The sequence below is a fragment of the Podarcis muralis genome, chromosome 17 (genome assembly GCF_964188315.1).
Source record: "Podarcis muralis chromosome 17, rPodMur119.hap1.1, whole genome shotgun sequence".
Classification (NCBI taxonomy): domain Eukaryota; kingdom Metazoa; phylum Chordata; class Lepidosauria; order Squamata; family Lacertidae; genus Podarcis; species Podarcis muralis.
Genome location: NC_135671.1, coordinates 9,930,387 through 10,000,963, shown reverse-complemented (window position 1 = coordinate 10,000,963; position 70,577 = coordinate 9,930,387). Strand labels below are relative to the sequence as shown.

Below are 70,577 nucleotides of genomic sequence, written 5' to 3'. Positions count from 1 at the left end.
CTATCCCTCAGGGCTTGCTGTTGTTTGGACTTTCCACAGCAACATAGTATTGTGGCCATGTGATGTTTTGACGCCTGAAGCAAGCCACCAAATGGTGCCTCCCCCACCAGGAATGAGGGACGTGGGTGGCGCTGTGGGTAAAAGCCTCAGTGCCTAGGGCTTGCCGATCGAAAGGTCGGCGGTTCGAATCCCCGCGGCGGGGTGCGCTCCCACTGCTCGGTCCCAGCGCCTGCCAACCTAGCAGTTCGAAAGCACCCCCGGGTGCAAGTAGATAAATAGGGACCGCTTACTAGCGGGAAGGTAAACGGCGTTTCCGTGTGCAGCTCTGGCTCGCCAGAGCAGCTTCGTCACGCTGGCCACGTGACCCGGAAGTGTCTCCGGACAGCGCTGGCCCCTGGCCTCTTGAGTGAGATGGGCGCACAACCCTAGAGTCTGTCAAGACTGGCCCGTACGGGCAGGGGTACCTTTACCTTTACCTTTACCACCAGGAATGAAGTGAATATCTAAATCAGGAACAAGGGAGAAATAAAAGATCTACATTGGGATCTGCTGCCCCTGTGGACTCTGCCACCTTAGGCAGTCACCTCATCAGTGGGCCGAGAGAGAACAGGAAGGACTGAGGGATTAAGAAAAACAGAAACAATTTCAAAAGAGGGATTAGATTTAAACTGAAAATTATGTCAGCCAGTTGCCAGCTGATTGTGCCAAACTCCACTCTTGAGTCAGCTGCCGTTTGGTGACTGGTTCTTCCATTGCATCATCAACTTGTGACTGATGGGCCTCCATAATTTTCAACTTTCTCAAGTGGGTCCTGCGGTTTGAGAAACCCCTGCTCCAGATTGTAGTGCTCTTCTGCTAGCAAGGAGCAGGATAGCAGGCTGTGAAGTGAGCACGGCTTCATGGAAATGTGTGCATGATTGCTCCACAAGGAAGAGTGTCTGGCTTTTTCCTGGTACTCATCTCATAGTGTTCCTGATGTGCAGATATAGTACCAGGTAGGGAATGTGGGGCTTTCCCATTAGCTGGGTCAAAACATAATAATCTACACCGGCCTTCCCCAACCTGGTGCCTTCAGATGTTTTGAAATACAATTCCCATGAGCCCTATCCAGGCCAGGAAAGGCTAACCATCTCAGATAATAGTTTTCAAACTGTTCTGGGGAACTCCAAGCTCAGGAATTGAGTATGTGCCGTGTAGTTCAGTTCTGTGAAGAGAAAAGGCTTGTTTGCTGGCCAGTAAGAAGCCAAAAAGTTTCAAAGCCACTGATCTACAGTGTTGAATCACTTCCCTAATGCTCTGTTCTTTTTGCAAGTTTAGATCCTGGGTTGGGGTAATATTTCAGTGATCCTTCACCCAGTTGTCAAGATTTCAACAACACAGCTGTAATTTCACAAGAACTTTCGCCGCTTTTATTCTGTGCTCCTAATCCCCAGGTGTTTTCCTTAAATCACACAGAGACTTTCTGCCTCGGCTGTCGTCTGGGAAGGTTACTGACCTGACGGCAGCTCCATTCCCTCTTTGTCCATATAGCACAGAAGTCAAGGGTGTAAACTAAAACCGGTACCTGCCAGGCAACCTGAGTAGTAGGAAGAACACATAGTTTATATCTTTACAGAGCTCATAAATAGTTATGTACATGCCATGTGATTTAGGGATGGGCCTAATGCCCCACCCTGTCGAGGGAGGTGTCACTGAAGGCTTTCTACAAGATAAAAGAGAGAGAGAGATCTTCGCCCCAGTAAGAAAAAGAAGCTGGAGACGCAGATTGGCACACACCCCTTACTCACTCTTTGCAATACGCCACCCATTTCCTCAGCCGCCTTCCTGCTCTTTTAAAGCGACCCAGCTGGGAGGGCAAAAGAGGAAAGAAAAACGTTCTCAGGTGGATAAAGGAGACAATACTATTTGGGGGGAAAGATTGTGAAATCTAAGAAAGGGTAGTTCTCTGTTTCTACACTCACAACTTCCTCCTTGGATGTTTGGATGTGCCCTTAAAGGGTGAAGGCAGGAAGCTGCTGGCATTTCTGGGAGCCCTGGCAAAGGAGCTTGCAATCAGTTACCTGGGGATGACCACAGGAGGGAAGACCTCATGGCTGAGGCTGGTGCAAAGCATCCAAGTTTGGTGAGTGACCAGGGCTGGTGAGGGGCTGCTGCTGTCAGAGACTTGTGTGAGTGTTGCTTGCGCAGTGGCGTAGCGTGGGTTGTCAGCACCCGGGGCAAGGCAAGTAATTTGCGCCCCCTAACCCGTGGATTTGCGCCCCCTAACCCGTGGATTTGCCCTAACCCCAGATGTTGCGCCCGGTGCGGCCGGCCCCCCCCTGCACCCCCCACGCTACGCCACTGTGCTTGCGAAAGTAGCCGAGGTGTGCACATGCATGAGACAAAGTAAAATGAAAAATACTGAGAGCATCGGTCACATGTGTGTTTCTGTCTAGCAGTAGAATCCTTTTACAAAGCTTTAAATGACTTGAGTGTAGTTCCTTCTGACCTGTGCAAGAAGTCAGCTGGTGCTCAGACATTGCAATCACATTTATATTGACTCGGGAGTAAGCTGTGCTTAGTGTGGTTTACTCTCTACTAAGCCTGTTTAGGTTTGCAACCTGAATTATGAACAAGCTTGATTGGTAGATAGGGAGGAAAAAAGCACAAACCCACTAAACTAACTACTCCTGTAAAGTTGAGTCAGCATTTCCAAACTACTGTTGCCACTTTTGTCTTCCGTCATCGTTATTACAATACTTCTTAAGCTTTTTTTTTTTTTAATATACAGATTTAACAGCATCTCAAAGCACGAGGCTGTGAGCTGTCATTGATAATATATGCATGTTTCATTGTTACATTGCAGCAATAACCATGAATCATAAATGCAAAGTATCTTAAAGGTTAACCAAGAAATTGGTGTTAAGTTTTGAATACTATTGCTAAGATTTAAAACAGTTTTCCATGATTTAAGATGAGCTATATTTTTAATTAGTGAAGGTTTGGTGCTCTGTGTGTAAATAGATTCATTTATAATATATACATATTTACAATTTAATGTGCCTTTCTTTAAGGCACATGGGTGGCACTGTGGTCTAAACCACAGAGCCTAGGACTTGCCGATCAGAAGGTCGGTGGTTCGAATCCCCGCGATGGGGTGAGCTCCCGTTGCTCGGTCCCTGCTCGTGCCAACCTAGCAGCAGTTTGAAAGCACGTCAAAGTGCAAGTAGATAAATAGGTACTGCTCTGGCGGGAAGGTAAACGGCGTTTCCGTGTGCTACTCTCGTTCGCCAGAAGCGGCTTAGTCATGCTGGCCACATGACCCGGAAGCTGTATGCCAGCTCCCTTGGCCAATAAAGCGAGATGAGCGTCGCAACCCCAGAGTCGGTCACGACTGGACCTAATGGTCAGGGGTCCCTTTACCTTTACCTTCTTTAAGGAACGTGGTGTTTAGGAACCTCCCCTCCCCATTTTATCTTCACAATAGTTTACGCTGAGCGATGGTGACTGGTCTAAGGTAACCTGGTGACTCTCATGCCTGAGAAGAGTTCAGAACTCACACCTCCCTCCCTGGTCTTCCTTGGAAGCTAACCACTACACCACATTAATTATCATAATTATGTTAATTATAGGTATGCTTGGATTCGCTTGGGCTTTCTTTTGCTCAAGTGTTAGTTTCATATGCTTACATGACCATTTCTCAGCCGTCTTGGATAGCCTAAACGCAATTGGGAGATACACAGTTAGAGACACTCTGAAAGTGGGGGTTTTGCGTGTGTGTTTTTAAAAAACGAAACTATAGCTGTTAATCCTACTGAGCATGTCAGCTAGTTTAAAGTCAAAAAGCTGCTTGTCTGTTCAATCAGATGATTGACTATAGTAAAAATCTCTGGAATTTCCAGATGCATGTACATATGGGTCAATGTTTCTGGCTGTTGGTGGTTCGAGCCTACCCTGGGACGGCATTACAGGAGGTTGGACAAGGTGACAACCTCCCCCCCCCCGGGATACCTTCCAACTCTGCAATTCTATGATTCTATCTCCCCTCCATCCTTCAGAATCTAGGGTTGTATCCATGTTTATTGTCTATGGAAGTGTGTTGTTGGAACACATGTGATTATATATATATATATATATATATATGCATGCTAGATAAATGTATCTAGTAAATGGCACCCGTCCTGTGGAACGGCCTCCCACCAGATGTCAAAGAGAAAAACAACTACCAGACTCTTAGAAGACATCTGAAGCCAGCCCTGTTTAGGGAAGCTTTTAATGTTTAATAGGTTATTGTATTTTAATATTTTGTTGGAAGCCGCCCAGAGTGGCTGGGGAAACCCAGCCATATGGGCAGGGGGAAAATAAATTATTATTATTATTATTATTATTATTATTATTACTACTACTACTACTACTACTACGCTGGTTCGTGAAGGTGAGATACCAGGAAAGGGTACTGCAGCTGAGAGACAGATAATTTTTTCAGACAACTCCTGCCATCTCTCCCCACCCTTTCTTCCTTTTTCTTATTCACTTCCTTTTCTTCCTCTGTCCTTTGTTTGGGTTTTTGCAAGCACCTTCCGTCTCTGACTCTGCAGAGTGGAATTTTCCTGCACTGCTGCCTAGGCTCAGGAACACGCAGAGCTTCGGTGGTTGTTGTTGTTGTTGTTTTTTTTTTTAAGGCATGGGAAACGAGAGTCCAGTAAGAAAGCTATTATTAGTGCAAACAGAGGCCAATAGCAGAACTTCCTCCATCTGGGATTTCCCTGTAGCCTGAAAGGAGCAATGTCCATTTGTGGCACAGCCTGCCTCATGATGACCATGCATGCTTGCACGAAAGCAGCTGTTTAAAAGGGCTTGTGTTGCTGTCAGACACCAAAGGGAACAACATGACTGTGCTGTGAACATGCAAGTGGAGCCAAAGTTGGAGAGCCATTTATTTCACCTGGGGAGCAAAGGATGCAGTTAAATCAGACTGGGTGAGCCTCTCTGCTTTTTTATCAGCAGTGGGTATAAGTAAACTATTATGATTATTATTTAAAAGGTAAAGGGACCCCTGACCATTAGGTCCAGTCGTAACCGACTCTGGGGTTGCGGCGCTCATCTCGCTTTATTGGTCGAGGGAGCCGGTGTACAGCTTCTGGGTCATGTGGCCAGCATGACTAAACCACTTTCTGGCGAACCAGAGCAGCGCACGGAAAAGCCGTTTACCTTCCCACCGGAGTGGTACCTATTTATCTACTTGCACTTGCGTGCTTTCGAACTGCTAGGTTGGCAGGAGCAGGGACCGAGCAACGGGAGGTCACCCCGTCACTGGGATTCGAACCGCCGACCTTCTGATTGGCAAGCCCTAGGCTCTGTGGTTTAACCCACAGTGCCACCTGCATCCCTCTATGATTATTATTTATTGCACTGGGATTTTTTTCACCTGTTTACCTTTTTTTTTGCCTGGTTCACAGACCCCCTGAAGCCCATTCACAGACCCCCTAGGGTCTCCTGGTTTCATTTCTCTTGGGTAAAGCAGCATAGGAGACTTACAACGTCGTCTTCATGTTTTTTATTTACAATTTAAATGTACAGACAGAACATATGGGAAGCAAGGGGATTCCTGTGGCGCGCAGCAGAACCACTGATCTTGCGCCAGATTCCCAGAGCGAAAACTGCACCCCACTGTGATTTCATCTTTAGTCAACCCACAGCTGTGTCAGCTTTCTACCGGGCTCTGCCTGCATTGGCTTTCAAACTTGCCCATCCCCACTAGCCAAAAGGTGCTGCCTTTCAATGGAGCAGAGAGATTCCAGGCTGTGAAGAAAGATCTTCCCCAGCCGTTGAGAAAACATAAACTTATCTTCCCCATTGGCAAGTCCAGTTAGCTGTTTTGGATGGATGGATAGAAAAGAGGGACAAATGATGTTGGGAAGTCTCACACAATGTGATCGTTGTGTGGGATTTGTTCTGAAATGTGTGGGTGGCATTCAACTAAGAGCCATTGAAATTAACGAACATACTGAGATAGGTCCATTAATTTCAACGAGTCTACTCCAAATAAAGCTTAGTTGAACAGCACCCTATGTTTTTCTGTGTAGTTGCTTGATTCCCTTGGAATTTGTCCTGGCAGCACATTCCTTTTGTCCGATGCATATTGCATATTGGGCATGTCCTCATGGCTATGTGTGATATTATACCTTTTGAGAGACGCAAAAAGCTATGTTGAAATGCTGTTGTTGCCCATTGCTTATTTCTTGTGTCTGCCTCGGGTCAGTTTAGTGTGCCTCTGTTGCACTTCAGGTTCCACAAGGAAAGCTGGAATTAGTTCTCTGAAGTGCTGCATTTGGTCTTTTGTCTGCATCTTAGCATGACTATCACGGATATCTACTAGGATCAGTAGTTTTCAGCCTTATCAGACCACTTTTAACTCAATCATGCATGCAGGGGCTAATTTCTTAATTTAAAAAAAATGCTTTAAAAAACCCCCAACAATCTATTTGTGTGGTGGTAGTGCTGTTTTTGGGACGCGGGTGGCGCTGTGGGTAAAAGCCTCAGCGCCTAGGACTTGCCGATCGAAAGGTCGGCGGTTCGAATCCCCGCGGCGGGGTGCGCTCCCGTCGTTCGGTCCCAGCGCCTGCCAACCTAGCAGTTCGAAAGCACCACCGGGTGCAAGTAGATAAATAGGGACCGCTTACTAGCGGGAAGGTAAACGGTGTTTCCGTGTGCTGCGCTGGCTCGCCAGATGCAGCTTTGTCACGCTGGCCACGTGACCCGGAAGTGTCTCCGGACAGCGCTGGCCCCCGGCCTCTTGAGTGAGATGGGCGCACAACCCTAGAGTCTGTCAAGACTGGCCCGTACGGGCAGGGGTACCTTTACCTTTACCTTTAGTGCTGTTTTTGCAACCCACCTTAGATTAGGCCAGGGGTTGGCAAGGTTTACCTCACCTGGGCTGGTTCAGTCCAGTGGAGATCCCTCCATGAGCCGGATTGCGTGTACGCATGAGCATGTGCATGAGCGCACCCGCCTGCCCGCGATTTCCGGCATCTGTTTCTGTGCAGATGCGATTTCCACCGCTGTGGAAGCGAGTCCCCGCACTGTGCTGTGCCGGTTTAGTGCAGCACGCAGGGACTCGTGGCTCAGTTTGGAGGCCGGTTAAACGACCCCCGTGGGCCACTTGTGGCCCATGGGCCTTAGGTTGCCTACCCCTGGATTAGGCCATGACCTGGCTTGGGTTGCCAACCCACCAGTTGAAGACCAGTGTTCAATATGGCACTCACGATAAGTCACCCACTTCCAATTCCTAGTGTTTGCCTCAATTTTGGACCAGTTTTTAACTTTAAAATTATATATGAGAATATATTTGCTTATCTAGATATCTGCAGGAGCACTCATGTAGCCCTTTAAAGTAACAGCACAATTTTATTCAAGGGTATCTATTTTCACTCAACTGTGATCTAACATTTTTCATCCTATCTATCATCTATATCTATATCTATCTATCATCTATCTATCTATCTATATCTATCTATCTATCTATCTATCTATCTATCTATCTATCTATCATCTATCTATCTATCATCTATCTATCTATCTATCTATCTATCTATCTATCTATCTATCTATCATCTATCTATCTATCTATCTATCTATCTATCTATCTATCTATCTATCTATATCTATCTATCATCTATCTATCTATCTATATCTATCATCTATCTATCTATCTATCTATCTATCTATCTATCTATCTATCATCTATCTATCTGTCTATCTATCTATCTATCATCTATCTATCTATCTATCTATCATCTCCATGTTTTCCTTTGAGAATCCACTAGGGCAGGAGGGGCGGGGGGAACCTTTGGCCCTTCAGATGTTGCTAAACTACAACTCCCATCAGCCCTAGCAAGTATGGCCAGTGGCCAAGGATTATGGTAGTTGGAGTTTGGCATCATCTGGCAAGCCAAAGCTTCTCCACAGTTGCACAAAAGCGAAGTCTAAGGAAGAGCAAGCTCTCCGCTCATCCTCCTTATTCCAGGAATGAGGGATGTCTTTCAGCTCAAGGGCGGAAGCCACATACTAGTGGCAGGTGGAGCAACAGAGACCACATTCCAGCCATGAAAATGTCAGCTGTTTCCACAACCAGAGGCCCACACACGTTTCTCCATCCATCCAGCAAGAAGAATTATCTCAGTCCCAGTAGGCAAAAGTAGTTGAGGAGGGTTGATATGGCTTGGGGTGGGAGGGTATAGCTTGGGGAGTCCCAGGGGCCAGATACAGAGGGCCACATTTGAGCCCCAGGCCAAAGGTTCCCTACCCCTGCCCTAATCCTTCATTATGTTGTATATTTATCTTGGATGAGGACTAGTGCTTCAATAGCTCTAAGTGGTTACTTCATTGGAATGATTGCCTGTATATATTTGCACTCATGTCATCAGGTACTTGGCTTGCACATGGCGTGTCATTTGAGATCCTTGCCATGTGCTTGAGTCGCATGTGCCCGTGTCTCTTCATCAGCATCACTGCCTTTCATCTCTTTGACAGATGCCCATTCTTGCCGCTGCCCAGCTTTCTCGCATTGACTGCCACGCTTACCATTCCCTCTGCCATGTTATCCGCGTCACACTGGAAGAGCCTCCGTCAAACGTTAATGGTGCTGTTCACCGCCACGCTTCTCATTGGAATAACCATGCTGGCCCTCTCCACTGACATCAACCCTGTTGGATTTTTCTTCATTGCAGTGGGGGGTCTGTGTTTGCTTGGCTACCTCATTAGTTTGGCAGCGGAGTTCTACCTGAAGCAACGCAATCCAGCAGAAGAAAATAACCCAGGCTCGCGGAGACAAAGTCAGGCTGGGTAAGCAGCTGCATCTACTTTCCTCTCCTTTCCATATGCTGACCCTTTAGAGGTAGTCTATACAAAGAGCAGATTGTGGTAGACCAGGCTTCCTCAACCTCGGCCCTCCAGATGTTTTGAGACTACAATTCCCATCATCCCTGACCACTGGTCCTGCTAGCTAGGGATCATTGGAGTTGTAGGCCAAAAACATCTGGAGGGCCGAGGTTGAGGAAGCCTGTGGTAGATCATGAAGAGAGCATGGCCAGATCAAACCATGGATCTGTTTGTCCTGCATGCTGATGATAATATCGTTTATACCCCACCCATCTGGCTGGGTTTCCCCAGCCACTCTGGGCGGCTGCCAGCAAAATATAAAAACACAGTAAAACGTTAAACATTAAAAACTCCCTGATACAGGGCTGCCTTCAGGTATCTTCTAAAAGTTGTGTAGTTCTTTATATCCTTGACATCTGATGGGAGGACATTCCAAGAAGGCCCTCTGCCTGGTTTCCTGTAACCTCACTACTCGCCGGGAGGTAAACGGCAGAAGACCCTTGGAGCTGGACCTCAGTGTCTGGGCTGAACGATGGGGGTTTAGGGCTTTAAAAGTCAGAACCAACACTCCAAGTGGCCAACCAATAATTCTGGGAAGCTTACAAGCTGATCATGAAGGCAACAGCCCATTCTGAGGTATATTACTTAACTTGGTGTTTAGCTACTTAACTGTAGTGGCAAATAGCTTGTAATTGATATATTCTCCATATATTCTCCATTGACAAAAGCCTAAAGTCTTAAAAACTCTCCTGAGCTACCAGTTACCACCTCCTTTTGGGTCAGTGAATCAAACAATGCATTGTATGAAATATTCCCAGTGGAGGACTGAAGGATCATATTAACAAAACTGCTTGTGGCTGGTTGTTAAAAGCAATGAAAACCATAAGTTAGCATTGTATCTGAACCAACCTCAAAAAATCCAGGGGCAAGAGTGAAAGGATTTGTTATTTTGGAGTGGGATTCTATCTGGAAGCACCCTAAAAGTCTATCAAATTCTACAGTAGGTTTAATAGTCACTCCTTCTCTGCAGCAAAGTTTGGGAACTATAGCTCCAGTGAAAGGAGTAGGAGACCCCTAACAGCTCTCAGCACTCTTAGCAAGATACAGTTCCCAGAATTCTTTTGAGGAAACCCCCACTGTTTAATAATAATACTATTTTTTTTTATTTATACCACACACATCTGGTATCATAGTGTTTTATATGCACTGTGCAGATGAGGCCTGTGATTGTGGGGGCCAGAATGCCCTTGATGATCCCATTGCTTGAATATGGTAGATATTATTGTTTGTTGAGAGCACAGAGAACCCTCCTTTGTGGAAAGTATGGAGCTATTATAATGATTTGCGTTTTTAACTACTCCCCCTCTCTTTTACCAGCATAGACAATGAGGCCTATGAGGCACCGGCATATGAGGAGGTGGTGACTACTGGCTACTTATCGGGACCAACCATCTGGACCATCACCTCCAGTCCAGGGACAACCCCAGTGGAGCCCCCTCCGTACAGCGTGGTCATTGAGCCTCCTGCCCACGGAGAGACTGTGGTCGAGGCGTTCAGTGTTTCGGTGGCACCAGGCACACGGCGTGCCTCAGAGGCAGATCTACAGTCCAGGTTTCGCCTCAGGTTGCTCATGCCGCCAAAACTGCAGCGATTTGTCTCGGATACCCACGAACTCAAAGGTGTTGAAGAGCGGGCAGAACGTCCGGAGCCCCTCACACCCCCTCCTGCTTATGAGAACGCGACTGTGGAGGAGGTCCTTGAAGAAGAATTTCAGTCCTCCAGGGTATGAGAACAGTGCACCGTGGACATCTTTTTGTCAGACTTTCTTCGGTGGTCGTCCTGTTGCAATCCATACGATATGAGAAACATGGCCTGTGTGCAAGATGTTAGCTGCTGTACCTGCTTTTTAAGAGCTCTCCTGAGAAATCCGCACATACAGGTCTGAGTTTCTCATGGGAAATACAAATATACAGTATATAAAAAAACGAACTTGTGTTTTCTGACATTTCCAGAATGTTCTTAGACTTACAGTGTAGACTGCTTGGAAGCTGGCTTTAAAGAAGGCTGGACTGATTGGTGTAATGATTGCTGCTCCTTTTTTAAAAAAATAACCACATCTGAAACCAAATAAACTGAGAGGGCAAATCTGGGATCAAAACTACGAACCACATCTTAATGATTTCCAAAACCTGTTTAAAAGCTTTGAGTCTGAGAGTTAGCAAACTGAGATTAATAAGGAATTCAGCTTCTGAAAATAGGACTTACTCAATCCATATTTCTTTATTGTGGAACAAACTGCATATTATGTGCAGAAAAGTGAATTTGTAAATATGTAAAATCATAAACATTGATTGTTTACAATTGTATAATGTTGCTGAGACATGCAATTGCTTCCTGCCCTTTTAAGAAACATACTAGCTGATTACCAAGGAATGCTGTAATGAAAGAATATATGAAATTATTTGATCACAGAAAATCTGTCTGGAAATCTATTGCAGCCAGGATACAACTGATGGAAGTCGTTTGTTGACCAAGTCTTTTCCTCAGCATTGCAAACAGTATAACTTTAAGAAACTTGAAAACAAGACTATCTGTTTAACAACTGTGTTTATTGTCTAACATATCATGTACGCTACTGGGTGTCAAAAACAGATGACAGGCCAAGGGACAGGAGAGTATGGAAGCCTGGAGATGGAATGGAAAATGGGTAAAGTGTTGCTGTATTTAGTCATCTGAAACTGGGTCCAGAATGGATGGACATAGGGCCGACCAAAGGCAAACAGACTATTCTCCCAGGTTACAGGTGTGGGTGAATCCACTTCCAGATGTGGAAGCAAATTCCATTGATATCCAAGGGGATTTACTGTTGATTTTAATCATCTTTTAAATGTTTTTAACTATCTGTTTTTATCAATAATTTCAATATTTTATATTATATTTTTGTACACTGCTTAGAGATTTTCTTACGGTAAGTGGTATGTAAATTTTATTAAATAAAGGATATTTTGTTCTACCAACTTCACTCTGGCACCTTTAACAGCTGACTGACATGCAGAAATTAAACAGATGATGTTTTGCCCAGTAACAGATGGTAGCACCTATCTTTAGAATTAGGCAGCAATCCTCTGCACAATTTCACACATTAAAATCAGTTGACTGCAGCCCTCTGTCTACTTAATCTGAGAGCAAGCCTCGCTGAACTCAAATCAGATTTACTGCTGAACAGGCAAGTATGGGTTTGCACTGCAAATTTATCTATGGCTATAAGAAGAAAGAGAATTGCTGGTAACTGAGAAACAGGCAGGCAAGTCTCTTGAAAGTAAAGAGAAATCTCCAAATGAGTGAAATCTAATGAATATGCACATGTGAAACATGGAGACACTGGGTGCATTGGGCTTTGGTTATTCTTTGAAGGGTTCCACCACCTTATCTGCCCAATCTGATCTCCATCCCACTCCACCATTGCGTCAGGCAACCTTAGAATGAGCACCATATAGGAGTTCCATCCCAATTGCAATATCCAGCTTTGTTGAAAGGTGCCCCTTCAGTTAAAGGGGCTTTAACCTTTCAACCCTGCTCTAGCAGTCTTTTACTGCAACAAAGCAAGGGAAATTCTGTTTGTATTGGAGCTTCCACAGTGGAGTCCTATTTCTTCTCAGTCTCTTCTATTCCAGGCTAAACACATCCAGCTCCCTCACCTTTCCCTCATAAGGCTTGGTTTCCAGACCCTTGATCATCTTGGTTGCCCTCCTCTGTACATGTTCCAACTTGTCAATATCCTTCTTAAACTGAGGCACACAGAACTGCACCCAGTTTTCTAGGTGTGGTATGACCAAGGCGGAATAGAGTGGTACCTCTAGTTGTGAACGGGATCCGTTCCGGAGGCCCGTTCGCAACCTGAAGTGCTGTATCTGCGCATGCGTGAGGTGCGATTTAGCGCTTTGTGCATGCGCAAGCGGCGAAACCCGGAAGTAACCCTTTCCAGTACTTCCGGGTCACAACCTGAAAGGACGTAACCTGAAGTGTTTGTAACATGAGGTATGACTGTAGTACTATGGCTTCGCTTGATCTGGACACTATACTTCTGCTGATGCAGCCTAGATTAGCATTCACTTTCTTTTGCCGCTACATCACACAGCATCACACTGTTGACTCATGTTAAGCAGAAGTCTTATGTTAGCAGGATCTTACCAGTGGAAGTCAAATAAGTGGAGGGAGGGGAGGAAGCAAATCCTTGAAAGATTCTCCTGTTCCCTGCAAGGCTTGCTCATCCCTCCTAATTGTCTGGGGTCCCACTGATTCTGGTATAGGCTATAGGTTTGGCTATAGTGCTCCTATACCTATACCTAAGGCTATGCTTAGATGCCCAGCTGAAGGCATGTTTAGCAGCTTCAGCTACTGTGCCAGTTTATTGTTTATTTGTTTCTTTAAAAATATGCTTTGCCTTTTTAAAAAAAGAAACAAAGCATACTCAAGGAAGCTTGCCACCAACTGTCTCGACATTTTTTGTTGCAGCCTAGAATACCATTAGCCTTTTTTGCTGCTGCAACACACTGTTGACTCATATTAAGCTTGCGGTCAACTAAGACCCCTAGCTCCTTTTCACATGTACTACTGGCAATCCAGGTGTTCCCCATCTTATATTTGTGCAGCTGGTTAAATTCATTTTGTTAGTTTTGGCCCAGTTCTCCAAGGCAGTCATCTCACAACTTAAGGCAGCTCTCACTTGTTTCTTACTTTTACAGTGGTACCTCAGGTTAAGTACTTAATTCGTTCTGGAGGTCCGTTCTTAACCTGAAACTGTTCTTAACCTGAAGCACCACTTTAGCTAATGGGGCCTCCCACTGCCGCCACGCCGCCGGAGCACGATTTCTGTTCTCATCCTGAAGCAAAGTTCTTAACCCGAGGTAATATTTCTGGGTTAGCGGAGTCTGTAACCTGAAGCGTATGTAACCCGAGGTACCACTGACTATAAAAGGCACAGCACAGTTTTTGTCTGTCCTAGCTAGCTTTGTTCCCTCCCTGCAGTGTATTAGGAGGACCTGGAAAACAGGCAAACATCCCCTATATAGCCGTAGGAATCATAGAATCATAGCTCTGAATCATAGAATCATAGAATCATAGAGTTGGAAGAGACCACAAGGGCCATTGAGTCCAACCCCCTGCCAAGCAGGAAACACCATCAGAGCACTCCTGACATATGGTTGTCAAGCCTCTGCTTAAAGACCTCCAAAGAAGGAGACTCCACCACACTCCTTGGCAGCAAATTCCACTGTTGAACAGCTCTTACTGTCAGGAAGTTCTTCCTAATGTTTAGGTGGAATCTTCTTTCTTGTAGTTTGGATCCATTGCTCCATGTCCGCTTCTCTGGAGCAGCAGAAAACAACCTTTCTCCCTCCTCCATATGACATCCTTTTATATATTTGAACATGGCTATCATATCACCCCTTAACCTCCTCTTCTCCAGGCTAAACATGCCCAGCTCCCTTAGCCGTTCCTCACAAGGCATCGTTTCCAGGCCTTTGACCATTTTGGTTGCCCTCCTCTGGACACGGTCCAGTTTGTCAGTGTCCTTCTTGAACTGTGGTGCCCAGAACTGGACACAGTACTCCAGGTGAGATCTGACCAGAGCAGAATACAGTGGCACTATTACTTCCCTTGATCTAGATGCTATACTCCTATTGAAGGAGTTGTAAGGGACCACGAGTCACCTTATTCAAGCCCCTGCAATGCAGGAAGCTTTTGCCCAAAGCGGGGCTCGAACCCACGACTCTGAGATTAACAGTTTCATGTTCTATCGACTGAGCTGCCCCAGCTGTAAAGGGACGAAAGAACCAGCAACGAAGGGGGGCGGGACGCACCTGTGCAAACACCGAGGAGGCGGGTCTTATAGCATCAGGTTTAAGAGAGTCTCTCAATGAGGGTTTTTATCCCAGACGTTCGGTTCCCAATTAACAGAACTTAGCGTCCTCCATATGCGGGGCAGGAGGGCTGGAAGCACTTTTAACCTAGTGAATAACCAATGGGGTCCTTTAGCTGCCCATCGTGTCGCGAGGCTTTTAAATGCACAATGCTAGCTTTCCCTGCCCTTCGTTTGCATGTGTGAGTGGAAATTTGTTATGACCCTCATGGTCCCTTCCAGCTCCACAATACTATGAATCTATTATCAGCATAATTTCAAAGTATAATTTCAGTCCTACGCTCTTCCTCAGTAGCATGTTGGACGCCTTCTGACCTGAGGGGTTCATCTTCCAGCGTCAAAACTTTTATATGCCTGTTGTCCATGGAGTTTTCTTGGCAGGGATACTGGAGTGGCTTGCTGGTTCCTGCTCCAGGTGGATCACGTTTGGTCAAAACTCTCCACTATGACCTGTCCATCTCGGGTGGCCCTGCGTGGCATAGCTCATAGCTTCTCTGAGTTATTCAAGCCCCTTCACCACGGCAAGGCGTGAAGGGGTCTATTCAATATACAGCACTGTAAAACACTTGGAAACAGCAACGACTGGAACTGGGGAGCCGGAAGTCTATAGCGCACACGACTGGTTTTTTTGCCTGTACCTCTACGTCGGCTTTCCGTTTCCTCATAGGAGCGCGTGAGAGAGAATCTCTCGTCTCCGAAGGGCCGGCCGGCGCGCACGCGCAGTGGCCGGGCGCCCTCCCATGCTCTGTGTTTACATTCGAGGGCTGCCCGGGCGGGCGAGGGGGCGATACTTCCGGCCCTCAGGTGGCCGCGTGCCTTTCCCTTGACGTCTGAGGGTGAGTGGGTCGGTTTCACCTGTGGGTGCGGTGGGGTTGCGGGTGGGTGGGTCTCCTCCCAGCCCCGCGGCGGCGGCGGCGGGTACTTCAGGCTGGTGTGCCGAAATTGTGCCGCCGGTGCGCAGGGTTGGATCCTGCTCGCGGGGGTTCCCATAGCTACCTGGCTGGATGCTGAGAGGGCAAGATGGTGCGCTAGGTCAGCCTCCTTGCGCTCGTTTTCCAGAGCAGGGAAGATTTCCAGGTGCACCGAACATGGGCGTAGGCGGGGGGGGGGGTCAGGGAGGGGAGCTGCCCCCCTAAAAATCAATTAAAAATCAATAAAAATACTTAACTAACCGAGGTTCTGCGCCCCCCTCCCCAACAAAAATCCTGGCTACGCCCATGGCACCAAAGGGTACTGGCTTGGAGGTTGGAAATTTTGGGGGCTTACCTGGCACCCCCAAACTCTGCCCTCCAGCTGTTTTTGGACTACAGTTCCCATCATCCCTGACCACTTTAGCGGCTAGCTAGGGGTGATGGGAGTTGTAGTCCCCAAACAGCTGGAGGGCCAAGTTTGGGGATGCCTGGCTTAGCCATCATAGCTCATCTTGCTCAAAACAAGGCTTTGGAGCTTAATTCCTATGCTTTTGATTCTGCGGTGGGGTGCTGTCGCCGCAGGGCACGATCCGTCTATGAGCACCCATCAAGTTATGAACATGATGGAACGCAATCGAAAAGAGAGCAATCTCTCAGAAACAAGAGCTTCACAGATACTGCGCCTCAGTGTCTGCAGGTTTCAGATACTGCTTGTCCAACGCTGCGCCCAAATCGGACACAGCCTCTCCCGACTCAGATGTTTTGCTCCTGATCGCATAATAACCAGTTCTGTGTGGGTCGAGGGTTCAAATCTATAACTCTGCCCGAATGTACATGGCAATTTAGATTTTGATTTTCCCATCGTAACATGATTGAAAACTGATCACGCATCTGAAAGTGCAAGGTTGAAATAATTTTGATCGTCACAATTGATAATTAAAACTTGTTAAGCAGAATTGAAATAATTATTTCTTGGCGGCCTTGACAAAAATCCCATTGTGTGCAGTATTTGAAATCTGTCAGGCACTAGGCGCATTTTGCGACCAAGTGAAGATGACCGGGTGCCAGGGTGGTATCTGATGTCTCTACCATCTGTAGGTGCCTAGGGATCCTTGGATCTGTACTGTTTTTACACACTAGCAACACATCATGTAGAATTCTATCCACTATATTTTATCAGCACAATCAGAATTAAGTTCAGGAACCAAAAAAGTCATATTGAAAAGTACGACTTTCAAGTTCTCTGGCCCCAAAATGGCAACTGGGCATTCCATTTTGGCGACTCTAACCCTGGTTTAAGGAGCCATTTGGTGCCCAGCTTATATATCTGAGTTTGTAACACTGCTGTGTGTAATGCATATTCTATATTATCCTACATAGGTCATTTATTTTTATTAACGTCTTGGTTGAAATTATTTTTTCCCTTTTTGTGTGTTCAGATCAGTTGTGTATACAGATACAGAGACTCCTGTTTCAAGTTTTTCAGTATGTTTATATTATGGCTGTAGTCAGATCAGTCTTGTTTCTTAGAAGTAAATTCAGCTGAAATTAGTTGAAGTTGCTTTCAGGTTGACTAAATGCGTTGAGACAGTCATATGCTGTTGTTTATAGTCATGTGATTGCTTGCAGTGTAGGTCAAAATCAATGCGAAATATGTTGAAAACATGGAACTTGCATTTCATTACGGAACTTCCTCACTATTGCATGACTTCCTTCTTGGCTTTCAACACAAAGTCCACTGGAACTGCTTTGCTTGCGTGAGAATATGACTTTGAAAAGCATTGACATTGATTTCCTTCTGCTTCCGGCAATGCTTCCTGCATTTGTTGGTGTTATAACATGGAAACATTATTTAAAGTAGCATTTTCCTTTTCTGTTATGCCTCTTATTTTATTGACTGATGTTGCTATTATTAATTGATGATTCTCATCCTACCACCAATTTCATGTACAGTCATACCTCATGTTATGGCTGCTTCAGGTTTCGGGCTGCCGACCACGGGAAACCTGGAAGTACCAGAACGGGTTACTTCCGGGTTTCGCCGCATGTGCAGAAGTGCTGAATCGTGCTTTGCGCATACGCAGAAGTGCCAAATCGCACCGGCACCGGCGCAGACCCGGCGCTTCAGGATGCGAACGCTGCGGGTTGCGGACATGCCTCCATCATGGATTACGTCCGCAACCCAAGGTTCCACTGTAGGAGCAGAAGCATTGCATGGTTTGTTATTCTGCTAGCTGTGCAATCATCTCTCTGAGTTCAATGAGGCTTACTCCAAGTAGGTGTGGATTCTTGGCCCTTATAAAAATGTTGAAATGTTACTTACTACATAAGGAGTTATAGTGGAGAGCAACTCTTCTTTTGTATTACCACAATCCTAAACATGTTTACTTGGATGCACTTCCTACTGTTTCTGAAGTTCCTTAATTACTAGAAGTACAATCACAACGTATTTAATCTCCTATTCTGATACTGGTATGTGATGATATAGCATCAATTTCACTAGTGCTAAATATGGGATGCTGGTGGCGTTGTGGGTTAAACCCCAGAGCTTAGGACTTGCTGATCAGAAGGTTGGCGGTTCGAACCCCAGCGACGGGGTGAGCTCCCATTGCTCAGTCCCTGCTCCTGCCAACCTAGCAGTTCGAAAGCACATCAAAGTGGAAGTAGATAGATAGGTACCACTCCGGCAGGAAGGTAAATGGCCTTTCCGTGCGCTGCTCTGGTTCGCCAGAAGCAGCTTAGTCATGCTGGCCACATGACCTGGAAGCTGTACACCAGCTCCATCGGCCAATAAAGCGAGATGAGTGCCGCAACCCCAGAGTCGGCCACGACTGGACCTATTGGTCAGACGTGAATGAGGTACCTTTAAATATGGTACCTCTGTTGTATATATTACTGTCAGATGTTTTATATGAATCCTGCTATGCTCACTCTCTGCTTTGTTCAAACTCTAGGTTTTTGGTATCGGTCATGTGACAGTCGGGGTCGCCATGTCTGCTTTGTGTCCTCCTCCTTCTCCTGCTGTTGCCAAGACTGAGATTGCCTTGAGTGGAGAGTCCCCATTGCTGGCTGCTACTTTTGCCTACTGGGACAATATTCTTGGTCCCAGGGTCAGGCACATCTGGGCCCCCAAAACAGACCAGCAGCTTCTCAGTGATGGAGAAATAACATTTCTTGCAAACCATACTCTGAATGGGGAAATACTTCGTAATGCAGAAAGTGGTGCAATAGACGTGAAGTTTTTTGTTTTGGCTGAGAAAGGAGTCATTATCGTGTCCTTAATTTTTGATGGGAATTGGAACGGGGACAGAAGTACGTATGGACTATCGATAATCCTTCCGCAAAGTGAGCTTGGCTTCTACCTTCCCCTTCACAGAGTATGTGTCGACAGGCTGACACATATTATAAGAAAAGGACGGATATGGATGCATAAGGTAGGATACTTCTTCATGGTAACCACTTTTAAGTCTGGAGCCTTGTGATTGGCTAAGCATAATACTTGCCAGCAGATGGTGATCTAGGCAAATAAATTCGAGATCTTCCTTCTCCTGCTCTTGATTTTGGGAGCCCTGACACTCTCATCCATAGCTCAGCATGATCATTTTTAAGTTTATTATGCCTACACAAGAGTAAGCCTTTTCCTTGCACACACAAAGCCACTTTGCTCTATCTGCGAGGTGCAATTCCCCCAGAACTTTAACATGACCTACAGCAACACAAGAACAATCTTTGTTCTTTGTAGTGTGTGTTATTTTTACTTAGTAAAATACGTGTATGGCTTTTCCATATGCTGCTCAAGACTTTGATGGCCATGTGTATTTATTTACTTCAGTTATTTAAATAGTTATCAGTCACACTTTCATGGAAAAATAACAAGGTGGTCTACTCTCATGCACCCTGTCTTGGTCATTGCCTGCAAAAGAAATACACAGTGCACAAGGCTTTACTTCGAAAAATATCCAGGGCATTGGTCTTTCCAAGAAGTATAATCTTTCCAGTTCATTTTAGTATGGGACACTTGGGCTTTTTATTGGAAGAATCTTATGATCTGAAGTGCAGCTGTGTGGAAGTAAGTCACTCAAATCAGACGCTTTTCTCTTTTTTTGTATGTTGGACCCTACTCAACTACAGAGCTGCTCAAGGCAGCATACGTATGTGGTGGTATTATCCCATTTTACCTCACAAGAACTCAATGGACTAGGTTAGGCTGAAAGCATCTGGCTGAACACAGATCTCCTTCTTTTAGCCTGTTTAGAATTGAATGTGATTTTGTTTTGAGTAAGATACTGCAGCTTAGTTGGGTCATTGTGAATCTGATGTCTTTTTATAGATTGCTGGCCGTACGGTGTATGGGTTAAAACATGTACACATATGTACTAGAACCTTTCTTTTAAAAATAACAATTTCCTCCATGCCTAGGAAAGGCAAGAACACATTCAGAAGGCTGTCCTGGAGGGCACAGAGAGAATGGAAGACCAGGTAAGAATGGTGAAAGCAGAGAGACTCTGCACACATTTCAATATTGACACTTCATGTCCCATCAGTTTCAAGTGGAAGGATTACAAGTGTTCTTGGTTCCTTTCCAATTCAACCACATCCATCTGTAGAAGCTGCTACTGCGGGTTCCTCTGGGTATCGGGAACGTTTTTTATCTCTAAGAGAATGATTTCCATGAAGATGGAATAGAAACACTGAGCAAACTGGAAAAAAAACCATATGCCAACTCCATGCCATTGTGGAGCGAAGTAGAATTCTGAGTGGTATTTTATTCTCTTTGTACACAGGCCATCTAAATGAAGAGTGGTGTTTTTTAAAAAAATGATGGCTTCTTCAGTTTATTTGTACAATCAACTTCCTGTCAAAACTGAAGATCTTACTAGATCATTGGTTTATCAGGCAAAAGAACTGGCAGTGCATGTGTTTTGGGCTACAGCCGGCTGGGAGAGGGTTTATTATACAGCAGGGTTGGGGAACATCAAGCCCAGAGACCAAATGTGGTCCTCCAGGCATCTTTGCCTAGCCCTTGGGAATTTCTCCAACTCCCCCCCTCCCCAGCTCACACTTCTCACCAGCTGTTTCTTCACACCCTGCTGTATATTTTGCCTGGCTGGAATATTTCCTTGAATTCTGATGGCACCTTTCCGTTGCCTGCATGGAGGATAGAAGGATATGTGTGAATGTGTACAGAAACGAGCTTGTGCAAAGGTTACATTTACTGTCACTGTTCCACCCACTTTTGCCTCTGGCCGCACCCAGCCCTGGGAAATGGCCCCCCAAAAGTTGCCCAGTAGGGAATGTGGCCCTCGGGTCGAAAAAGGTTCCGCATCCCTGTTGTAGATGACCTTAGGGAAACGGTACTTAACAAGGAATGAAACCACAAGTATTTTCTCTTTATCAACTGTAAACTCTAGCAATACATTAACTTATTCATTTTTCTCTGTTTGTCCTATATCTGCCCAGGCTCTTGAATTTTATTTAACCAAGTAGTCTAACACAAGAGCTTAGAAACTCCGTTTTAAAATTGCATTCAGTTCAAAAATTATATTCATGGTTTACTAAGTAATTATTCTGTTAGGTTGGAACAAATCTGGAAAATAAAGCATTGAATCAAACTAAGTTATATTCTGAGCAGACCTATTAAAATCAGTGGGTTCAACTAACTGACTTGACCCACTGGAGCAGATTTTGGGGATGTGGGAAGCTGTTGGGTTGGGTGGAAGGTGAAGTCCTGTCACACAAGCAGACATCTACTTCCATAACATTGAATTATTTTACCGGTTTCTTGTTACTCTTTCTTCTCCAAAAATGTTTAGCCTATTCAGGTTCTGTTCTTTAAGTACACCCTCTGCTTTTTATTTCATAAAACATTATTTATTGCATAGGGCCAGAGCATCATTCCAATGCTGACAGGGGAAGTTATTCCTGTAATGGAGCTCCTTTCATCTATGAAATCACACAGCGCGCCAGAAGAAATAGATGTAAGTCTTACTGTTAGCTGCTTCATGAAAGGAAGCAGCTCTTCCACTCTTTCCCTTTCTTTGAAGTGCCTTTAATAAAATGAATTGCAGCTCATTAGCCAATGGATTTCTAGCTTTTGGGGTTTTTTTGGCCAGTACAGTACAGAATTTATACCAGGGTACATGCAAACACACATCATTTTATTTGTATGCCAACCTTTCAAGAGTTAAAATCCTGCTTAAGGCTACTTTCAACATGAAAAAATACATAATTAACAAAAGTAGTCTTAAACAAAAACACCGAAAAGCGCACAACCAAACTGAGCAATATAAATCATAGTAAGATCTATAATAAAGATACCAAAAATTAAAATCAATAACAGCAACAGCAACCCTCCCCCCCCCAAACCTCTAAACAACACCCCAGCCCAAGAGTCTGTTCAGCATTCTCAGCTTTTGTAGCTGGAGTCAGTCCAGGCCCTGCCTTCCCAGGCCAGATGGAAAAAGGTCTGCAAGGCAGACAGCAGGTCTTCCAGGACCCGCAGCCAAGGGCACATCTCACAAACAACACAGCACCTTTTAAACTGTACCGGATTAATTGCATGTGGTCTGGTCTGTACGTAGCTCTTTAAAGTGCAAAAAATTATCAAAATTGTGATTCATTCCACAGGAGTTTTTAAAAAAATCTAGGGAGAGTTCAAAGGTAGGATCTTTTTAGATCCTAGGCATTCTTTTACTGGATCATTAATGCATCAACAAAACAAATATACTGATACAATGGTGGGTGTGGAGCTTGTAAAGCTGGCGGTGGAGGGTTATACAGGCAAAGCAATGAACATTTAGTTCCACAGCCACTCTCTTCCTTGCTTGAATTGTGAGAAAGGATTGGCGCTTGTGTCCACACAGGTCCCTGGATGATAAAGGTCCTTTGGAATAAGATGTAGGATAGAAAATAAATGAAATGTATTAAAATTCTGACTTCGTCTACTTCCTTATTTTGTATAAATCTCAGTAATTTTTTTGCGTTAAAATAGGATTGGTTCCTGGGCTGTTTGTCATTTGTAGCGTATACACCATGACTAATCTTCCTCCCTGTGCTTTTATCACATTCCAGATAAGTGACACGGTGCTTAGCGATGATGACATTGGAGACAGCTGTCACGAAGGTTTTCTTCTTAAGTATGATCATTTGCTTTTGGGAAAGTACTTCTAAAGCAGAGACTTGGGGAAAGAGGGAGGCGATTGGTGACTTGATGAGCGGGGAAGAAAAAATCGCTTTTATTTTTTGGTAGGGTTTTTGCCTATAAGCAAGCCTCTTTTCAAGGACGCAGGTGGCGGTGTGGCCTAAACCACAGAGCCTAGGACTTGCCGATCAGAAGGTTGGAGGTTCGAATCCCCGCGACGGGGTGAGCTCCTGTTGCTCGGTCCCTGCTCCTGCCAACCTAGCAGTTCGAAAGCACCTCAAAGTGCAAGTAGATAAATAGGTACCGCTCTGGCAGGAAGGTAAACGGCGTTTCCGTGCGCTGCTCTGGTTTGCCAGAAGCGGCTTAGTCATGCTGGCCACATGACCCAGACGCTGTCTGCGGACAAACGCCGGCTCGCTCGGCCTATAGAGCGAGATGAGCGCACAACCCCAGAGTCGGTCATGACTCCTGTCCTATAATGATTACTGCAGAGTAAAACAAGATGTTCACATAGGAGTTTAAGGCAATTCATATACTTACACAAAAATGTGAGTAGCTATTAAATGGTATCCTTTAATTTTGTTTTGTTTTGCACATTTTGTCTGAAGTCTAGATTTGTAGTAGTTTAATTTCAGGTGGCTGAACTAACCATATAGTTCTGGCCCTTGGTGTTTGATTTTAGTACAGACTACATACCACATTTGGAAACGTTAGTATTGTTGACAAGAAAACGCTTTGCAAAGTCTTTTTAGCTGCTGCATGTAAACTTCTTGTGAAGTATTTCATATTACTTTGTATGCCTCTCTTTTTGATTTGCAGAGCCATCAGTTCACACTTGCAGACCTGTGGCTGCTCGGTAGTTATAGGAAGCAGTGCAGAAAAAGTTAACAAAGTAAGCATCTCCTATCTTATAAAGGTTAGATTACCAAGCAAAACAATATGCTGCCAGAAATCATAGGCGTTAGTCCTTTGATTTCTTATCTTACCTGTAAAGGGCAGGGGGAGGGATTATTCTAGCAACAAAATATGAATCTTGTGTACTTAGAAAATGACAATATAACTGGCAAAAAGTCATTTGGGTTCCTGTAATTGGCAAGTAGCAACTTCCCAATTACTATAACATATAAAAAAATTCATTTGCAAGTTTTCTCTTTGCTAAATTTCCCTGCCGATAAGTATTTTTACTGTATTTTTGTATTACAGATAGTACGGACGCTGTGCCTCTTTCTTACTTCAGCAGAGCGAAAGTGTTCTAGGCTGTGTAGAAATGAAACTTCCTTTAAGTATGAATCGGGGCTTTTTGTGCAAGGATTACTGAAGGTGAGGTCTTTGATTTGCTCAACTACATTTTGTCAGGAGCCAATAACTTTAGTCATTAGTTTTCTAATCAAATGAAGTATTGTTGTGCTTAGATTGATCAATTATTTATTTTGTTAGCATCTTTATTAATGTCCTTTAAAATTAAAATACAGATTTTTGGTAGGTTTTTCCTTGAAGTGAGGAGGTTGGAAGCATTTATCCAGCAGGACAAAGGAAGCATAGATTAAACTGCTAATTTGCATTAACACAACTACTATTTTTTAAGGGAAATGTACTTTCCTGTCTGTTCTTCTCTTGCTATGAAGTATAAAGATATATCAACATCTTTCCTTTTCTTCTCGCACTTAAATGTGTCATATAGTGGAAACTGGAGAAATCTTTTTCTGAAAGTGATACTGGTAATTGACTAGAAATGTAAAAAATAGGTTGGGGTTTTTTATATAAAAAAAATGGCAGTCCAAACTGGACCTTTAAAACTTTAAAAAACTTTAAAAGCAATAATTGCCCAAAAAAAACATCCCCAGGGGGGAGGGAAGAAAACTGGTAACAATAGTGAACAAAACTGCAAACTGCAGTTGTGTTTCCCTCTCTAACACAGTCATAAATTTCATTTATGAATCACTTCTCATTAGGCATCATGAAGTGAATTACAGTATAACATATATAAAACCAGCTAAAGTAATTGCAAACAGAAAAATTTCAGTGATTTCAGTGGAATACTTCCCTCTGAGTTTTCCACGGGGGCATTCACTATCCACAATGTGGAGTCCCCTGTGCATTCATAGAGTTTCTATGCATGTTTACTCGTAAGTAAGCTCAAATGTAAGGCTGTAACAGAGTCTGCTTCCTGTATGGAGAACATTCAAACTCTTATAATTCAATCCGTAGCAAGTTTACTTGTGTGTTAGCCCCACTAAGTTCAATTAAGCTTATGTCCACGCACATCAAGGCAGAAATCCTAAACCTGCACCCAAGGGATTAAGTAGCTCAGTTGGTTAGAGCATGGCGCTGATAATGCCAAGGTTGCAGGTTCGATCCCTGTATAGGACAGCTGCATATTCCTGCATTGCAGGGGGTTGGACTTGATGATCCTCAGGGTCCCTTCCAATTCTGCAATTCCAGGATTCCTACTGAATTTGTTGAGACTGTATATGTGCTAAGAACTGAATTGTAATATGCTGAGTGCTGTCCATACAGAACACATCCTAAGTGTAACATATGTATATATGTGCGTGTGAGAGAGCGTGTGAGTGTGTGTGAGAGAGAATTATCTAATTTACTGCCATATCATGTTAATAAATCAAAATGTTTAAAATTGTAATCTGATAGTGCCTTATAGTTTTTGATTCCTCTGACCTTTTTTTTTTTTTAGTAACTGGACTAATTGTTTTCACTGTGACAGGATGGCACTGGAAGTTTTACGTTGCCTTTCCGTCAAGTGATGTATGCTCCGTATCCTACCACACACATTGATGTAGATATCAACACCGTGAAACAGATGCCTCCTTGCCATGAACATATCTATAACCAGCGGCGGTACATGAGATCAGAGCTAACAGCTTTCTGGAGAGCCACTTCAGATGAAGAGATGGCTCAGGATACCATTATCCATACGGACGAGAGCTTCACCCCTGATCTGTATGTGTTCTTGTAGAGTTGCAGAATTTCAGATGTTGACACCAATCATGGTTTAAATGCAGTGTCTAGATAACATTTCGGTTCCGTTTTGTCATCCAGGCAAAATTTCTGCCCTGAGATTAGGACCAAATTACCCAAGCAAGTTAAACCACAGAGCCTAGGGCTTGCCGATCAGAAGGTCGGCGGTTCGAATCCCCACAATGGGGTGAGCTCCCGTTGCTCGGTCCCTGCTCCTGCCAACCTAGCAGTTCGAAAGCACGAACTGCAAGTGCAAGTAGATAAATAGGTACTGCTCTGGCGGGAAGGTAAACGGCGTTTCCGTGCACTGCTCTGGTTTGCCAAAAGCGCCATAGTCATGCTGGACACATGACCCGGAAGCTGTACGCTGGCTCCCTCGGCCAATAAAGCGAGATGAGCGCCACAATCCCAGAGTCGGCCATGACTGGCCCTAATGGTCAGAAGTCCCTTTACCCAACCAATATTGAAAGCCAGCAGTCATTTTTTTCCATTTTGCACGGGTGAGATTCTACCTTTTGAATGGGGAGTCCTTTGTTCTCCCTCAAGAATTGTAAAACAACTGAGCACTTCTTCCCTATGAGTTTCTTAGGGTGTTTCCGCAGCTATGAGAATTTGATTTCTGTCTCCACCAAAAACTCTTCTGAGATGCCATCCTTTGGGTGGCTAATGGCATGAGAAGTAGGATCACCAAAGTGGTTATCCTCTACAAGATTTGGAAGCTTCTTAGCTTTTTTCATAAACTAGCAGCAAGAAGTGATCAGGTAGACTCGTCGCACAATTCATTCATTTGGGTCCGGTTTATACATGCATGTATATGGGATGGCTCCACTGAAAAACGCAGGGCCAAATTCAGCTAACCAGGTACACTAGCGAAAGCCTGTGCAAGGTCTCCTGCTAGCACACTGGGGCTTTCCCCCGTCTCTGCCCCGCTGTGCCTCTCCCAAATCTGCTCTGGAGGATCTGGAGAACCCCCAGTGGCAGAGGAGAGGGTCCCATATAGCAAGCAGAAATGCTTGCACTGATGGAACGATTGCCTTAGTGTGACCCTGAGTTCCAACCATGGTGTTTGAGATGATGAGAGAAGAAGTTCTCTGGTATTTGGTCTGTGAGAGCTCATTCATAAACACAAATTAGCACTTGAGGCTGTAGTAATCGAGTCATGAGCCGGCCTTCGTCATGGGTTATCCTTTAATTACAATTGGCACAGTTTAGTCTCATTTTGTATACGAAGTATTGTGCGCGTCTATAAAAGTATTTATATAGAAGAGTTTGCCTGCTATTTTTGCATGATTTTTTTTTTTACTAGCCCTACTTTATATTTTAGATCACATATAAGAACAGTGGGACTTCTGGGTTTTCGAATGCTGTAAGGAATTATCGATTACAGATACCGAATGGTACTTCAACTTTGCATTGTGAATGAAACTCAACATATTACTGCATGCTTCCTCTGTATTTTTACAGGAACGTTTTCCAAGATGTCCTTCACCAAGACACTTTAGTAAAAGCCTTTCTGGATCAGGTAACTGTTCATTCTAATGAGTTAAAGCTGATGAGTGATATATCACCTATTTTAATTTTTTTAATGAGTTCCTTTTGTGTAGTTGTAGCCTTAAAAAACACCACTCAAGTGGTTCCATTCTGTAGTACAGTGGTACCTCAGGTTAAGTATTTAATTTGTTCCGGAGGTCCGTTCTTAACCTGAAACTGTTCTTAACCTGAAGCACCACTTTAGCTAATGGGGCCTCCTGCTGCTGCCGCCCCGCCGGAGCACGATTTCTGTTCTGAAGCAAAGTTCTTAACCTGAAGCACTATTTCTGGGTTAGCGGAGTGTGTAACCTGATGCGTATGTAACCTGAAGCGTATGTAACCCGAGGTACCACTGTATTTTAAAGCGTGATTTCAAAGAAGATGCTCTAATCTAATACTAATGAGATTAATTACCTACTGCCTGTCTTTTCTCTGTATTTGCACTCTAAAGTCAAGTCATGTGGCAATACTGGGAAAGTGCAGGAAAGCTTCAAATATAGTTAAGGGATGTAGGAATAAAATGTCTTTGTTCAGTATGCATTTAGCGTTTAGCAGATTAATTGTAGTTGTAATTGCAGAAGCATCAGCAGTTAACAAACCACTGACCAGTTAAATTTCTGAAGTTAATTATGGGACTTCGGCCAAAAATTCACTCAAATATTTTATGTTTATTGTTGATACATAAATATGTGCATCTGCATAATCTCTTTCTTTGCAAAAGCTTGTTCCCAGCCTTGCCAAACACAAACACAGCAGAACTAAAACATGAGCAGACTTGATTCTCAATGGCTGAAATTACCAGGGAAGGAAGCAGGTTTAATCCTCGCCCAAATGTGTTTCTGTGTGCATCCTTTTACATTTGCTATAAGTTGTTGCTGCCATTTACCTCCTACAGGTAAAAGTAAAAGACTGCACTTGAGAGTGGCTGTTGCAGCAAGAACAAACCACCTCTCCACTCTTTTATTTTTATTTACAGAAATCCTATCACACTCAGCATATAAATATCAGGAATATAAGAAAACCAGTATGATTTTCTAAAACTTGGCCGTTCACAAAACAAAACAGTAAAATAGAAAATTTCAGTATGAAACGTAATAAAATAGAAAATTTCAGCAAGGCACATGGCTGGGTCACAGTGCAGGGAAAGCCTGCTTAAGTAAATAAAACACTTCTTGAGCAAGGGCCGAAAACAGTACAGTGGTACCTCGGGTTAAGTACTTAATTCATTCCAGAGGTCTGTTCTTAACCTGAGGTACCACTTTAGCTAATGGAGCCTCCCGCTGCTGTTGCTGCGCTGCCGGAGCACGATTTCTGTTCTCATCCTGAAGCAAAGTTCTTAACCCGAGGTACTATTTCTGGGTTAACCTGTAACCTGAAGCATATGTAACCCGAGGTACCACTGTACTGTGTGTGTCTGCTTGATATCCAAAGGGAGTAAGGAAATTCCATAAACTAGCTGCAGCAGTGCTTAAAGCCCTGCTCCAGCTGGCTAGAAAGTGAACCTAAGGAGTATATGGAGTAGCCAAAAGTGCATCTTCTGAAGACAGTAGTAGCCAGGTAAGTGCATAAGAGAACAGGCAGTCCCTCAAGCAAGCTGGTCCCAAACTGTTTAGAGCTTTGTATACCATCAGCAAAACCTTAAATGTGGCCCAGCAGTATACTGGCAGACAGTGCTGTTTCTTCAGAAACTGTGGGTAGCCTGCCCTTACCAATGGTTCCTACTGAAGCGCATAATGTGTGCATGCAGAGCATTGAGATGCACTGCACCCTGCCCCGCCCCCCGAGTCCCTGCAAGAACCACGCTTGTCCTCTGTGTAACCAACTCCTATCATAATGTATATTTTACTAGTCTATAACATAAGGCAATGTATGGTGTGAGCCATGCGAGAGAATGCCACTAAACAGAACCCTTTCCCCTCTTTCCCCATTTAATGTGTACTGATCTTTTATGTGGCAATTCTTAACAGGTCTTTCATTTGAAACCTGGATTGTCCCTGAGGCGTGTGTTCCTCGCACAGTTCTTGTTAATCCTTCACCGAAAAGCCTTAACCCTAATCAAATATATAGAAGACGATACGTAAGTATAAAGCTCAAGGGAGCAGTGTGTTTTCTTGGCCCAGCTTTCACTGAAATCATTCCGTTTAACCACACTTTCCCCTCCCCTCCCACAGGCAAAAAGGCAAGAAGCCTTTTAAATCGCTCCGTAGCTTGAAGATAGACCTGGACTTGAGGGCAGAGGGGGACCTTAACATAATAATGGCCTTAGCTGAGAAGATCAAGCCCGGATTGCATTCATTTCTGTTTGGCCGCTCTTTCTACACTAGCGTGCAAGAGCACGACGTTCTAATGACGTTTTAAAGGTTTATTCATTTTTATGTGGGTTGGTATCTCTTCACAATGCTTCTCAAAGGTATTGTTTAAAGGGAATGTAGCATTTCTCTTCACAAACACGTGTTGTGGTCCGCTGCAACAGAATGTGTGGTTTACACTACAACGGTCTTCTTCCCCAGCCCAGTGCCGTCCAGCTGTTGTTGTTGGACTCAAACTACCATCAGTCCCACCCAACATGGCTTGTGGTCAGGGATGATGGGAGTTGTAGTCCGCCAATGTTTGGAGGGTATCACTGCGGGGGAGGCTGCAGGAAAAGTCAGAGAGGGTGCTGTCTAGACCTGCGCAGCCCAGGTAGGGTGAGGTTTCTCACTTGCCTTCTGAGCACCATGTGCCACTGCTGATTCCTGAGAGGGGAAAGAAGAAGACGCAGGAAGCTCAGTGTGGTTTGGTAGTAGGAGTGTTGGGTTGGTTCTGCCACCATGCCACTTTGCTCCCTGTGCCTCTCCCTCTCGGGAGCTGGCACCAACATTCTGTGTTTGGAAAGCAGGTGAACAGCCCTTTGCCACCCCACCCGTTGCTACTGGAATCGAGTCAGTTCAACCTAGGCATGCACCAGATGTTCCATTTTGATTACAGGGAGAGTAAACATTGGTGTGGTTTGTTTAAAGGTTAACTTAATGGCATTTTCGAAACCACAAAGTTGAGTACAGCTTTTAATGGGTTTTTTAAAGAGGATATTGGTTTATAATTTTTCTCTGTGTGTGTGGTATTGGGAGACACGTTCCATTTCCTCCTTTCCGTTGATTGCAAAACAAATGGTCAAACGTAATTTTAGGACTATCGCTTCTAGTGTGTTTGGTAATATGAACAGTGCCACCTGTTTTTTCTCCCTGCCCCCCCCCCCTTTACATATCCTTCAAAAGCCAGCAGAAACTTAAACACTTCAACACAGGCATGGAACAGGCAATGAGGCAGTACTTTCAGATGGTGTCATCAAAAGTGCCAAGCAAGTGCCAAGCAAGACTATTCTGTTGCTAATTATGTCACCCATCATGCATGTTGCACTGTGTTTTGTCAGACATAGGTGCAAGTCAGAGTGCAAATTAGGAAAGGTATGTTTTATGCTGATAGGAGCAATTGCCAAGCTTTTTCTGATGAGCTACTGAGTGAAAGCCATATAAAAATCTCCTGGATCTCCAATGCTTCTGAGCAGTTTGGGGTGAGGGGACTGGTTAGAGACAAACTTAGTTGGTACCACAACTGAAATAAGGGTAGTAGTGGCAAACGTCTACTTTTCCTCTTCAACTCTAGCATATTTACCTCTCACCTCTCAGCTTCTTCTAAACCGAAAAAAGATAAACATGTATTTGCCTGTTTTCCACTGCCTTTCATACCTTTATAATATGGTATATTTATAATGGCTTTAATGTACATGTTTTGCAAAATGCAAAGAGCTGCCATAAAAGTGCATGTCATGTACTTCAAAGGGTTTTAAATGCATGCTGCTGTTTTTTAATTTCATTTTTTAATTGTTTGCCAGGTTGGGGTTGTTCCAATACGCTAATACGTTTCTTTAAGTGCAATATTTTGTGTTCGTGATTAGGGAAAACTTACTGTCAGAAAGACATCTCTAAGCTGTTATTGAGCATTCCTTGTTATGAATTCTTATTTTCTTGGAAACCTGTTCTCCCTTCTCATCTGATGGCTGTTGCCCACATGTGATGGTGATGGCTCAGATAAAGGGTATCCGATTTAACTTTTGCATCTTGGGAAGTTGTGATTGCCAAACTTTCCCCTGTAGGAAAATGAGCAAGGTGCAGTATCTTATGTGAAGCTGACTGCATACAACAGACACTCACCAATCATTGGCTTATTACAGCCAGTAATTTAATTTGTAAAGATGTGAAGTTGCCATGTCAAAAGACTAAATTTTATTGTGGAGGTGTGGGGCCTGACAAAGCAGCTTCTACTCTTTGAAACGACTGGGATGAGGGCAGTAGAAGCTAGGCAGGAATGAGAAATGCCTCTTAGCTTAGCTCAGTGTAGGTAGCATCCCAGTGAATGGCCTGAGCACAACTCTGGTAGCCTGTCAACAGCTCTACTGTTGAGATTAAAAGTCCTGTGCAGCCATAACAAGAAGACAGACAACTGACATTTTTCTGTCTTAGGGTTAGTGATAAATTTAGAGGGAATACTGTCAGACCATGAAGATAATTGTGTTCTTTTCCATAACTTATTTTACAGAGTAATAGTCCTAGGTGTTGGTTTAAAAGCAGCTTAAAGATTTGAAACTAATATAGTATCCATTTACCTGGGCTTTTCTGTATTTTCATGCTGCTACGTCTGTGGATTGCAAGGTGCTTGAAAAAGATCAGTAGGAGAATTATTGCTGATATAATCTAGTAATGGGACAAATTCCATTTGCCATTTTCAAAAATGCATACTAGGGATAGCAAGCTATATTTTAATGTTGTTGTTGAAGTGGATTTAGCATTCTGCTGAATAAATACAGGAGACATTGCCACACAGAGAACACATTATTGAACCATATGCCTAATTGTAGATCGATGCATTTTTGGCAAATAAAACTGGCACTACCAAAAAGACATCTCTGTTGCCTGAAATATATCCTATTGTCATATTTTCACTATGAAATGTCTAAACGCTAGTAATTTGCTCTGATTTTTTGGTGCACTTTCCCCATGCATGTACTGTACATTATAATAAAACGGATAAATACCTCCATATTTTGTGTTGCACATTTTATTGCTCATGCTAAGATTAGGCTATTGAAAGCAATATTGCAAGAAGATTAGGCTATTGAAAGCAATATTGCAAGAAGATTCATGTACCAAAAGGTCTTGGCTGCCATACGCATCGTCTCAGACAGCATCACAACACTTTCTCCAGCACCTGTGTCACAGCACCATCCATAGGGACATAACTGCAATGCAAAACAGCACCAGTTCCTCCCTTTAGCTAATTTACCGGCCCAAGTATTTGTTTCTTGTAACATTAGTGCAGCTTGTTTTCTCTAGGCTGCAAGTTTGTGCCATTTCCAAACTACTGTATTGGTACTGGGATTTGACCAGAAAACAGCAACCCTGTCACGTACACAGCTTCTTGAACATTGAGGGCAGCCGGGGACAGTGTGAAATAAATAAAATGTGCATGGATTATTATTTATTTTTTAAAATGGATTGATATTATTTCAAATATGCATTTTTTTTTAAATCGTTGTACTTTAAGTGATCACATGAGATGTGAGCCACTTTGGGCACAATTTTGTGGGGGAAAGTGGCATACAAATAATCAGAGGATGATGATATTGCAAGTCCTCTTCTTAAAAATTAACTAGCTAGCTAGCTAGCCAGCTCAGAACTACTATTGAAACTGCTCTGTTCTTTTAAATAAAAAACCATCACCGCCATCCTCATGGGAGTGAAGACAGAATGTAAGGTCGGGCAGAAAGTTGCAAAAAAATAAAATAAGGGAGACCACGGCAAGTGGAAGCACGCCTGCGCAGTAGGGGCCAGCGGACGGACCCAGCGGAATCCCAAAGGAATAAAGAGAAAGGCACGCATGCGCCCCACAATAGGCGGGTTCTGGGTAGTTTTGTTGAGGTATCGAAGCGTGCGGGGGAAGAGACTGGCCAAGCGAGTGGGTTGGAATGCGCGCGCATTCGCTCTCATAGTCCCGCCCGTCCTGCGCAGGCGCCCCAACCTAGTTGCAGACACGTGATCGGGAATAGTTCCTCCTCCTCCTCCTCTCTCGCCCCCCCTCCTCCTCCCCACCCCCCGTCTTGTTACTTGCAGGCCGTTGGAGGAAGGAGAAATTTTAGGCGGGAAAAGCTGCGCCTCCTGCCTCGCGCCCCCGCGGCCTACCGCGCGCCGGGAAGCGCCAGGCGACGGCGGAGGCGAGTGAGTGGCTTTTGCTCTTCTTCGCGGTTCGCTGAGGCAGCAGGGGCCGGGCGGGGCGGGGAAGCGAGGGCGAGAGGGAGCTGGACGGGGCCGAATCCCCTCAAGGGAGGAGTGGAGGCGGGTGGGGGGATGGGAGAGGCCTCTGGCGGCAGAGCCCCAGGCGGGGAGTCGCTTTTGCTGAGGGGAAAGAGGTTTGACGGAGCCGCGCCTCCTGCCAGGGCCCCTTCAGCGTTTCCTCCCTGGCACTTGCCTCCCTCCCCCGACATCCCCGCCTCTTTTCATCGCTCCTAAGATATTATATAATGCAGTGACTCCGCAGAGCCACGAATAAATAATGCTTGGCCTTTATATAACGCGGTTTTTTTAATTGTTCAAATCGTTTCAGGTATAATTGATCCGTCTCACAGCAGTTTAATGGGCGAGCTGTGAACTGATGGTAGTTTTGGTGTGGCTTGCAAGTATAAAATTCAGGTGCCAGCCCTGCGCAGCATAATCGATGATGAGATGTGGCACATGCACACCATTTGACACATGCACACCCTCCAGCACATCAACGCTGGAGGGACCTGGCCCCCTCAAATGTTTTATTGGAGGGGGCTTAAGGGACCTCAACCTCCAGTAGTTGGCTCCTACCATCACAGCGACACAGGTGGCGCTGTGGGTTAAACCACAGAGCCTAGACCTTGCCGATCGGAAGGTTGGCGGTTCGAATCCTTGGAACAGAGTGAGCTCCCGTTGCTCGGTCCCTGCTCCTGCCAACCTGGCAGTTCGAAAGCATGTCAAGTGCAAGTAGATAAATAGGTACCACTCCGGCGGGAAGGTAAATAGCGTTTCCGTGCGCTGCTCTGGTTTGCCAGAAGCGGCTTCGTCATGCTGGCCACATGACCCGGAAGCTGTCTGTGGGAAATGCCGGCTCCCTCAGCCAGTAAAGCGAGATGAGCGCCGCAACCCCAGAGTCATCTGTGACTGGACCTAATGGTCAGGGGTACCTTTACCTTTACCATCACAGAATTGTAGAGTTGGAAGGGATTCCCACGAGTCATCTAGTCCAATAGTTTTAGAAGGGACACAGCTATAGGGGTTATTGTGAGTGTCTGCACTTCAGAATTTACCAGTACACTGGAGGTTTAAACTGTTCTTAAAAACACCCAACTTTTCCCAAGTGTCCAAATCGGTTTACACCACCATGTGAGAAGGTGATTTCTAGTGTGCACCTGTGGAAGTATATTGGGAAATTGAATATTATTTATTAGACTGTTATCCTCCAAATGAATTCAAGGTGTCCAAACAACGTCAAAATTAAAATACAAACATCTTAACAGTTAAAATGCATTTCAGTAGCATGAGAAATCAAGATATACCATATTTACTTGAATCTAATGTGCCATCAATTCAAATGCACACCTCAATTTTCAGAACCCTGAAATCAAAAAAAGTATTTGCTGGCACATGTAAATGTGCCATTGAATCGAATGTACACCTTAATTTTTGCAACGTAATTTGGCCCAAAAAGGTGAGCATTAGATTCGGGTAAATACAGTAGATTTATATTGAATAAAAGTCAAAAGAACTACTATGTTGCAGTAGCTATGTATGAACAAAGTATCTCTGTTCAGCATGCAGTGTATATAATACAGTATTTTGTTATGGCCATTCTAGTGTTTATAAAACCGATGGTTTTGTTTATTGCAGAATTGAACTGAGGAAATAATATAGCAATCTTTCCCAGTTTGCATCTGTATTAGACTTGGTTTTAGTTGTTTTAATTTTATCGATTGTGTGTTTGCCTCCTTGTGCTTCTTTGGGAGGAAGGGCACGCTATAAATTTAATAAGTAAATAAATTACTTTCCCACAAACTTTGAAATTGTTACATTTCAGCATAGACATTTTCAAATTCTTTCTGAATTCTATAATTTGTGAGCCACTACTGAGCTGTGACTGTTTTCAGTGTAAGGCTGATGTTTAGGAAACACTGGTCTAGAAAGCAATCCAATGTTTTTGGAAGATGAGAAAGTTAGAGCTGGTGACCTATAATTTTGGTCAATAAAATATGGCAGGGCAGAGCAATACGCTTGCCTACAAATTTTTAAAAACTTTTTTGCAACTATATCTTTGTTGTTGTTTTTCACTGGAAAACCTTTTCCATTTGGAATAAAATAACACTATATATTATATAGATGTAAATAATTTCTTAGAAATGTGAGTGGAATATAAATAATACAGATATTTCTTTGTGTAGTCTATAGAAAAGCTCAAATAATAGCATGAGCAAATACTTCAATTCTTTGTTGGATTCAAAGTAATTGCTGGGTCCTTTGCCCATATCTTACAGTAATTTTCTCTATAGGCTTATTCAGTAGTCAGCAATGGCCTCTGTACAGAAAACATTTGTATTATGATTTTTATCAGTTGCAGTCCAGGGACAGAAAAGCTGCTAGATCTGCATTTGCTGTATGTTTGCCAGAATCCCTAATTCAAAATACTGTTTTTACAAAATTTCAAGAATAGGCCGCCCACTATTCTTATGAATATAATTCATACAAAGGAAATTTACAAACAGGGCAGCTCTTTTTTCTAACTGGTGTTATTTCTAACTCCTACACACTCCCACCGGGCTATTGGCGTGATCACAAAAGTTCTTGTTTTCCTTCTTCCAGCCAGCAGATCCTTCCAGCCAGCAGATATTTGTTGGATATTGCTGATGCAAAACTGTAATTAGGGAGAGAGGAAAGAATGTTCAGGAATCACTAAAAAAAGGTGTGTGTTCTCTACTAAAAGATCTGTGTAATAGAATAAACAAGTGTTTCAAAGCTAGTTTTCTTTTCATTCAGAATTCCCCATGATACCCCTCTTCCATTTACCAGACAAAATCCTATGTTCCTAAGAATTCATAATGGAAACACTCAAGTTTCACTCCTCATTTGGTGTATGGTTAATGTGAAAACTTGTTCCAGTAGATTGTTAGAAGACAAAGGATTTTTATCTCTTCTAGGATGCTGGGCGCATGTGGCATGCAGAAATGTCACCAAGAGGCTCTGAAAAAGAATCGTGTTTCCCTAGCAAAGCAGCTAGTTTTGAAGGAACTGATGGAACACCTCATAGAAAAGGATGTGATCACTGAAGCAATGATGGAGATGATACAGGTACAATTACTCTTGTCAGCAACTGGAATTAAAAGTTTAATTATCCAAAATTATTGTTGCTGTTTATGCTTCTAAGTGCCGCAATTATTCCTGTGTGTCAAATGAGATCAGTAGTATTCGGCAGCAAATAACTAGATAAAACAAATGTCATAGACTAAGACTGGTAATTAGGGATGGGCAGATCTATCTATTTCCAGTCCATTTCCCATGTGTACATTTAGAAGTCCATTCTGTCCGCAATTTTCTATTCAATTCAGTTTTTGGTACGCATCTTAAATATGCATACTTTATATGCCTTGTTCTATGTTTTTGAAACGGAAAACCATACCACAAAATTGGAGAAGTGCAAAAACCAACCCCTGTATTATTCCAAGTGAAATCAGGGTAGTTTGCTTAACAATACGGACTGAGCTTCTTACCTGGTAAGAACTGCCTGCAAGTGACCTTTTTAAGATGGAAAAGGGTTAGTACCCTCTGTTTTCAGACTCAGTGTGCTCCAAAAGACTAAGGAAGGCCTTCTAAGAAAAATATATAGGGTAGGCTAATAACTTTCAAGGACATTTGTGAGGCTAGGCTAAAGAGCAAGAGAATGAACAGAAATGAGGCACTTGGCTAAGTTCTAAAAGCCCATGCTGGCATAAGTAATCAAACAGCTATTGATCCAAGCACCCCTTTTGTCACTTATGTCTCAGTAGCTCCTAAAAGTTAACTTTTTAAAACAAGTGTTTGCATTACAGAGCATCATGCCTCTTAAAACACTGGGTGCTATTGAAGTATTCCCACTCTATCATCTTCTTCTCTGTTTGCAGGAGTCCAGCTGTGTTGTTGGATGATGCAGACTTAACCAATAAATTGAAATAATGTAGAATGCTGGAAAGGGAAATAATTTTTCCAGTTCGCAAGCTGTGAGGCAGACTTTTCCAGTAATAAATCACAAACATTTTTATTTCTATGTATTTTTAAAGAACCAATATTTTAATACAAATGTATGTTAAACTATCAAGGGGATGCCAACTTCTTTGTGTGTGAATCTGTGTTAGAAACTGAGATATGAAAACTAGGAGCTAAATGGTACCTTAAACCTAGGTTATGGGCGCAATTTATGGGTGCAAGATGTGATTGTTCCGTGATGTAAAATATTTAATCCTCCCTGTGCAAGTTCCTTGGAGGTTTCCGTACAGGGTTGCTATATGGGAGACAAAAGGAGGAAAGAATAGTGAAATTGAATATATTTATTAAATGTATGTTAACATTTGCATGATTCCATTCTTTCAAATTAGGCAGCAATCCTAATATATACACTAAGGAGTTCTAGATATAGGTAGGTAGCTGTGTTGGTCTGCTGTAGTCAAAGCAAAATAAAAAAAATCCTTCCAATAGCACCTTAAACAACTAAGTTTGTTATTGGTATGAGTTTTTGTGTACATGCACACTTCTTCAGATACACTGAAACAGAAGTCACCAGACCTTTATATAATAGTAAGAGAGTGGGGAGGGGTATTACTCAGAAGGGTGGTGGGAATGGGTGATTGGCTGAAAGGTGTGGTAAACCAGTTGACGACTGTTAAGGACTGCAATTGGTCTTACAGGAAAAAGGAAGGGATGAGATGGCCAAAAATAGCTTTATCATGTATAATGAGATAAGAATCCAATGTCTCTATTCAGACCAGGTCTCTCCATGGTTTTGAGTTTGGTAATAAGTTGTAATTCAGCAACTTCTCTTTCCAGTCTATTTCTGAAATTCTTTTGTAATATTACAGCTCCTTTGAGATCTTGTATAGAATTTCCTGGGAGCTTGAAGTGTTCTCCTACTGGTTTCTCTGTCTTGTGATTCCTGATGTCAGAAACTAAGGAGTGAGATTCATTAAACTCAGTGAGAGTTGCTTCTGAGTAGATACGTACAGGATTGCCAGGGTGAGAGCACTTCAGAGCTCCATAGGAACGATGTTGGTTCACCTATCCAATTCAGTGATCTTTTAACATGTTTGGCTTTTTTCTGAATTCAGGGCAAGTCTGGAAGTTTTAGCCAAAACATAGAATTCCTGAACCTGCTCCCAAAGAGGGGTCCCAAAGCCTTCTCAGCTTTCTGTGAAGCTTTACAAGAAACCAAACAGCAGCACTTAGTGGAAATGCTCCTGAGCACCATTCCCAGCCATAGCAACGGGAATGCAAGGGTAAGGAAGGATCAAATAAAAGTGGGGTGGGGGGACCCCATATTAGTATAGTGGTCTGTTGTCCCCTCCATGCTCCTGAATACCCTCACTTCTATTTTTGTTGTTATGCTGGAGTGGCACATGATTCCTGTGGTGTTTTATATGATGATTATTTACTGGGGATGGGTGTGGGGAGGGGGAGTAAATACATTTACACACCTGGCTTAAAATGAATATTCCCAAAAAGAGTACCAGGAATCCTAACTTCAATAGATATGCACTTACATGTGTCTTATATTTTATGTGCTTTGTGTAAAGACTACCTAGGATGATTGGTGTGTGTATAGACACCCAGTAGACAGAAAGTGGTTATTTTCCTTTACATCTCTGTATTTCTGTTTAATAATGCTGTGTGGACTCTTTCAGCTGAATTCTGGCTATGAGGAAAAGCTGCCATTTCCTATATCTGAATCAGAAATCTCTCAAAAAAGGCCACGGTGGCAACTTGGTAAGTTTATTTTTTGTGAAATGTGACTATTGCAATTGTAATGGCTAAAAAATTCATTTTATTGTTTACAGTGGTACCTCGGGTTACATACGCTTCAGGTTACAGACTCCGCTAACCCAGAAGTAGTGCTTCAGGTTAAGAACTTTGCTTCAGGATGAGAACAGAAATCGTGCTCCGGCGGCACGGCCGCAGCAGGAGGCCCCATTAGCTAAAGTGGTCTTCAGGTTAAGAACAGTTTCAGGTTAAGTACGGACCTCTGGAATGAATTAAGTACTTAACCTGAGGTACCACTGTACCAGCAAACTCAGGCTGTGCAACGAAAGGGTTTTTTGTGTGCTCTTGTGCAACAAACCTGCTTCCAGGGCAAACGGGCCTTTTTGCAGCAAGGAAAGTGACAGGGAAATCGCACTCAAAGTTGTGAGGTAGCAATTGCTTGGCTCTCCCTGAAAGCAAATCAGAATGAATGCTCAGTAAACAGGTTGTCTGGAGGTAGCCATCGTTCAAAACGCCTAGAGGGGAACAGGTGTAGGGAGAGCGCCTTAAGAGTGCATTCTATTTAATAATATTTCTGTTGTGGGGGTAGGAAAATGCATGTTGATTTTCCAGTATTGTCTTTGGTTAAAAAAAGATCAACCATTTTTGTTAGGTAAGAGCAAGCTTGAAAACATTTAGCCCCAAGGAGCTATCTTTTAAATATATGAAAAACAAAAGTCAGAGATCAGTGTGCAAGGCTTTTGTAATCCAAAATAGATTCCCACCCCCCTTTGCTTTTGCTATGGCAGCCACATGGTGGTGGTGCTGCTTTATTTGTTTGGAATATTTATATATTCCTCCCTCATAAAGGCTATTTTTAGTAGTAGGATACTATAGTATACTTTGAAAATTGCCAGAATGTGTCCACTGTTGAAATGCTCTTTTTGCTTGAAATATCTATTTGATTTTATATATTTTAAGTTTTGGTACTCTTGTCGTTTTCCACTCCAGCTCTCTTATTCCACATACGTGGAGCCAAGAATAATGTGTAGAAAAGATAGGATATATTAAATTACATGAAGATAGGCAACTTGTGGCCTATTTTTTCAGACTCAGCCTATGAAACAATATTATCTGACCTAATGCAGCCTTCAAAATTGTAATGAAAGGTTGCCTTCAATTCCATTTATAAGGAGAAATTCCCACTTTAATATTACACTTGTTTCTTTGTTTTGGATGTTATGCTCCAAACTGAAGTTGCTTGCAGAGGTCCCCAACCTTTTTGGACCTGGGGGCACATTCAGAAATCTAATAAACTGTTGTGAGCACCACAAAATGCCCAATTGATGGTGCTCAGAAATGAGACAAACACACATAAAAAAGACAAATAAACAGACAAAAAAGTTGGCTCTTCACCTACCACCCCAACAACAAATCCAAAAAAGCACAATTTTTTAAATTGAAAAATGTCCAAAACTGGGAGAGGCAGGAGGCTTTGGGGTGCAATGGGAGGCTTTGGGGAGCCACGAGCGCACCATTTTGGGGACGCAGGTTGCTTGGAAAATAAATGCTGCAAAGGCCTCTTGTATTTTCCTCTTGTTTTACTTGTATCTCATGCATATCGTTCATGGCCAGACTTCTTTGAGGGAAATTGTTTTCTCCCTATATATTTTGAAGGGACAGAGATACAGTATAAATAAATTAGGTATAAATAAAATTAAAGAGAAGAATGTGCCTGAGATTCACATCTCCATAACAGAATTACTTAAAACTAGGTGACATGTCTTTTTAATAAAACCTGGCTGGGATGTGTGGCAAATTGTATTTCAGTCCCCAGACTATTGTTTTCAGAACGGTGGCTCCTAAGAATATATTGACTATAACATTCTTATATTTTCCATGCAACTATAATGTGAAACTATGTTAAAAAAGCTGACCTACTTTTTACATCCAAATTTTATGGCCAGATCTCTTGGTTTCGGTTGCATCCTGCTGATCTTCTAAATTGCAAACTGTTTTATTATTAACTAGCAACCAGATAAATTATTCAGTATATGCGTTTTTTATCCATGACTTTTAACAATAGCTGTAACACAGAAATAACCACAAAACTATAATTGGTTGCCATTAGTCATTATATTTGGCAGGTTGCACAGGGCAAGGTGCCTAGACTTGAGCAAGTCATAGTAGTTTAACTTATTTATTAACCAGCTATGGCGAACCAGTGGCCCTCCAGATGTTATTAGGGTCGAACTCCCATCAACCCCAGCCAACATGGGTTATGGTCACAGAGGATGGGTGTTGTAATCTAAGAACATTTGGTGGGTTTTTCTAAAACGTGGCTCTGTCTGTGTTTCACTGATAGCCTCAACCCTTTCTCTCCTTGATATAGTCCCAACAAATGTCTATTTGAAGTTGCTACTTCCACTTCAAAGAAATGCCCCATTGGTGTCAATGGGGGCTTCCCTTGAAATGTAGAAAGCAGCATCAGAGAGGCTATTTTTGTTAGCACCATAGTAGGAAGAGAATTGTAGAGATGGAAGGGAACACAAGGACCACCTAGTCTAACCCCTACAGTGTTTGAATATTTTGCCCAATGTGGTGCTTGAACCCACAAAGGGCCACATGCTCTACTAACTGAACTATCCCTCAGAGCTAGAAAGTAAATTTGCCTACTCCATCTCCACAGCCATGAGGCTTCTGCAGCTCCCCTGCAAATGCTGCCTTCATAACAAAAAATGCACACTAATTACATTCATACACTTTATATCAAGTCTGATTTAACCCTGAGATTCTCCCCACTTAATTAATATACACATATGTTCTAAATAAATATCGCAAAAAGTGGTGTTTTAAAAAGCTACATAAACATGCATTTGATTTGCAATCATTTTGATCTCTCTACTGTAACTGGGAAGTCCATTCTGGACTTACTCCTCCAGCACTTAAAGAATTGGCGGGTTATATTATTAATCTGGTATCCCTAAATAGTTGTAAATGCCAAGTTTACACCTGCACAGAAGTTATTTTGTTGCTGAGCCACTTACATTTTGGTTGTTGGCCTGTGTCTCAGCAGAACCAGTGGAGCATTCTTTGGATGATGGAGATGGTCCTCACTATCCTCAGGTGAAGCTATGCACCCCAGAATTCTATCATGAGCATGAGCACATGGTGAGTATCCAGAAGGGTGGAAGCTGAGCCCCCCCCCCCAACAAGCATTGGGTGCTTTTATTGGTAATCTGTAGAAAGCCAGCTTCAAAATGTAAATGCCTGTTCAGGGGATGACACGTTTTTTACTTTCGCATGCAGTTCTAAAAACATGAGCCATCTCAAACTGAAAAATAGAGGCAGGTGTTTTAATAAGTTTTATTTTGATGTGTGCTCTTTTAGATACCTGTATCATCTTCCCAAAGCCACTTACGTATTTTCCTAGGAGCTTATGCCATTTTGGACTTCTGTTGATTCTTAAAGTGTGATAGCATGAGTTCCATTGCAGTCATTTGATTTAAGTGTCCTTCCCTTACAGTCTCTGCCAGGCATTCGCTTCTCACTGGTGCTTCTACCAGACTGGGACATTTTTTTCTAATTCCTTAGGCAAAAGAATAAAGTTCTTTTAAAATCATCATTAAATTTCTAATTGGAAATCCTGTACACTGATAGAAACAAATATGAAATTGTTTGAGCATTAGCATGAAACCTTACATTGCTGGGATTTTTCTGGCCATTAGCCTATAAATCCTTTTAAACTACAGTGTTTTTTCTGCTATAAATGTAAGGTGTCCTCTCCCTTTGTGTTTATTTATGTAGGTATGCAACAGGATTTTGACTGTCATGAATAAGTATCTTGTGATTTTGCTGTTTTACATAATATACTAGGAATCTGGATCCATCAGGTTACCTGTTTTTCACAGGCATACAGGATGAAATCACACCCACGGGGCTTGGCACTGATACTTAGCAACGTGCATTTTAGCAGTGAGACGGACCTAGAGTTCCGTTCTGGTGGCAATGTTGACCAAACTGCCCTAGAAATGCTCTTCAGACATCTTGGGTACCAAGTGATGGTACGGCATGATCAGACTGCACAGGTGAGCCCTGAGAATGGAACAAGCATAATGAATGTCTGCATCCTAGAAGCCATTTTTTATAATTGGCTCCTCACAATAAATTGGGTAACTGACATCATTTCTAATGTGAATCGGTATACTGGAGCAAGCATTTTATGTATACTAAGGATTGTATTCCCGTGTAGAATTTTTATCTCTACTACTACCTAGATAGCATAATTTACTGTATTTTTATTCAGTACTTTATTTAGTTTGTTCAGTCTCACAATTTTATTAGTAAATTCATTTATTTTAACGCATTTCACTTACATTACTCTCACACACGTTCAATAAAAATCTACAGAAAATTGCTTAGGTCAGTAACTTTAGTTATAGTGATTAAATAACTTTGGTCCCCAGAATTGTAGAGGCTGGGCACAGCAACCAGAAGTTTCTCTCAGCCTTTGCCTAGACAGCCAGGGCCACTTGGGCTGTTTCTGCCATCAGGAATCTTCTACTTCCGACTCTGGAGTCAGTGGATGTGGTTAATGGAGGCCCCAGGAAGACTGGCTGGCTGGTTACAGAATTTTAGAAACTACTGTCTCTGAATACTTGGATTAAACAGAATATAAAATCTTAAAAATCTCTGGAAATTGGGCCCATGTTCAACCATTTTTGATAATTAATTAGCCCTCTTTGGTTCCCCATTAAGCTTGTTATTGGTACATGGCTTTGCTCTGTTAATTGTGCCTTTCCCACTTCTCTGGTATTTGCAGTTTCAGGGATTGCTGATTTTAGTTCTCTTTTCTCAGGAAATGCATAAGGAGTTGGAAAACTTTTCAAAGCTTCCAGTTCACCGAGATGTAGATTCCTGCATAGTATCACTTCTCTCACATGGCATAGAGGGTGGGGTCTATGGAGTGGATGGCAAACTGCTTCAGGTAATTTACCTTTGTGGATTCCTCCTTTGTGTAGGGCGTGGTCATCTAAGGATGATGAAATTGGCAACCAGCTACTGGCAAATAAAGTTATAATAGATTCTGGCCTGAAGCAGAAATGAAGGTATTTTTGGAAGTTGGAAAGCAATTAATGGAAACATAGGAGCAGAATGTATATTTGAATGATATTTAGAATATTGCCTATTTCATTGCCACCCTTCAATATAAATATTCTCATGATGTTTTACAGAATAGCATATATAACAATGAAAAAGCATGATTCAGATAAAACTGGTTTAGCAGTTTTTTCTAACAAATGTTTACCGTGGGTTTGTTTTTTTCCCCAGCTGCAAGAGATTTTCAGGCTCTTTGATAATGCAAACTGCCCTAGGCTTCAGAATAAGCCCAAAATGTTCTTCATTCAAGCATGCCGGGGAGGTACGTAACCCAAGGAGAAGGGTATGGGGGTGGGGTTACCTGTGCTTCACAAACATTCTCCATTCTACACAGCTTGCGCTCAACTCTCCTCTTTGCTTCTCTCAGGTATAAGCGGAACCCACATTCACCTCCCTGCCTTGCTGTTGCCACTACCTCTCTCTGTAAGTGCTTCTCACTCTGCATGGCATGTGGTCAGCAAATTGCAGACCCTGCAGCACCGTGAAAAAGGGGAGCTTTGTAATAATTCCCATATCTTGCATGTGTGGTGTGGGGCGGTTAGGCACACTAATCATAACCCAGCATGGAGATTTTACCTGCATCCTGGAACTTTATCACAGTTGCTCTTTGGTCTGGACTATAGATTTCCGTATCTTTTTTGGATCTGGGGGAAATGAAAAAAGCAGCAGTCCGAGGGCCAGTAACCCACCTTCTATAACACCATAACATAAAACAAGCACTATGAATTCCTTTGAAGAGAGATTCTATTGAAAAACTCTTTTATGAAGTTCCTTAAAATCAGATGGGGAACAGGGTCTTTGGCTGCATTTAGAACATGTACAAGAAAATTTAGACATTCAAAGCTCAATGTCACCGTCTTCAGTGACATGATCCTTCATGGAAGAAACTCTTAAGTCCATTGAAAGGAATTTTGGAAGAAAAGTACCAAGAAACACAAGAGGGGCATAAGTTTCTTGACATAAACTTTCTAGCACATCTTCCAATTATACTGTGTTTTAAGAGACCGTAACTTGTATAGGAGATGATGGGAGATTCACAAAACAGGTCACTTTTCTTAGCTATTTGAGGCCATGCTGGAACATAAGCTTACAAGAAATGTAGCATTACTTCCCAGTAACCTTACTAATTCAAGCACAGGACCTTAATGAATCCTCCCCTTCAGCGAAGAAAAGGCTCCCAGAGTGGCTTCGAGTTCTTAAATGTAATAAAACTAACATGTACACGCACCACCTCTTTTCTACCTTGCTCCAAGCTTGTGCTTTTCTTTCTTAATTGCCTCCTTCACATTTTATTTCCCTCACCGCCTGCCCCGCCAGCAAATGTCACTACAAGTGCCTCTGGGGCTAATGTTCTCCCAGTTGTTTTTCTGGTCTGAGAGAGAAGGAAGAGGGGTCAGTTTGCTCTTAATGCTCCTTTTAAAACACCACTCTGCTCGACTTTGACCTGCTCAAATTATGCAAGAAGTGATCCCAAAATGGTGTATTCAATGGGACTGAGACATTCAGAAGTGGGATTTAGGCCTTCCAAGTTAACAATCACATTTCCAACTGTGGATTATCCGTCTTTAAGAAATTCTTAACATAGAAGTTTAAGTTTTTCCAAAATTCAGTTCTTATGCCTCTGCTTGGTGGCTTCAGCAAGCAGTTCAAAACTGAATAAGCCTGTCTGGATGGGCTAAACCAAATGAAGCTTTTACAACATATTTGTGCTCGATGCAGGCCTAGTTTTTTTGTTGTTTTTTAAATCTATAGACACTATAAAACCATTATGACCTGGAGATCCTTTGCACAGTATGCTTGGAGTGCATATATAGACTATATAGTCCAACTCCAACTTCTGAATAGAAAATGGTTTGAAGAACCATTCAGCTGATAAGAGAAGTAATAAAAAACAGAAGCCATTCCTTTTCACCAACAGTTGAAAGTTATAGTCCTCCTTCATGCTTTTGTATTTTCCTTTTCAGTCTTACCTTGATAGTGAAAAAACAACACACAGGTTTTATTCTAAGAAACAAAGGGAAAATTTATAGTATCCCGTGCTCATGAAGCTACCTTGAAGGTTCTGTCTGTCAGCCTTGTACCTACCAAATTAAATTTCCTCTAAGCAGAAACACTGTGGTCACTTATAGTTTTGCTAAATTTTGCTTAAACCTGAGTAGAGATCACTTTGATACAGGAGACTCAGGGCTATTCAGATGAGCTTTAAATCAGCAAAATTGAAAAAATTAGTGTCTCGAAAAGAAAGCAGAATTTCTGATCTTGAGAAAGGTTTTGGGCAGCAGTTTACCGTTTGGTGGTTTAATCCAATTTTGCACGTTCATTGCTGGTGGAATAAATTTTGAAAATACTTTGCAAGCATTATTTGATCAAACTTCATTTTACTGGACACCATTAGAAACTAGCTTGAGGGTGTCACTGAGTCAGATCTTCCCTTCTCACCATGCTTTTGATAATGATGGTGATTTGAAGTTTTAAATATCAAAAGTCACAGTGGCTAATGCCTGTACAGTATATGTATAGATCTTACTAGACATGTTGGTGATGCTGCTCAAGAGCAAAAATATCTGTTCTCAGTCTTTCTTAAAATGGTTTTGTGTGTCTGATTTTTTAGTTGGTGGATGCTTGATGTTTCCAAAAGTTGTAATGCAATCCAAGAAGATTGTGCTGTTTGAACCCAGGCAGTTTTCATTCAAGAATGATCAAGGGCTCTGTCCTACATTTTTCTCATTCCTTTTATCACCTCTAACCTATGTATACACATCTTTTGTACAGTTTAAGATGTATGGTGATTACAGAGGGAAAGCTGGAAAAACCTTTCCAAGATGTATAAATACTTTCTCTTCAGATTTTATTCCCAGATTTGCTTTGCCTCAGGTTTATACCCTTACTTAAATATGCTTAATATTACTTAATAACCTTAGTGTTTTTTTTCTTTTTTCTTGCTCTTCCTGTACATGTTGCTTTTTCCTATTTGCTTTGGCAAAATGTAGAAAGAACAAAGAGTCTGTAGCACTTTAAAGACTTAATAAATTAATTGTGACATAAACTTCCTTAGGCTGGAGTCCACTGCATCAGGTGCATGAAGTATTCTCAGTTGGTTAGTCTATGCCAATGGGGATATAATCAATGGGATTTTCCTCTTCTATGGCAGGTGATTCTCCAGGGGCTGATGGGGAAGGAGAAAGCTAAGGTGAAAACAGTTGGGATTCTTAAATCAGTGCCTGGCTTACACATGACTACTTTGGACATGAGTTCCCAGACTCAACCCCATGTGTACCAGGGGGGTGGTACCGGTGCTCTTTGATCATTTAATTACTGCAAGGTAGATAAGTGGTTAATAAGACTATTGTAGGCAAATTTGGTCATTGTTGCCAAAAGTAAGGAGGTCAGGGAATGTAGATGATGCTCAATAGTAAGCCCTACTAATTGAACATACGATCAGAAATGTACCTTTAGAAAAGATGCTTGATGGAGGTGACTGAAATTCCTGCCTTCTTGTTTTCTCTTTATTAGATGAGACAGACCGTGGAGTGGACCAAATAGATGGGAATGAGCGTGCTGACTCCCCAGGTTGCGAAGAAAGCGATGCCAACAAGAAAGAGAATCCCAAGCTGCGTCTTCCCACTTGCTCTGATATGATATGTGGCTATGCCTGTCTGAGAGGTATCTGGAATAGTACCATAAAGGTCTTTTTGTTATGTTATTTTAATGAACCGCTCAAAGGTGGTTTTACACCTTTGAACTGAGCTGCTGTTGGTGGATCATCTTGCTCTTGTCCCTCTTTTTCTACCTTGTATTGACTTTACTTACTTACTTACACAGGCACAGCTGCTATGAGAAACACCAAACGTGGGTCCTGGTATATAGAGGCTCTGACCTCTGTGTTTGCTGAAGATTCCAGAAATACACATGTGGCTGACATGCTTGTAAAGGTGAGCTGGGATGCTGTGCTTCACTCTTGCTTCTCAACTAACTTCTAGAAGGTGCTGCACTCTTGAGATACTTGAGATACATTCTTGTTTAACTTTTGTTGGACCTCCTGTAGCATTACTGTTAGCTTTGGGGGCCTCTGGGAAGCAAAGTGCAACTTCTGCAAACAGACATTTGATATAATTTAGGGGTGCACTGTCAAGAGAACAAGCTGGTCATCACAAACACTCTTTTCCAACAACACAAGAGACGACTCTACACATGGACATCACCAGATGGGCAGCATCAAAATCAGATTGATTATATTCTCTGCAGCCAAAGATGGAGAAGCTCTATACAGTCAGCAAAAACAAGACCTGGAGCTGACTGTGGCTCAGATCATCAGCTTCTTATAGCAAAATTCAAGCTTAAACTGAAGAAAGTAGGAAAAACCACTGGGCCAGTAATACACAATCTAAATCAAATCCCTTATGAATACACTGGAAGTGAGGAACAGGTTTAAGGATTTAGATTTGGTGGACAGAGCGCCTGAAGAACTATGGGTGGAGGCTCGTAACATTCAGGAGGCAGCAACGAAAACCATCCCAATGAAAAGGAAATGCAAGAACGCAAAGTGGCTGTCCAAAGAGGCCTTACAAATGGGGAGGGGAGAGAGAAGGCAAGCAAAATGCGAGAGAGATAGTGAAAGATACAGGAAATTGAATGCAGATTTCCAAAAAATAGCAAGGAGAGACAAGAAGGCCTTATTAAACGAGCAATGCAAAAAAATAGAGGAAAACAGCAGAATGGGAAAAACCAGAGATCTGTTCAAGAAAATTGGAGATATGAAAGGAACATTCCGTACAAAGATTACCATAATAAAGGACAAAAGTGGAAAGGACCTAACAGAAGCAGAAGACATCAAGAAGAGGTGGCAAGAATACACAGAGGAATTATACCAGAAAGATATGGAGGTCTTGTACACCCCAGGTGGTGTGGTTGCTGACCTTGAGCCAGACATCCTGGAGAGTGAAGTCAAATGGGCTTTAGAAAGCACTGCTAATAACAAGGCCAGTGGAAGTGATGATATTTCAGCTGAACTATTTTAATTTTTAAAAGATGATGCTGTTAAGGTGCTACACTCAATATGCCAGCAAGTTTGGAAAACTCAGCAGTGACCAGAGGATTGGAGAAGATCAGTCTACTTCCCAATCCCAAAGAAGAGCCAAAGAATGCTCCAACTACCGCACAATTGCACTCATTTCACACGCTAGCAAGGTTATGCTTAAAATTCTACAAGGCAGGCTTAAGCAGAATGTGGACCGAGAACTCCCAGAAGTGCAAGCTGGATTTTGAAAGGGCAGTAGACCTGAAGTCTCAAGTAAACAAATATCCTGTCTGGTTTGAATTTCAGTAGAGCATCTGAACCAAGATAAAAAAATAAAATGATTCAAAAATGAATACTGTTTTAAATTTCTAAACCTTTCTTTTGCCTTTTGTTACTTTTCCATTTAGGTGAATGGAATGATCAAGCACCGAGAAGGTCACGCCCCAGGCACCGAGTTCCACCGCTGCAAGGAGATGTCAGAGTATTGTAGCACTCTTTGCCAGGACCTTTACTTGTTCCCAGGAATTAACTCTGTCATCTAAGGGGGCCACTGCCTCTAAGGCCAAAGTCCATGTAATACTCTGTGCCATAGGATGACCTCCTGTAGAGGTCTAGGGCTACTCTTCCCTTACATCATTTCATATTGAAGGTAGGGGGCATTAAGCTGTCCTGTTTAGGAAGCGGTTGACTGATGAACATATGATACTTGTTCTGTTGTTTCTAACAGTTTTTCTGATTTTATTGGGAATTTCATATGTTATCAGATATTGTGACCTATGGAAATTAGCATATAAATGTCTTTTAAGTTGATCATGCCTGGCTAAGCCAGCTTTCTTACTCACTGTGCAGCTTTTTTACTCATTGTGCAAATTTCTCTAATATCACTTTTTCAGACAGACTTTGGCAACTTGTTGATGCTTGCCACCCAGTTCAGGGTTTGTAAGTGTAGTGTGTTTATGTGCCAACATTGAGGTTGATGGGGAGCACCTAGGTAGCGAGTATTTATCACAAACAGGAGTGTGAGAAATAGCATTCATAAAGCTTTTATAAAACAAAAGCAAAAAGCATGCTTTATAAATTGATTTTTTTTTAAAGACAGATTTGTGGGCAGCTAAGCAAATTTGGCAAAACCACTAGCTAAACTGAAAAGGAACCTTCTAAATAAATGAAGGACATGCAGACTAATAAAGACAGGTTGGAATAGTTAGGTTAATGCTAAAGTCATTTTATATCTTTAATCACCCCCTCCCCCCCCAAAAAAAATAATAATGAATACACGTGCAATTTCTGTTTTGCTAAAAAGATACCCCCCTCCAAATCTGTTCTGCTTATTTTCTCAAAGAAGTTGATAATTATTAGCACAAACTCACACCAGGACTTGGAAACAATTGAAACAGGTTTCCATTCCACAGGGTGTTTCTATTTATATAAAAAGTTTGTCTTTTTGACTTCTGTTGTTGCTATTTCCATTATTCTCAATGGTAGCATACCCTGTGATGACTATTGTAGACTTGTCATTTTATTAAGAGATGTTTGCCTACACTGTTTTTACCTATATTTCCTTGCCACCCATCCCATGATTCCCTATTCATTGTGGGTGAAATTAATCCTCATGAGCAGAGGCATGGCTATAAGCCCCCCCCCCCAGCTGCTCAGATGCCACACATGGCTTTTTAAGGGCAAATCTACACATTGGCAGAGTTAGGGAAATCATCTCTGCTTGCCCATTTGCACACCTGCTTTGCTCCTCCCATTGTGTGAGCAAACAATTCAGGAAGTCTTCAGTTAATTATTCATTCTTTTCTCCAGTACTGTAACGGCCCCCTTTTGCGGGACCTGCCATTTTAAGAAACTCAGTTGCAAAATGAGGACAATCCTCAAGAGCCAGTCTTATTTATATGTGCAAATGTATACTCCCAGTGGTGCAACAGTCCTGGCACCCAGTAGCCACAGGTGGTTAAAAGCCTGGACTTTTAACTGGTGCAAATGTTTTCTGTAGAGGACAGGAAATGCGCTCTATTCACTCCCCCCCCCCCTTAAAGTTGCATGCCATACCTAAGTTTCGCAGTTACGTTCTTGTATATTGTTGCCTTTCGGCATCCTAATAACCCTGCAGCCAAGGACTGTATGCTTAAACCAGCTGCCCTTGATCAGCCTTTATCATTCTCTTTTGCCTAAGATTTTGAAAAAATATTTTTATAGGATTTTGATATATATTTTTAAAAACAAACATAATGGTTAGGAAAATAACATGAGGCAGAATAATCTAACAAGAGGCCAGAAGCTTAGAAGGTCCTCTTGTCCTGCCCTAGTGCAGTTGAACTGCATACCACACCTGTTGAGCAGTAGCCATTTCAGGGCCAGTGAACAGCTCAGGGTGACAACTCAAAGGTTCTTTCCTCTGAGTAAAAATAGAAAAAAACATGGGAGTCCTCTCTGGAAATTGGTGCTTGATAACTGTACTGTGTTAGTACAGACATCTCCTCCTAGTTTGAGAAAGGAGAGGGCAGGTCTTTGTCACTGCCACTTTTTATAAACTTTGTATATAAACTATATCTCCATGTGCCAAAATAAAAAGTGATCTTGTTTTCTAACTGGCGTACTTATTTTTTTTTACCCACTAAGGAGGTATGGTCTCTTTCTCTATATCTGCAGTGCAACTAGGTTACATAACAGGCTTTTTACCAAAGAGCACTGGTACAAAACATGATTGATTCTAACCCTGGAGTCATGAATGTGGGTAAAGTTTTCAGTGCTGTGTAGTTGTGAGTATGAGCCCTTTGTCTGGAGCATGGGTAGGCAAACTAAGGCCCGGGGGCCGGATCCGGCACAATTGCACAATCGCCTTCACATTCCGGCCCGTGGACGGTCCAGGAATCTGCGTGTTTTTACATGAGTAGAATGTGCCCTTTTATTTAAAATGCATCTCTGGGTTATCTGTGGGGCATAGGAATTTGTTCTTCCCCCCCAAAAAAAATATAGTCCGCCCCCCACCAAGGACTGAGGGACAGTGGACTGGCCCCCTGCTGAAAAAGTTTGCTGACCCCTGAGTATTCAAAACAGGGATCCTCCTTAGTGACACCTGTGTAATCTTACGTTGCACTTGGTTGATTTTACAGGAGAGGAGTGTGGTTTATGATAGCTGTATAGATAGGGTTCTGACCTCATGTGACCACACTTAATCTTTTTTAAAACCGCCATGCTTGTGTGAATTTACCCCCAATAAGTATAGTACTTGTTAACATGGTTGCATTGGATCTGATGTCCTTTCCTCCATATGGTTATCTGGCCCACAGCATACTTTGAATTTGGAGGTTGCTTATTAAGAACATCTAATGTCTTAATTTGTAAATACCCAAATTAAAGGATTTAAAAACCAAAGGAAAAGCCATTTAGGTTTTTCAGAAGAAAACAGCCGAAGAAAAAGGAAAACGGTAGCCTCAGGGAAAGTGGAAAGGAAACACTTTCACAAATATATTAAGCAGACACTGGGATTCTTATGAAAACGTCAATTGCATTAATAAGTAAAAATGAAAAAGGTCACTTAAATTGCCGGGCTAATGAGCTATTATTTTGCATGCTTTTGCTCATAATTATAGTCGGCTTGACTGAGTTGAAGGATTCACTTTAGTAACTAAAGATGAGTTATGCAGAAACCATTTTTAGTGTGTATGTAGTTTGAGAAACTACATGTTGTGTGTGCATATTTTATTCAAGGTACTACACCATTACTGTAAATAAACCCTTAGGAATATGATTGTCCTGGGCTACCTCTAAGAGAAGAATTATTGCCATCAAAGCAAAAGTGGTTTGGTAATATCCATGTTTTGCAGCCTGTACTCTTCTACTAAATAGGTATTTCAGAATCCTTCTAAATCAGTGCAAGTGGGTGGGTGGGGGGCTTGATAGTTCCACCACCTTCAGAAGTTCCAGGGTGGCAGTGGTCTGGAAGAGGGCATTCTCCATGTGATTCTCGCTATGCTGTAGAATTCCATCCCCACAGGTGCACTGGGCACTTTCATTACATAGATTTTGTCATAAGCTGAAGATGCACCGGTTAGGCAGCTGGAATGGTTCAGATAATTAGATGTGCATGACAGAAATCTGAACATCTGAAACAGCCCCTAGAAAAAGGTAGCCTTAAGTAAAACAAAAGGAATTGTTTAGAAAGGGCATTATGGAATAGAACAAGAACTAGTGGGACAAAATTATTTATTATAATTCTCAGCCCTAAGCATGTTTACAGTTACATCCTGCTGACTTCATTGGAGCTTATTTGCAGTAAGGACTGTGGCTGTTGCCTGCTTATGAGAACAATCTCTGAAGCCTGTGGGATTTGAACTTAGCTTCCCAGGGGATGCTGTTGAGAGTCTGTCAACAAGGGCATTCGAAATATACAAAGCTTTGGATTATGGGCTGTAATGGTAATAGCCAGGCATTGGCACCTTTGCCACTAGGATATCTTTCTCAGTCTAATAATTTTGGTCATTCTTCATTCTGTTTTCCAATGCTTTTTCCATGAGTCAAGCAAATGTCGACTTCCGGTCCACCTCCACCAAAACCCTACCGATCACCCTTCCAGTTCTGGAATCATTGGCCTTGGACAAAAACAAGCCCACTGGAGCCAGGAGAAAGAAATCTTATCACCTTTTAATTTACTAGGCTGACTCAGTGCCAGAGCAGCAGTTAGAGGCATTAGAGCAGAGACACGACTGCTGTGTCAGAGCATGAGCAGAACCAGGGTATCTGGTTACGCATCCCCCCCCACAGCGAGCCTTTAGCTGGAGCACTCGCAACTTCAGTTTTGTCCCATTCCATGATCCTGCAACCGGGAAGCAGAAGGGAAGGCACCTCCCCCGGGATGCCCAGTTTCCCCATTTGCAAACACTGGATATGACTGGGGACAACCGTCCAAAAAGGACATTACGGTATCAGCAGACACTGGTGAGTACACTGGTGTTGCATACTTCTCATTTACCTTGGGCACCAGCCAGGGAGCCTTCAATTGTTGTCTCATACCCCGTAATCTGCCACTTGAGAACCACTGTTTGGGATGCCTTTAGTTGTCCAAGCATCGCGGAAAACCAGTGTAAAACGTGAAAAGTCATTCCTACACTTTCTGGGTGGAGTGAAAATCCTTTGATGGTTTGAGAGGCAAAAACAAAACAAAAGAAAAACAGAGTTTCTCCCTCCCCAAACAGATGTCCAAGCAGTTAAGTTCACTTAAGAGATAATTTGCAGTTTGGTTTTTGCCTGTGCTGGATTGGGAGGTAAGGTTGTTTGAGGTTAGAAGTTAGAAATATTGCCATTTAGCTTCCAGCTGAGGTGAAGAGTTGCCCCAGGATAAGGAAAAGGCAATAAAACTAATGCTTGAATGCTTCAATCTTTGTAACGCCCGCTGCAGTAAAATTACTCTTCTGTCTTCCATCTATTGTGCTGGCAGCTATAATGTTTGGGTGGTTTGAGGTTACATTAGTATTCTGTTCTGTGTTGCTAAGTAGGAAAAAGTTCAGCTCTTAGATTCTGGATTCTGTTTTTATTTGTATAATTTTGGAAGATTCCTTTCTCCAGCGAATGCATGGGGAATTACTGATGAATATTATAGAAGGTATCTTAGTTACTTCTTTGAACGATCACTGCCAGTGACCTGTATACTGTATTGCAAAATAATGAGTGCTCTGTGCTGTTGTGCAGAAATGATTAAGCAGTTTGCTCAGACGGGCAGTGGTTATCCAAGGTTTTGGGCAGAGGTCTTTCCCAGCTTGTTACTGGAAAGTCTTTTAACTGGCAATACCTGAATGGTGATTATGTTCGCTGCCTTAAGGATGTCAGTGGAAAGGCATTACTGTATTATCAATCTAGCAAATTAAATTCTCAACACTCCAGAAAAAATTTAATGATTGAATCACAAGAGATGGACAGATAATGTGGGGAAAGTGGTTGCATGACACATTCGTTGTAATCACATGTTTTCAGATATCCTATATGCTGAGAAAATCTTTGGTATACACCTTAGAAACTGTGTAAGAAACTCATATATAGAATCTAGGTGCTAAATGACTCCTTAAACCAAGTTTGCAGTCACCAAAATGGAATGCCTAGTTGCCATTTTGGGGCAAGATGGCTGTAAATTCTTATTTTTCAAATGATGGACTGACTGATTGATTCTCAGTTAAACATCTGGATAGTTCAGATGACAATCTTGAACTAAGCTAAGAGCGCTGAGAATAAAAGTTACTTGATCCAGGGACAGTCCATATATATATATACACACACACACACACACACACACACACACACACACATATATACACACATACATACACCTATACCAATTTCTTTTTCTTAATGGTGACTGCTTCTGCTCAGGCTGCACAGAAAAAGCATTTGGCTCTTGAAATTCATTTTGATGGTGCAGGTAAAATATAACTGATAAAATTCTACAGGTTGTGATATTAGTGTGTGAAAACAGTCAAGATCTAATGATCCCCAGGCGTGCACCTCCAGATGGTGGAGATGTCAGGCACCCTCCTGCTTCCCAGGTATCTTGGTTGCAAGTGGCCGATAGCCAGGTGCAAAATGCGCCTGGCTCCTGGTTAATTTCAAACACTGGTTAGAAACATAATTTATTACTTAAATGTTTTAGTCATAATGGAACAAACTGATAAAAATGATGGAATTGTATTGGTTTGTAAATTTCAATTAAAAATAAGCCAGTTATTGGCAAGGGATATCCTTTCTTGGGGCAGGATTTTGGACTAAATAGTCCACTGCAGGCCTCCCTACGCCACACCAAACAAGAACCCTTCATGCATTCTCATGGCATACATTCATTTCAGTGGATGCGGTAGATCTGTGGAAATGCTGTCGGTGTATTTGGGCAGTGGCATTTTGTGGACACAATAAAGGTCCCGTGCCCATTAAGAGTTCAGTGGGATAGTGTTCATTATGGAAAGAATCGTAGAGTGGACCTACAGTTCAAATAAATTAGCTGTACGTCTGCAAGACTGCGTTATTACAGGTTACCTGAACAAGCGATATTTAACAGGTCCTGAGAGAGACTGACAGGCCATAATTCATAACATAGCAATAACTCAAGGCAGCTTTATTGCATTACAGGTAATGCCAAATACCCAGAAAAGCTTCAGCTTGAAGGCAGGGGTACTTTGTGCCAGCTGTTATCTACCAGGTTCATTTTTTAAAAAAGCAAAAATAAAATAGTATAATCATAACCCAAAGAATTTAATCACATTGATTTATTCACACAAAGTGAAGCAGTTTGGCATAGCTGTGATGTAGGTTGGGCTATGAATGGGTGTAAGTTTCTTCTTCAGCTGAGATATTTGGCCTGTAAGCAGGGGGCTGGCTCAAACCAACAAGCAGTACTTGTGGCTATGAAGGTTGCCAGGCTAATTGGTATACAGTGGTACCCTGCAAGACGAACGCCTCGCAAGACGGAAAACCCGCTAGACGAAAGGGTTTTCCGTTTTGGAGGCGCTTCGCAAAACGAATTTCCCTATGGGCTTGCTTCGCAAGACGACAGCCCATAGGGAAATCTCCGGGACAGCGGGGAAGCGCGTCTTCCCCACTGTCCTCGGACCTCCTCCCGCCGCCAGGCTTCGGAAGGCTGCTCCGAAGCCTGGCAGGGGGGCGGAGAGGTTTTTAAAAAACCCCGGGACAGCGGGGGACTTCTCCGCTGTCCGGGGTGATTTAAAAGCCCCTGGGAAGGCAGACAGGGGGGACAAAGACTTTTGCCCCCCGCCAGCCTTCAGAAGAGGTCCTGGACCTCTTCTAAAGGCGGGCGGGGGGCGAAAGACTTTGCTCCCGCCTGCCTGCCTTCCCGGGAGAGCGGAGAACGCTCCGCTCTCCCCGACGGCTTTTGAAGGCACGGGGGGGGGGGAGCAAAGACTTTCGCCCCCCGCCCGCCTTCAGAAGAGGTCCTGGACCTCTTCTGAAGGCGGGCGGGGGGCGAAAGACTTTGCTCCCGCCTGCCTGCCTTCCCGGGAGAGCGGAGAACGCTCCGCTCTCCCCGACGGCTTTTGAAGGCGGGGGGGGGAGCAAAGACTTTCGCCCCCCGCCCGCCTTCAGAAGAGGTCCATGACCTCTTCTGAACGCGGGCGGGGGGCAAAAGTCTTTGTCCCCCCTGCCTTCCTTCCCAGGGGGGCGAAAGTCTTTGCTCCCCCGGACGGCAGCATTTTAAAATCGCCCCGGACAGCGGAGGACTTCTCCGCTGTCCGGGGTGATTTAAAAGCCCCTGGGAAGGCAGACAGGGGGGACAAAGACTTTTGCCCCCCGCCAGCCTTCAGAAGGACCTCTTCTGAAGGCTGGCGGGGGGCAAAAGTCTTTGTCCCCCCTGCCTGCCTTCCCAGGGGCTTTTAAATCGCCCCGGACAGCGGAGAAGTCCTCCGCTGTCCGGGGCGATTTTAAAATGCTGCCGTGGGGGGGGGGGAGCAAAGACTTTCGCCCCCCCCCCCAGCCTTCAGAAGAGGTCGGGGGACAGATTGTCCCCGGACCTGGTCTGAAGTCGGTTTCCATAGGAACGCATTAATTGATTTTCAATGCATTCCTATGGGAAACCGTGCTTCGCAAGACGAAAAACTCGCAAGAAGAAAAAACTTGCGGAACGAATTAATTTCGTCTTGCGAGGCACCACTGTAATTTCTTTGGGGGAAGAACAATTGTTCTGATTTTTAGCCAATAGTCCTTGCTGTGTTATTAGATGCCTGCTGAATACTCTCCACCCAGAGACTTGAGTTGGCACCCGTCTGTCTTGAGCAAGTGTTCCTCCAGGGGTGAAGTCAAGCCGCTGTGATAATTTAACTAATAATTTCTATTATTATTATCTATTACCATATGTAACTAACTATATACGTTTTTAAAATATTGCTGATTTTATCTATTTACTGATATTTATGTTTGTATACCTCTTAGAGATTCTTAATGATGTTTACTGTTTTTTCTAAATAAGTAAAAGCCTTCCTGTGTCTGCAAACAGGAACACTCAAGATGGTGAAAACATGCCCCTTTCGCCCACAAGGTGGAGGGAGTAATTGTCTGCTGTTGTCATGCATTTTTACATTTATTTTATGAATTTGTTGTTAGTTGCCTTGAGTGCTTTTTTAAAAAAAGCAGAAGAAAGGGATTTAAATAGTTTTTAATAATAATAATAATTGTCTTGTTGGGCAGCAAAAATAGCTTGAGCTGGCTTTGCTGTATATGAAATATACCACTGACTCATTTGTGTTTTGGAAATGCATTTTGAGAACGGCGACTCTCTCTGTGACTCTGGTGAGCGTAACGTTCAGTAGACCAGACTCCAGTTTGAACTCAACCGCTTTCATGCAAGCTTCTCAAATGCAAAATAGAAACACTGGCACCACTTTATGACACATTCTGCTTGAGGCCACATACCCTACTTTATAGAGGTATGTCCCCTGTTTGGAGAGTAGGGAGGGTGTTGAAGTTTCCCCATTTAACACCAGAGTAGCAGGCTGAGGAGGCACATAAGTCACCTCGTCATCAACTTCTTCACTATTGGAAGAGGCATTGCATTTCTGCTTAAATTTCTGTAATTTATAAATCTGCATCTATACTTGTAAACTAGTATATATACGTATTTAAATCTGTGCCCTCTTTTGTCTCTTTTTGGGAGATGCAGTTTTTCAGTTTTGGCATTGTGCTAGTGACCAAACTAAGCTAGAGACTCCAAGTTAATGAGGACTAATGTGGAATTTCAGTTTCCAGTGTTCATTACGGACAGATCACTTCCTTGTGAGGTTTAGACATGTGATATTTTTGACTTTCCGCACTAGTGGTGGACAGGTTATAACAGCCACCTCCAGAGGTTCATGGATTCCTGAAGGGCACTGAAGAGTTTCCAGTTTGCATAGGCAGTACCCTTGTTGAGCCCTGATCACTCTGTGTGGAAGTTGGAGTTGACCTGGTAGAAAGGGAAATGCCATGTGAGAAGCAAAGAGGTAGAAGAGATTTTTGATGGGCTGTACAGGCAATCCCAGTGCATCTTCTTTTGACGCCCAGCTGTTGCTGGACACCCTTTTAAAAAGTGATAGATGAGATCTTATTAAAGCTCCATTTAGATACTCTACCACTTTCCCCTCATGCTTAAGACCTCACTGTGGTGGCCACTCCCTTTGCTATTTCAAAGTTGCAGGAACTATTTGCCATCTTAGGGCTGTTTGGAAGCTTTATCCGGCGCCAAATGCAGCTGTCCATGTGTCAAGCTATATTTCTTTTGGGTGTTGGGTGTGTCCCAGTTTCTGTGCCATAAAGGAATGGTAGCAGAGAGTTCTCTCAACGGGTGGTGTAACAAATCTACTCCACTTGCTGAAAACATCTGATGCCATTTTTACATAAACTGTTTTCATTTATACATCCATATAGGTTGAGAGAGGATCTACCTCATTCAACCCTAAAGCTAATATTGCAATTTCAGCCTTGTTAAAAAGTGCAATAGTCACATGTAAGATCATGGAGGTCTTTTTATTTCCAAACACCTTAGAGTTGATGCAGACCATCTCCAATCTAGAAATGTATGTCAGGGCTCTATTGATCTATTTGTATGGCATTCTGGATATATGTGGTCCTTCATTCTCGCATTTAAAGCCCGAAGTGGGCATTTGTTTAGCTAAGAACTATCTCCAGCACTGAGAGATGTTCAGGGAACCAAGATGGCTGAGCTTGGCTGTTGCAAAATACGCTGGCAGACAAATATGAAAGCACTCCGGTAACTTCCAAAATGGATTATTGCTATAGACACCCCTCATTAGTCAAATGTTTAGTCATTAGATGCACTGAAATAAATGAATATGACTAACTTAGGTTCATTAATTTCAGTTAGTTTACTCTGAATAGAACTGGGCTGAATACAACTCGGTGTTTCCTGTTTGTTATGTTCCTATTTATTGTTAGATCTAATATTACCCAGCTGATATTTTGACCACATGGAATGCTCATTGTCTTTCAGGTCTGAGCACAGGCAATAGAGAGTTAAGGTGTGCTATAAAGGGGTGAAGTAGCAGCAGCAGCACTGAACATTTTAAGAATCCTAAGTTACTCCTGCAGGAACAAGGGCAGCAGCAAAGTCCCCATTTGGTTGCTGGGATAATTTCAAGTTGTTAACAGTGTCTCAGGTTGCTTCCAGTCAACCTGTTCGTTGAGCATTCATCCAGATTTGCTTGCACAAGATGTGCAGGGGGGTTAGATGAGGCCGGCAATTTAATGAGCAGTCTTTCTGATTTGTTGTACAAGAGCACCAAATCAACTTTTAATTGTGTGCAAGCTGAATTTGCTGGAATGGGATTGAATCCCACTCCAAAACAATGGACTATATGGAATTGGCAGAAATGACTGGCAGAATCCAAGACCAGGGAGAAGAGTTGGTGGAAGAAGACTGGAAGAAATTTAAAGACTATTTGCAGAAATACTGTAAAATTAATGAATGTTAAAATGATGTTGGATTGAAAATAAGTGGTATTGGTAATAAGGTTAACAAGAATATGCAAATATGGATTGATAATGGATGAAAATATATAGTTATAATAGGTTAAGATATAGAGTAAAGATAAATGAGAGAGGGTAAGGATTTGCTGAAATGATTTTGTAAATGGGAATACAAAAAGGGGAGGTGCGAGGAGGTTAAGGAAATAAGTAAACGAGCCTAAAGATATTGAAAAATGGATTTATTTTTAATTTTTTTCTTTCTAGCTATTTGTTTTTTGTTTTTTGTATCTTTTTTCTTCTTTTTTTCTATGTGTGCTTTTTAGTTTGTTAATTTTTGTTTTAATTCTCTGTTCTGTAAACCTATGTTTTTTGTAAAACCTTAATAAATATTCCTTTAAAAAAAACAAAAAAACAGTGACCATCTTGTTACTGCCCTCTGAGTCAGGTTTGACTAATTTGCACTAAAAAAGGGCAAACTTACTGAATGTGCCGCTCCCATGTGACACTTCTCACTTGATTAGGCACTTCACCTGACTGTTTCCAGCCATTATATACCAGCTTCTTAAGGTGTAGGGTGGCTTTAGAGTCCCTACCTCCCTACAGCTACTTTGTTCCACACTGGGCAGCTTGAAAAAGTACCACTGAAATTTAGGTAAAGGTAAAGGACCTCTGGATGGTTAAGTCCAGTCAAAGGCAACTGGGGTGTGACGCTCATTTCAGGCCGAGGGAGCGGGCATTTGTCTGCAGACAGCTTTCCGGTTTGTGGCCAGCATGACTAAACTGCTTCTGGCACAACGGGACAGCATGATGAGTGTCAGAGCACACAGAAACGCCATTTACCTGAAATTTAGGTACACTGAAATTTAGGTCACCTTCATAGAGAATATCAAGCTGCTGTTGAGCAGTTGTGCATGCAGGACAAGGAGCTGCGGTTGAGCAGCTTCTCAAAGAAGTCACTTGGGCTTATGTCTGGGGGTGGACAGAGGCAGAGAGACTATTGCAAATGCATAAACCTAAAGTGGCTATTTGGCTCCCACACTTTACCCAAAATCACTCTGAATATTCAACTTTGATTCCTCCTTCCTTCTTTGAGTTGCCCTTTGTATGGCTTTATTATTTAATGCTAAAAGGTGTATCCTACCAGCTGGCCCGGATATGGTATCTAACCAACAACAGGAATAGATGTGCAATAAAAAGTGATTCAAACAATAAAATATTAAAGAAATGAATTATTCAAGCAACCTTACAAAGTATTAAAAACAGCCAGCCAGCACTGAAAAAAGCTTTCCAAACAGCCAAACTAAATGTGTGGCAGATTCTCATGATCGGGAGCCCTGATTTGTGCTGAAAATAGAAGTAAGCAGTGGGAGTGAACACTTAATCTGGAGGGGAGAAGCAGAAGGCAGGGGGTGGGTTACTTAACCCTTACCCTCCTGCTGCTGTTCCCCTGCACTTCCTTCCCCCATCATTCCTCCCCAACAAGAACATCTATGCAGCCCTGCTTTGATAGCCATTCTCCTCCTAGCTTGGTCCTAAACAGGAATATATTTACTAGCTGCCTGTCAGTCCTCAGTGAACTGTCCAAATTGGCCTCGCTCATCAGGGAGCAAACTGAGGAGGAAATCCTTTCTTGTTGCTGCTTGTCTTGTCTCTGACAGTGAAACCACCTGAGGCAGGGCCTCATCTGAAATTCTTAGCATCCAGGGAGCCACATTGGACATTCACACAAGCTTCAAAGGTTGACACCAAAGGGTGAATTGAAACTAACTGGGTTTCACCGAAACTCTCTTGAGGACAGGTGAAACGTGCTCACTTTTAAATACCTGGCTGCTGCGTTCTAGATAGCCAGCCAGCTAAACAACAAATTGAATAATTATGTGTGGGTGATGACTGGCAGGCTGGCTGCCTTCATTGAGGAGGCTTCCCCAAAAGAGCAAAACACGAGGATCTGTTTCTGCACAATCTGATTTCAAATGATAGATAACAAAACTTGTTCATACAGTTTTTTAAAGTATCTAGGTCTGCACTGGTCTGTGCTGTCATGTGCAAACAGTGGAAATAAAGCCCCAAAGCCCACAAGTTTTATCCAGATATGTTGGTCATACCCAGTGGTTCCCCTCTGAAGAGGTCTAACATTGAATTCAGCTACATATCTTAATTCATTGCAATGTGTAATTAATTCATTGCAATGTGTATGACAATCATGAAAACATGTTTGCTAATTTCTTTGGCCTCAAAAATATGAGATTCAGTGTCATTTTTACTCTTTCAATGGCCATATTTCATGACCCCCCTGCAAATCCAGTGCATTGTGGGAAATTTTTGGAGAAGCTTGTTCAGAGTGGAACACTGACATGACAAAGCCCATCTATCAATGGCAATTGCTTCATGAAGTCATTAGTTGTTATATTTATAGTACATGGCTGGCCGACTAGGACCAGGTGAAGATTTTGACACACTTTTCATAAGCAGCTTCATGTTGAGTGCATTGCAGGAAGTCATCCAAGAAGTTACCACAACAGTCCTCATCTTGTTTTTATGCTGTGATTTGTTTTTGTTTGTTTGTGCTTTGAGCTCTTTGGTTAACACAGGATAATTGATTAAAACTGCACACTTCCTTCTGTACCGTATTGCATTGAGAGTCAAAACTATAATTCCCAAATTGGAGCCCTGTCCTGATCGCCATCCTGAATGCACCAAGATGCACCTCACTGCTTGGTACAATTTGGTACCCCAGACATGTGATTTCCTTGTCAATATTCCTTCACCTTGTTTGCCCGGGAGACTAATTTTGCGTGACACTTTTTTCACAGTTCCTGCCAGAGATCATCACAGAGGCTCACATCCAGGTTAGTCAGGTGAAATTGTTCTTGCAAGCTGTCAGTGGCTTGACGTGCTTGGCTCCTTGAAGTTTCTTTGCAGCTGCTCCACAGGAGAGCACTAGACTCCCAGCAGAGTTTTAAGTCACATTTTAAATTTAAACCCCTTGCATCCTTAAATGAGGCAACGCTCGTAGCTTTGGACACTTTGCAAACCACATTTCAGCCCCAGGGATGTATAATTAATTGTTCCTGTAGTGTTACAGAATGTTTTGTTAACTGGATTTACTTACTAATTTCAGAAACCCTGTTATTAAAGATTGTCAGTGTGGCACAAGTATACCTGTGTTTATTCTACAGTAAATCCAACTGAGTTCAAAGGGGCCAACTAAGAAGGGGGCAACTCCATAATGAAGTGAAGACCAGTAGTAGGGAATGTTACAAAGGAGGACCATAATATACTATAACAGAAAACAGAGAGAGCAAACTGGGATGAGATATTTTAAAGTGCCCTCTCCTCACTATCTTTCAGAGTCATTCATGCAAGTTAAGTGTGAATGTACATTAAAAAACCCCAGTGCATTTGACCTTCATTGTGCAAATAAATACTTTGCAGAACTGCTTCAACCTTGTGGGGTGGACATGTCTCCTCTTGGTTTTTGCTGTCAGATAGTGGGGTTGTGTTACATCTGTGAAAGTTGGGAGATGCTTTGGATATGACTTGTTTTCTCCCTGTTTATGGCATGGAGGGTTTGAGGGCAAAGAGAGGTTATTTTATAGGATGGATGGATGGATGGATGGATGGATGGATGGATGGGTTTTTGCTGCACCAATAGACTCTGGGCAGGAAGCTGAAGGGCCTTGGGGCACAGGTGGCTTTTTCATCACTCTTGTTGAAGGTTACAACCTAGGTTACAGCCTAGGAAGAGAGCAGAAAATACTGGAAATAAACCACTGGCTGCATAGGTGGTATCATCAGGAAAGGTTTGGCTTCTTGGATCATGGTGTCTGCTTCCTTGAGGAAGGACTTCTAGCAAGAGATGGGTTGAACTTCACAACAGTTGGCAAGAATTTGTTAAGATTCTCATAAATCTGATCAGGAAAGCTTTAAACTAAATCCTGAAGGGGTGGGAGACAATATTACAGACAAAAGGGGAACACCTAGTACTGGGGATAATTGTGCCATTGATGCACAGAAAACTACAAGAAGGAAGCAGCTAGAGGGAATAACTCACGGTTTTAATTGTCTCTATGCTAATGCACAGAGTATGGATAACAAACAAGATGAATTTGAGCTCTTAATGCAGGGTGGCAAATAAGACCTAATAGGCATTACTGAAGCCTGGTGGGATGAGTCATCACTGGAATGTAGGAACTGAGGGGTTCAAAAGGAATAGACCAAACAGGAAAGGAAGAGGAGTAGCATTATGTGTAAATGATGTGTGCACTTGTGTAGAGATCCATGGCCTGGAGCATGGAAGGAATATTGAGAATATATGGGTAAAAATTGTAGGAGAGGAAAACAACAGTGACTGTGGGTGTCTGCTATAGACCTCCAAGCCAGACTGCAGATTTAGGTTATGCCTTCCTAGAGCAGATTATCAAACATTCAAAAAGTAGAGATACAGTAGTCATGGAAGACATCAACTACCCCAATATCTGTTGGAACTCAAACTCGGGTGCAAATAATGTACGGTCAAACAAAGTCCTCGATTGCCTCACTGACTATTTCATTTCCCAGAAGGTGGAAGAAGCAACATGGGGGTCATCTGTTTTGGAACTGGTCCTCACCAACAAGGACGAACTGATCGACAAAGTGGAAGTACTGGATACCTTGGGAGGAAATGATCATGTCCTCTTGGGTTTCATGGTGCAGAGGCAAGAGGGAGAGTTGAGTACCGTTGGACATGCACTTTGGGCTTTAAGAAGGCTGATTTCAAAAAGCTCAAGGAACTACTAGGTGAGATACCCTGGTTAGAAATACTCAAAAAGAAGGGCATCCCATTTTATGATTCTTTTCTAATTTACTCAGCATGAACAGCCAGGTCTGGTCAGATGGTTCACCACCTCCCCTTCCCAATATGTTTAATTCTTTCTTTCTGAGGAGATGCTCTATATTCCTCCTTCGTTTATGTCTCTCTCTCCCTCTCCCACTTTTCCCCTGAGGAATATTCTAAATTTGCACACACAGTCACTCTCCATTAGTATATATGTGTGTGAGAGAGAGGCAGAGAGAGAGAATTACATTTCACTGCTGTATGCCTCCCTGGCTGCGTCACTGCTGCAAGACTTAGTTCTAAAAATATTCCACCATGCTCTGCTTCGAAGGGGTAGGGTAGGGATCCTCTGGCACATTGTTCTCTCCCTGTGTGCTCCAGAAAAGAATATTGGAGGGTGGGAAAGGAAGGGAGGGCAAGGGGCAGAACTGACAGGGGATCCCATTGCTAATTCTAGCCTTGGAGAGAGAAAGGCCAACCAGCCGGATGAAGACCGAGCCAAACTATGCAAACCAGGATACAAACAAATGCCAGGTGTTTGCTCCAAGCAAAGTGGAGAAGGGATTGAGCCTTCTCCTCTTGCTGTGGTTCGGTGGGATCAGACATTACATGGGAGTTATTAGAAAGTGCTGTGAACTGCTCTCAAGGAAATAAAATATTGCCAAGTTCTTGCACTGCAGGGATGGGGCAACAAGGGATGGTGCCCATTTGGTGGAGGCAGGCAGGGGTGGAGAGGGGAAATGGTTTATGTTTTCGATTGTCTGCAAGAGGAACTGGACTTGCCCACTTTGCTCCTTGGCCTCCCTTGACACCTTTCTGTTCACTGTGGCCAGATTTATAATGGTGCAAGTGGTCCAACTGCAGAAGGACCCAAATAAGCCTCTAGCCCTGATGGAAGGAACGTTATTAAGCAAAATGTGCAGGCAAGCTTCTACATGATTTCTGCAAGATAAGCCAGCCTGATTGCTCCCATATTTCAGTGTTTTTAGCCAATGAATGAGGTGATAGATGAATTAGTTATTTGAGCAATAGGCTATAGGAATTCCTGGTGCCCTAAAAAGCTACTGTTTTGCCTTCTTCAGTGCAGTTTTCTTTCCTGCTTCTTTTTAGTACACTTTTCTTTCCAATCCTTGGGATGTCATGGAATCACCCTTTGTCTTTTCTTTACTCCAATGTGATTTTGGCTGAGAGAACTTACTCCCTGGCAAGTTAATTTCCGCAAATGCATAATTTTCCAAAATCCAGACACTGAGAATTCACGGTAAAGGTAACTTATAATACAGCAGCCTACATATTTACCCCCTTTTGCAGCTGCCTCCTTCTGCATCTTCACAATAGCCATGTGAGGGAGGTTAGGCTGAGCGTGGGTGAATGACCCAAGTTAGGAAGGGAGCAAAAAACGACAAGAAGTAAGATTAGAATAAGAAACTGCGTGTGCTCAGAGTATTTCCTTTCTGTTTGTTAAGGGTGCTAAAATGTTTTTGCATTCTGTTGAGGATTGTGAAACTGCCCATGCTCAGGCTATTTTTGGTAACCCACAGAAGCGTATGTAATAAGAAGTTTGTCTCAAAACATATTTTCTGTTACCTTATTTCATGCATTCCTTTTTTGGGGGAAGGGCCCCCCTATTATGAGGCCTGCACCAGGGCCCCTAACCACTTTAACCTGGACTTGTTGACACCACTGTCATAGTTGCCTTTGGGGTGTGCAGGGCTAAGAAAGAGGTATCATAATGAAAAGGAAGAGTGGGGAGCCAGCAGGGGCTGCTTAGCTTCTGGGTGAGTTGAGCTGATGCATTTAAGAAGCGATAGCTTTGAAGACAGATGCCCTCAATTTCTCTCCCACCCCCCAAAGGCTGCTGGCCTTTCTCAGTGTTCTAGATGCTTGAAGAAAATCAGTATTGAACAAAGGGTTTATTTTTAAAAAAATAACTGGATTCTTCCAAATGTATTGAAGGGCATATGGAAAAGAGGACGGAAATACAGTGTTCTGTTAATTGCACTACTATAAACTTCACGTGGGTGGCGCTGTGGGTAAAACCTCAGCGCCTAGGACTTGCTGATCGCATGGTCGGCGGTTCGAATCCCCGCAGCGGGGTGAGCTCCCGTCTTCGGTCCCAGCTCCTGCCCACCTAGCAGTTTGAAAGCACCCTTAAGTGCAAGTAGATAAATAGGTACCGCTTCATAGCGGGAAGGTAAACGGCATTTCCGTGTGCTGCTCTGGTGCCAGTTCGCCAGAGCAGCTTCGTCACGCTGGCCACGTGACCAGTGTCTGCGGACAGCGCTGGCTCCCGGCCTCTTGAGTGAGATGGGCGCACAACCCTAGAGTCTGTCAAGACTGGCCCGTACGGGCAGGGGTACCTTTACCTTTACCTTTAAACTTCACAGCGCCTTTGCTATTTCATCCCCGCCCACCCACCCCCCCCCAAATCTGCCAGGTTAACTACTTGAGATGAACAATACATCAGGGTTATCATACAAAACCTCCACCCTTCCTTCAGTAATATGAGTATAACAAGACTGGGTTACTTTGCATGCCTCTTGTAATATGTGCAAAATAACGCTGGACTTCCTCCACACCAGCATTAATTGTTGGTTTTTTTAAATGGAAACTGGAAATCACTTGGTTTTGTATGGAATAAACCTGAGCTGGAATGATCATGAGCTCCTGTCTTTGCTTCTACGTTTTGCTTTTGAGTTGACATATTACATCTCAGCGGTGCTTTTTTTTCCTTCTAAAATGTTTAGGGGTACTCTCATTTTGACTCAAGAAAATCACCATTTTATAGTTCAAATCTGGAAAAAAATAAATACAGTAAATGGGCAGAAGTACAAAGATTCACAAGATGCCCAGGGGTCTGTATGTCCCCGTCCCCCCCAAAAAAAGCACTGCATCTCAGTCACTGCTATTCTACAGTCTGGGATGCCTTCATTGTTTTCTATGGGGAAGCAATCAACTTTTCCACCAGGGAAGACCAGCAGTAAAGACAAAAACAAACCAAGAGTCCATAAAGGGTGTTTAGCCTTTTTCTTTGTCTAATGGCATAGATCCGCATTCCTAAATGTCAGTCCTTGCTACATTCCTTGATTAAAATACTGAAGGTGGGGTGGGAGGCTAGTTTTCCATCAAACAAATGAGTTGGATGGAGCCCGCTCATTTTTGTCTCATATGTCAGGTTCTACAAATAGAAGCTTTCTGCTAAAAAAAAAAAAGGGGGGGGGGAAGAAAATGGAATTGAAGGAATCAGGCACAGCAGAGGGGACACAATTGAACACCCATGCCTGAGATGAGTGCTTACTGTTAATCTGCTTTTTTCTGGGGGGACGCAGGGGTATACATACCCCTAAATATTTTGTAAATCTAAGTTTGGCCTCATTGAGGGGCAGTACTTCAATATGAGTAGGAAAACGAGAGTACCCCTAAACATTTTTTTTAGGGAAAAAAAGCACTGCTGTTAATTCAGACATAATAGTCATGTCAGTGGCTCCACAGTTCACCGCAGGAAAGCGGCAATGAAATAAATATGGCAAGGTCTCATTCTTACACTCATACCAAGCAGGAAAGAGGGGGGAAAGATCCCCCCCCCCAAATTAATGTGTTAGTCTTTAAAGGGCCATAAGACTCTCTTATTTTTGCTACAACAGACTAACCAGGCTTCCACTCTGGCAATCAAGCTGAAACTCTGCAGGACTGTTTTGCAAGAGAATACATGTAGTCGTCACAGGAAAAGAAGATTAAACCTTCAAGAGAGTGTCGTTTGAACCTCCAGTGTATTGACCCTTTGACATGGATAAAAATATAGGTAGTCTCTAGGAAAAGTCAGATGTTATCTGAAAGGAAGAGACCGATGACCTTCTCAGAAGGAGGCACTCAAGACACTTCATCTATCCCATAGTATCAAATGTATATTATCGAATGCATTTGGTGCACCGAAGGAAAGGGCAATAAGTCTGTCCGTACGCGAGAGACCAACTTTTCATTTCTCTTCATATCCCCATAAGCTTCTGTTTTGATTAAGTTTAGGTTAAGTCAGGAAGTGTCTGACATCTCCAGGAGCCAAATCGGGCTCCAGTAGGAAGGCTATCGGATTACAGCCCTGAGCAACTTTGGACCAGGGAAGCAATATGTTTGAGGTTGCTATGACACTGGCTGCCAAGCAACCCACGGCGTTTTCACAAGTGGTGCTAAGACACTTGTGAATGTTGCTAATGCAGGGCAGAAAAAGCAGGAAGGAGTCAACTTGAAACGGAACTTGCATTGCAGCCAGTTACAGTCAAACGATAGATTCGAGGAAGATAGTGCCACAACAAATACAATGGCGTGCAGACATGGAGGAAAACTCTATCTCCCCCCCCCCCTCAATTAATGGTCAGTTTCAGCTAAATGCGGTTCATATTGCTGGTAGGAATACCGCCGTCATTTCATACAGAAGGGTATATTATCCACTAGTCCGGGATACAAACCTGTATACTGCAATCCTTGCTCTGGGAATAAGCACCATTGAATTCATCGTTTCTGGATTGACATGGTTAGGATTGCAGCCTTAAGCACCTTTTAATAAAGGTTAAATGAGAGGGAGAAGATGCCCCCTCTATATCTCCTTTCTCCACAAAGTGCCTAATTTTATACACCTCTATTATGCTTCCCCTGATGTGTCTTTTTGAAAAACTAAAAAGCCCCAAATGTTGTAACCTTTCCTCCAAGGAGAATTCCTTTAGCCCTTGATCATTTTGGTTGCTGTTCCCACCTCTGCTATAT

The 70,577-nt window shown here is 42.8% G+C and overlaps 3 protein-coding genes across 11 annotated transcripts; all 3 read left to right on the top strand.

Moving 5' to 3' along the window:
• The first annotated feature begins 1,736 nt into the window (after positions 1 to 1,736).
• TMEM139 (transmembrane protein 139) lies at positions 1,737 to 11,876 on the top strand. Its single transcript, XM_028712858.2, has 3 exons — positions 1,737 to 2,122; positions 8,512 to 8,823; positions 10,237 to 11,876. Exons 2-3 carry the CDS (start codon positions 8,576 to 8,578, stop codon positions 10,646 to 10,648), a joined length of 660 nt encoding a protein of 219 aa, XP_028568691.2. The 5' UTR covers positions 1,737 to 2,122; positions 8,512 to 8,575; the 3' UTR covers positions 10,649 to 11,876.
• Positions 11,877 to 15,460: 3,584 nt separating this feature from the next.
• Positions 15,461 to 32,413, top strand: C9orf72 (C9orf72-SMCR8 complex subunit). 3 transcript variants are annotated; one of them, XM_028711463.2, is made up of 12 exons: positions 15,462 to 15,615; positions 18,645 to 19,124; positions 20,110 to 20,169; positions 21,573 to 21,668; positions 22,762 to 22,826; positions 23,651 to 23,723; positions 24,035 to 24,151; positions 25,554 to 25,789; positions 27,132 to 27,173; positions 27,272 to 27,329; positions 29,305 to 29,414; positions 29,509 to 32,413. In XM_028711463.2, exons 2-12 carry the CDS (start codon positions 18,681 to 18,683, stop codon positions 29,693 to 29,695), a joined length of 1,488 nt encoding a protein of 495 aa, XP_028567296.2. In that variant the 5' UTR covers positions 15,462 to 15,615; positions 18,645 to 18,680; the 3' UTR covers positions 29,696 to 32,413. The 3 variants fall into 3 exon arrangements, with proteins under 3 accessions (XP_028567300.2, XP_028567296.2, XP_028567297.2); XM_028711464.2 differs by lacking the exon at positions 27,132 to 27,173 and having other exon boundaries at positions 15,465 to 15,615; XM_028711467.2 differs by lacking the exons at positions 27,132 to 27,173; positions 27,272 to 27,329; positions 29,305 to 29,414; positions 29,509 to 32,413 and having other exon boundaries at positions 15,461 to 15,615; positions 25,524 to 25,661.
• A 1,007-nt stretch (positions 32,414 to 33,420) lies between these two features.
• CASP2 (caspase 2) lies at positions 33,421 to 52,137 on the top strand. Of its 7 annotated transcripts, XM_028711468.2 has the most exons (12): positions 33,425 to 33,588; positions 36,247 to 36,346; positions 36,582 to 36,732; positions 38,739 to 38,906; positions 39,312 to 39,393; positions 42,440 to 42,537; positions 43,278 to 43,454; positions 44,225 to 44,353; positions 44,698 to 44,788; positions 48,040 to 48,189; positions 48,349 to 48,458; positions 49,951 to 52,137. In XM_028711468.2, exons 3-12 carry the CDS (start codon positions 36,583 to 36,585, stop codon positions 50,083 to 50,085), a joined length of 1,290 nt encoding a protein of 429 aa, XP_028567301.2. In that variant the 5' UTR covers positions 33,425 to 33,588; positions 36,247 to 36,346; position 36,582; the 3' UTR covers positions 50,086 to 52,137. The 7 variants fall into 7 exon arrangements, 6 of the variants coding, with proteins under 6 accessions (XP_077777188.1, XP_077777187.1, XP_028567301.2 ...); XR_013391104.1 differs by lacking the exons at positions 36,247 to 36,346; positions 49,951 to 52,137 and adding an exon at positions 44,894 to 44,949 and having other exon boundaries at positions 33,421 to 33,588; XM_028711471.2 differs by lacking the exon at positions 36,247 to 36,346 and having other exon boundaries at positions 33,425 to 33,584.
• The last annotated feature ends 18,440 nt before the right edge of the window (positions 52,138 to 70,577 follow it).

Bases quoted from the DNA above. Each gene is read 5' to 3' on its own strand.
- TMEM139 (XM_028712858.2), top strand. From the start codon at position 8,576: ATGTTATCCGCGTCACACTGGAAGAGCCTCCGTCAAACGTTAATGGTG. The intron at 8,824-10,236 runs GTAAGCAGCTGC...CTCTTTTACCAG, and splicing joins CGGAGACAAAGTCAGGCTGG to CATAGACAATGAGGCCTATG.
- C9orf72 (XM_028711463.2), top strand. From the start codon at position 18,681: ATGTCTGCTTTGTGTCCTCCTCCTTCTCCTGCTGTTGCCAAGACTGAG. The intron at 21,669-22,761 runs GTAAGTCTTACT...ATCACATTCCAG, and splicing joins GCGCGCCAGAAGAAATAGAT to ATAAGTGACACGGTGCTTAG. The intron at 23,724-24,034 runs GTAAGCATCTCC...TTTGTATTACAG, and splicing joins GTGCAGAAAAAGTTAACAAA to ATAGTACGGACGCTGTGCCT.
- CASP2 (XM_028711471.2), top strand. From the start codon at position 36,583: ATGCTGGGCGCATGTGGCATGCAGAAATGTCACCAAGAGGCTCTGAAA. The intron at 44,354-44,697 runs GTAATTTACCTT...TTTTTTCCCCAG, and splicing joins TGGATGGCAAACTGCTTCAG to CTGCAAGAGATTTTCAGGCT. The intron at 48,459-49,950 runs GTGAGCTGGGAT...TTTTCCATTTAG, and splicing joins TGGCTGACATGCTTGTAAAG to GTGAATGGAATGATCAAGCA.